Source organism: Schistocerca americana, chromosome 1, assembly GCF_021461395.2.
Source record: "Schistocerca americana isolate TAMUIC-IGC-003095 chromosome 1, iqSchAmer2.1, whole genome shotgun sequence".
Classification (NCBI taxonomy): Eukaryota; Metazoa; Arthropoda; class Insecta; order Orthoptera; family Acrididae; genus Schistocerca; species Schistocerca americana.
In genome coordinates, this window is record NC_060119.1 from 641816935 (window position 1) to 641889023 (window position 72089).

The window sequence follows — 72089 nt, forward strand, 5'->3', positions numbered from 1 at the left end:
CGCGGTGTTAAATGAAACTCCCGCACGTACCATAAGCGGTAACTGCTACGCGGCGGCTCTAAGTGTGACGGATGCTCGCCCTACCACGCAATAACTCGCGCATAAAAGGCAATGAGCACAGCTGGGCGCTGGTGCCGTAGTGGGAAGGGCGGAGGGGAGAAGAGGGTGGAGGACTCGCCTAGGGCGTTACAGGTAAATCACACACGAGGCTGGGCCTTCAATGGTTTAGCGGAGCGGGCTCATTGTCGTTCTCTACTGGACCTCAGTGCGTGTTTACTGGCCTGTGCCAGCCTCCATCTGTGTCCCTATGTTCGCGTGAGGGTAAACATGGATAAATAAAATGCTTAGCCAACTGTACTTCTTGAATTTTTATTTCTTCCACTTACTTACGACTAGTATGGCCTGCTACCGTTTCCTTACTTTTATTGCTTCATTTCTGTTCCCTCTATACATCCAGTTATGTTTCATAACCATAAAGTGACAAACTGTGCACGTCGCTGCTGTGTTTTGCTTCATGCAAAATAAATTACTTGCAAAACTCTCTCTGTGGGCTGTGTTTCTACTACCCCTAGTGACATGTTTTGAAGTTATTTGCACATCTACATTTACATCCACAATTCGGAAGCCACCCTACGGTCTGCGGCGGAGGATACTTCCTGGAAAGATTATCTTTTTTCTCTCGTTCCGTGTTCCATTCAGGATGGTAAATGGGGGAAAAATATTGTCAGTGAACCTTTCTACGAACTCTGATCTGATTTGCTCAAAAATGTTCAAATGTATGTGAATTTCTACGGGACCAAACTGCTGAGGTCATCGGTCCCTAGACTTACACACTACTTAAACTAACTGATGCTAAGAACAACACACATACTCATGCCCGAGGGAGGACTTTAACGTCCTGCGGGAGTGGCCGCGCTATCCATGACATGGCACCTCAAATATGTTGACCGACTCTTCTTTGGAACGTTCGCTCTCGGAATGTCAACAGTAAACCTCTCTGTAAGGCACTGGATTTTGCTGACATCTCTGTAACGATATTGCACTTACTAAACGATACCGTGACGAAAAACGTCTCTCTGCGTAGGACGTCCGCTTCTATTCTATTACTCCAGCTTTGTAGGTAACGAGAATTACAGGTTGTCTATAAATGAATATCGGGGTTTTAACGCTTTATAATATTTATTGTATTAAACTTACAGTTATAAATGACATGTCAAATGAAAGAGCAACTCAAAACGTTTCACCAAGAACCTTATAAATGTTTAATGTGAGTACCATTTGTCACACAGCACACATCAAGTCTACAGCTGAGTTCTTCACAGACGTTGATAAGTGTGTCTTCAGTGATTGTAGCAATTCGGTTTCTTAATTCAGGGAGGTCTGCTGGTAGCAGAGGCACGTACACACGGTCCTTGATGAAGGCCCAAAGGAAAAAAAACAGTTGTCTATACCATAATAACTGATCATCAGTCATGTGATTCAACACACAGTACTGCAACTATTTTAACCCAATGGAAAATTTTCTAAATCGTCGGTAAATTCTTGTTTTCATGGTAACCCCGAATTTTTTCAGTTAATGCAAGTGATAATTATATTGCAGAGGACATAATTGTATATTCATTACTCATAAAAATTCAATTTGTATGTCATTGGTGTTGGAGCATATACAGTACTCCCTTTATTTCATCACCTTTCATATCCTGGTGCAGTATTTGACATCATAATTCAAGGCAGCCCATCCAGAATACTAATGCAGTCTACCTACCCTGCTTCTACAAGTGAGAAATTAAAAAATAATAATTCAAATTTTTCATCTGTTAATCATGGGAGTTGGAGAGGGGTAGCTGCCATTCATTGAGCTCTAGTGAGTAAGCTCTAGCCAGCCTCATCAATGACTGCTGGATACAGGGAGGATATTTTCGCTACTAGCCTAGCACTAGAGAGTTGCTCCAGCCATCTAGCCAATAGCCCTATCTGGGAATGATGGGTAATGATAATTACGGAACAGCAAACTATCACTCAAGTGCATGATAGTTGCCTCCTGTCAAATTACAAGAGAACAGCTGCTGGAAGGAACATAAGGGCAGATAAAAATATTATAAAAGCTACCCACTTTCACAGTGCTCTAAAAATCCCTGCCCCTTGTAGCAACAGCACTGAGTAATGAAGCACACTCATACCTATTTACGAGTTCCAAGACGTATCCTAGCCACAGAAACGTGGGAAATACATTGTAAGCAATTTGGTGAGTGTAATGCTCATTATCTTACTGGAACTTGGCATCTCAAGGCAAAAAAATTGGCCTATAATCTCCAGTCCAATTCAGCACCATTTAACAAGTGAATTGCGTACTGAAAGAGCCGACCAGCCAGAATCTTTCGTTGTAGCTTCTGGTCGTGACAGGCTAGGCTGTGGCTTGGGGCCAGCTGACTGCGCCTGCCACTGGCTATGGACTGCTGTCGCTAACTTCTGCACACTGCATGACAAGCAGATGCAACTTGGATGTAGAGTTCGAACTGCAATTACATCCTTGAAGTACACTCCCTCACTTTAAAGTATCCACTTCACCCAAAATTGGACAAGGGTAGTGTTGTCCACACAATTCGAATTTCTCATGCGAAATTTTATCCTCACTATTTTCGAAGTCAGTCAAAATACATGCATATTCAAGTCACTAAAATATCGTTACTTACTGATTCTTAGTGTGGAAACCCTGTGCAACAGTATGGCACAGGCTGTATTTCCTCTAAGTGTTCTCTCATCTAGTATTAACTATCTGTTCATGTAAGACTAATGTCTGTTATGTCCTACATCAGTGGAACAGAACATTAAACTCGTTTTTGGCTCATGAAGGATTGCTAAGGGTATGCTCTACCTCTGTCATAGGATGCCTCCTCACTTGTAAATATCAGGTTAACTCTACATATCGCTTTATAAATTCGGTAATAAAACTGATTTTATTACGACAGCCATCTCTCTGCGAAGGTGGGAGATCAAAAGATCTTGTTGCAATAAAAAATGCCTGATTACTGCTCCAACTCGGGAAACATATCTGTGATATTGTTGCCCTCACTGCCACCGACTCGGCAGTGCATCGCTGAAATCAAAATGATTGACTAATCAATTGAATTGATGAGTGTCCCCTTCCATGGTAAGTGATTTTTTTCCTGGAGTCGGATTACACTCACCAGGTAACACAAATGGGAAACACTGGACGGAACGCCTTGTTCCTTTCAAGGAACACTAGTGAGAAAATGTAGAGAGTCGATATTTGAAGCTGACTGTAGGATTCTACAAATGCCAACATACATTTCGCATAAGAACCATGAAGATAACTTACAAGAAATTAACGCTCCTACAGAGGCCATAGGCTCTTTTCCCCCACTCTATTTGAGCTAGGAATATGAAAGGAAATGACTAGTAGTGGGACAGGGTACTCTTCATCACGCCACATACGATAGCCTGTGAAGTGAGCATACACATGTAGATGTGAACTTAGTCTACTTATTAAGATATCACTCCACCTATTTATATGTACACAGAACTCACGGAAGAATGTTGTCTCTTATTTTTCAAGAAAACAAAAGATGGAGCTTCTGCAGCTGATTGTCTCTCAGTAAAAACCTTTGTAACTAATGTTCTCACCGCAGCCATATCGCGAGACGTATGTGAGGGGCTTTTATATGTTTGCACACAGCACTTAGAAGAAGCGGTATAGAGCTCATCTCTCAACTCCCCTTTTGTCAAGGTATCAACTGTGCCCTAAATTCTAACGAATCATCCAATCTTTGATATAAAGCGCTTGAATCCGTCTGATTTATAGGAGTGAGAGATGTCCCCTGCCAAGTCACAGACCTCTGTTAATTTTCTCGAAATCCCGTCACGTCCTGACAACACTGATTCACTAGTCAGAAGGCTGTCTACTCCCCTACGTATCACTGACTAGGTAGAAAGCTATCACAAAGAGAAAAATAGCACGTCATATTGTTTTTCATTCACCCATATCGCCGTTGCTGCCCTGAACTTCATACACACATCGAAAAAAGTTTTCCATCACCCCAGTCCCCAGAACTTCTGAAGACAGACCTTTACTGAGGATATTTTTCACAGACACAGACCTTTGACTGTTGATAGATGTCACTAAACCTACCTAAATATGTACAAAACTTTGCATGAGCAGCGCCATGACATGCAGTGGATACAACAGCCTTTCAGTGTCAGTCATTCCACCAGGTTCCACCAGGAAGTACGTATACGGCTCGTGTTGTCTGTAGTTCATCCATACCTAATCGGTAAATACGTCCGTATTGTTACTTTGTACCAGGAAGAGCTTTCAACAAGGGAAGTGTCCAGGCGTCTCGGAGTGAACCAAAGCGATGTTGTTCGGACATAGAGGAGATACAGAGAGACAGGAACTGTCGATAGATGCCTCGCCCAGGCCACCCAAGGGCTACTACTGCTGTGAATGACCGCTATCTACGGATTATGGCTCGGAGGAAGCGTGATAACATCGCAGCCGTGTTGAATGATGCTTTTCGTGCAGCCACAGGACGTCGTGTTACGACTCAAACTGTGGGCAATAGGCTGCATCAAGCGCAAATTCACTCCAGACGTCCATAGCGAGGTCCATTTTGCAACCACGACACCATGGCGCGCGGTACAGATGGGCCCAACAACATGCCGAATGGATCGCTCAGGATTGGCATCACATTCTCTTCACAAACGAGCGCCGCATATGCCTTCAACCAGACAATTGGCGGAGGCGTGTTGGGAGGCGTCCAGCTCAGGCTGAACGTCTTAGACACACTGTTCAGCGAGAGCAGCAAGCTGGAGGTTCCCTTATATATTGGTGTGGCATTATGTGGGGCTGACGTACGCCGCTGGTGGTCATGGTAGCGCCGTAACGGCTGTACGATATGTGAATGCCATTTTCCGAGCGATAGTGCAACCATATTGGGAGCATTAAGGTGAGGCATTCGTTTTCACGGACGACAATTCGCGCCCTCATTGTGCACATCTTGTGAATGACTTCCTTCAGGATAACCACATCGTTCGAGTAGAGAGGCCAGAATATTCTCCAGACCCAAACCTTTCGAACATGCCTTGGATAGATTGAAAAGGGCTGTTTATGGACGACGTAACACACCAATCACTCTAAGGCATCTAGGCCGAATCTCCGTTAAGGAATGCGACAATGTGGACCAACAGGGCTTCGAATAACTTGTGGATAGTATGCCATGACGAATGTAGGCATGCGTCAGTGCAAGAAGTCGTGCTACTGGGTATTACAGGTACCGGTGGGTACAAAAATCTGGACCACCACCTCTGAAGGTCTCGCTGTATGGTGGTATAACATGCAATCTGTGGTTTTCGTGAGCAATAAAAATGGCGGAAATAATTTTTATGTTGATCTCTATTCCAATTTTCTGTACAGGTTCCGGACCTCTCGGAACCGAGGTGATGCAAAACTTATTTTGATCCGTGTATTTATCTCGTTTCGAAGGTATTTATATAGCCATGTTACCGTCTTTCCGAGAACATTTTTATACTTTCTCGATCAGTTCGTCGATCAACCGAGGTGTAGATGTATGTCGCATGGAGTGGTCTGGTTGCTCAAATCGATTAGACTAAGCTGTAAAGAGTTCACCTCTCAGCCTCCCTTTTTCAGAGTATCGCTTACCCCCATATTCGAATGGTTTTCCAGTCTTCGACATATAGCAATAATATAGCAATATACACTAAAGAGCCAAAGAAACTGGTACACCTGCCTAACATGGTGTGGGGCCCCCGCGAGCACGCAGAAGTGCCGCAACTCGACGCGGCATGGTCTCGAATAATGTCTAAAGTAGTGCTGGAGGGAACTGATGCCATGAATTCTGCAGGGCTATCCATAAATCCGTAAGAGTACGAGGTGGTGGAAATCTCTTCTGAACAGCAAGTTGTAGTGCATACCAGATGTGCTCGATAATGTTTATGTCTGGGGAGTTTGGTGGTAAGCGGAAGTGTTTAAAAACACAGAAGAGTGTTCCTGGAGCCACTCAGTTGCAATTCTGGACGTTTGGGGTTTCGCATTATCCTGCTGGAATTGACCAAGTGCGTCGGAATGCACAATGAACATGAATGGCTGCAGGTAATCAGACAGAATGCTTGCGTACGTATCACCTGTCAGAGTCATATCTAGCCGCATCAGGGGTTCCATATCGCGCCTGCTGCACACGCTTCACACCATTACAGAACCTTCGCCAAAGTCCCTTGCTGATATGCACGGTCCATAGATTTATTAGGTTTTGTCAATACCCGTACACGTCCAACCTCCAATACAATTTGAATCGAGACTCGTCCAACCAGACAATATGTTTCCAGTCAGCAACAGTCCAACGTCGGTGTTGACAGGCCCAAGTGAGGCGTAAAGTTTTGTGTCGTGCAGTCATCAAGGCTACACGAGCGGGCCTTCGGGTTTCAGAGGTATTTATATCAATAAGGTAATTCCAGGAAATGATACATGATAGTTCATAGGCCCTAGGCTTTCGTCTTAGGTCCTTTTAACCATAATTGCAGGTTTTTTTCGTTGCACTGAGATCTATTAACGAAATTTCAATCTCGCATTTACACAGGGAGTGATAGCCATCGTAATAAACTCAGCTATATTATAAAATTTATAAAGTGATGCAAAGAATTGATCCGTTATTTGCAACTCTTCTGTGCTGCTATTTGGTTACCTTGAGAGATGGCCTTCGTGGGTCATGAGAGTGTTCGAAAGTGAGGAGGCATCCTGTGACAGAGATAGAGCATGCTTTTAGCACTCTGTCATGAGGCAAAACTGAGTTTAATATTCTAGTCCTGTGATTCCTGACTTAACAGATACTAAATCAATATGAACAGATTTCTTTAGCAGATAAAAAAATACTTAGAGGAAATGTAGCCTATACCATCCGATTGTAGAGGGTTTTCACACTAAGAATCTGCGGGTAACGATAGTTTAGAGATGTGAGTATGCGTGTATGGTCATTATTCTTCTACCTTTGAACTTAATCCTCAATGAAGAGAGAAGTCTACATTTTGCATCAGAAATTCGAGGCGTGTGGACAACAAAATCCCTGTCTGTTTGGGTAAGGTGGATGGTTGAAACTGGGTGAATTTATGTCTAGGTTAGTTAGAACAACACATCTAAGCTGCTATTGCTTGTCACACAGTGTACCGAAGTTAGCGACGGCAGTCCATGGCCAGCAGCAGGCTTGGTCACGAGGGGTCTGATCGGAAGCCACGGCTTAGCCCGTCACGACTGGGAGGTACAAAGAAAGATTCTGGGTGGTCGACTCTTCAGGTGCACAATTCTCGTTAGACAACCCAGGGCTGGACTGGTGGTGACTGGCCATTTTTTCCGCCTTGAGATGCTAAGTTAGGTAAGATAATCAGCATAAAAAGATCTTACAATACACTTCCCACTTTTCTGTTGACTAGGATCCGACTTGCAATTCCTAAATAGATATAATTGAGTTTTATTCCCCAATTCTGTTGCTGCGTGGGCAGGGGTCTATAGCAGCACTGGGAAAGTGGGTCGCCGTCCTAACATTATTACCCATCTTTATGTCCCTTCCAGAAACTTGTCACTTGCAGATCGACAGGAGGCAACTTCCCTGAACTTCATTGAAAGCTTGCTGTCCTATTGTTATTATTCGTCCTTCCCACAGAGTTCTATTGGATAGACTTGATGCAGCAACTGTCTTGTGCTAAACTAATACCAAAAATACCCTCCTTATGTAAAGATTATGAAATTAACAAAGTATCCTACATCCTTCTACACCAGTTATACGCAGATTGAATTTTTAAAAATAATGAATATATTATTATTTTTATTATTATTATTGTTATTGTTTTATGTCCTCTGCAATGAAATATAATTAGCATATGAGTTTACTTTGAAAATTCTAATTTACCACGAAAATTCGAATTTACCACTAATTTTGAAACATTTTCTGTCAGGTAACACCATTCGTGGTACAGTGTACTGAATCAAATCACTGATGATCTGTAATTAGGGTACAGACGAGTGTTTCCTGCCAAAAGTTGAATTTTGAGCAGTATTGCGAACTATGCGACACACCTAGGTAGTAGGGTAATTGCCACTTCTGTTTCGATCCAAAATTTTGAATTTCCACCAATTTTAACTCCAAAAATGATGAAATAAAGATTTTTTTAACATGATAACACACAAAATAAAGAAAATAAACTACCGTATGTCCTTCTACACCAACAGCTCAGGACAGAGTGAGCGACTTTCCCTTCAATTGCCACGTGGTGAGGCGTCGGAATTTGGGGGATGGAAGGGCAAGTGGGGGAGGGGAGATGGGCTGGGAATTTCGCAGAGGGTCAGGTGGCAGGATCCTCAGTCTTGAATAAATTAACATCGGCTTTACCATTTGTATGGTTTGTGCCATTAATTATCGTACAGCCTGTATGTACGTAACTAGCTTAACGCCCACTGCTTCGCACTTGTGGATGTATTTTTGCTCTGATTTTTTAATTACATTTTTATGTTATTCACAAATTGATACACCTTCCACACTTTTCACGATAATTAATGCCACAGAAACATGGTCCTCTGACCAGAAAGACTTCTGGTAACGGGAGTCAAAGGTTGTTGTCAAACATACCTTTTGCGTTGTTGTGGTGATATTCCACAGAAACTTTCATCTTCTAAAACAAATTTCTTTGTATCTAACCGAGAAGTGAAATACTAGTTTCCACAGATATTGCTTTAAAATTTTTACTATAGCGAATACATCTTCTTAAAAATAAGGGTTGTATTTCCAAAACACTGAAACACGTGTTTCAATTTCTAGTCGAGAAATCAAATATCAAATTTCATAGATATAGGAATTGCTTTAGTAGTTCCTTAATAATGATTGTTTTTAAAGGAAACGCTCGCCTATTTCACCTCGAAAGGGGTTAAATTCCCGAAAATGCTGAAACACCGACTTCTTTAATTTTGCCCGAGGAACCAAATACCAATTTGCGTAGGTCTATCTTCAAAAGTGTCTCAACAGCTACATACTTTCAAAAAACCTATCATCCCTTATTTTACCCCGTCATGAGTGGCATGCCTTAAGCGACGTCTGCAGTATAATATCGACCACTCGGCAAGTTTCCCGTCTCTATCCTTTTTGATCTGCGTTGTGCTATGATGAGTTAGTGAGTCAGTCAGTAGGGACATTGCCTTTTACGAGGATTGGAACTTAAATAGTGGCAACTATTTATTCACGACCGATACAAGAGAGTTACATGTTTGCACCTGTTATTGTCCTTCATAGTAGTCACCAGCGTTGTGTGATTCTCGTGTGCGACTGTGATGGTGTTATCCTAAAGCATTACTTTCCTCCACGGCAGACCGTGAATGCACAGTATTACTGTTCGTTTTTAGAGCATCACCTGCGACCAGCTTCCGAAAGAAGCGGCGACACTTTCTGCGCAACACACACATCATTTTGCACGACAATGCACGGGCGCGTACAGCGCAAACTGTGGCTGCTCTGTTCGGTCGATAGGACTGGGAAGTGCTGTGCCATCCACCATACTCCCCGGACTTAAGTCCTTGTGACTTTGATTTGATTCCGAAGGTGAAGGAACCACTTCGTGGCATTCGCTTAAGAACTGTTCTAGAGATTCGACAGGCAGTAGACCGCTCCATTGGGACCATCAACAGAACAGGCTTTGCTAACGGTATAGTACGCCTTCCACATTTCTGGCAACGGGTTCTACACCACGCCGGTGACTACTTTGAAGGACAGTAACAGGGGCAAACATTTAACTCTTTTGGATCGTTTGTGAATAAATAGTTATAGTTGCCAGTATTTAAGTTCCAAACCTCGTATATAGAGAGATGAAGAGCACTGTAAAAACAAGTTTTTCGTTTCACAATTAATATCATTTATCGTGCTTTGAAAAGTATTACATGTAAATTCAAAATTATTTGGAGGTCCCCATCGGGCCTTGTCACAATCCCCTAACTTCGTCTTGCATAAACCGAATCAATTTCCTAAACTTTCCCTTGGAAAATTCATTCCACAACCTGCGGACTGCCAAACTCATATCGGTCAAATACTTGAATTTGTATTTTGCAAAACAGTAGCCCATGGTGTTCCATAAGTTTCACATTGAATCGAGGCCAGAGGTCCTTGGCGGCCACGATAGCAGCTCTATGTCACAGCAGAGCTGTGGCTTGGTGCTTTATCTTGCCCAGAAATGAGGCTTTCATCTAGCAAACGTATCAGAACGTTCAAAAAATCTGAGTCTCTATTGCCAAACTACAGTCAAGGTGGGATATTCAACAAAAGTTACAAAACGGTAAAAAAATCGAGAAACATTTGGGCGGCTTAAGAACTGCAACATCGAAAACAATGTGTTAAAAGAAATTTTATAATTTTTTTGTAATGCACTACAGTAAACACATTATCATATTCTATATTTATATCAATACGCACAGTCTTATGGTAAGGAGTTTTTGAGGTAGAACATAATTCTGCTTAAGAATTAAGTGACTGATCGTCATTTTTGAAAGCGTAAAAATATTAATAACTTCTGAGCCATTTGTGTAAGAGAATAGTTTCTTTCCTATAAAATGTTTTGCTATCAAAGCAGAGTAAAACATGTATGATAAGGAAGTAAATCAGAAGTACGTTTAAGGACAGCATTGCGGTAAGTGATATTATCTGGTGGTCATAAACTATTTCCAGCACTGTGTATGTATCTCATACAAAAATCATACTGTAACTTCAAGGCCATAACTGCTGTATTCCAAAACTACGATTTTGAAAGAAGAAAGTGACACAGAATAGTTAAATACATAAGTTTCTGCCAAAATCAGGAGTGTCGTATTACAAACCGAAATTGCTAATAGCTCAATAAACACAGAAGTTAAAAATGTGGAAGGAAGCGAGCATCGATACTTAATAAGGTTACAAGGAACCATTGCCTGTTAATGGCCTAGTAGCCATTACAATTATACTGAAAAGTGGTCAGTAATTATGGTTACAAGTTTTCACCGAAAATGTCGTAACTACCGTACTTCAGGTTGCTGGAATAGAATCTAGGAATACAGCGCATATGAGAATGTTTAATGTACAAATTTCAAACAATTCATTAAAAAAATTGAATGCGACTTCGGTTAAAATTTCAACCATATGCTCGCTTCACCGAGGATGTTTACTTCTGGGTCACTCGCATTTGTGCCTGTTCTTGGTTCAGTACCTAGAATGTTTGCTTCCTTTTCTTCAGTGAAGAAATTTCGAAGAATGGTGTTTGGAGGCTCTGCTATAGTGCCATTGATAACATTCTTTCCACTAAATTTCAGTCATTAAAATCTTCCTCCTCCGAAAGCGAAAATATTTTGTCGGCGTTCACCTTCATATGGAGAAATGATCATCGCATATCATAAAAGAAATAAATATTTCTGTGTTCGTTTGACTTATGCACTGTCCCGTAGTGAAACGGTAGAGAAGTACCCTGAAGGTGGTTCGATGAATGCTTTGCAAGGAATTTAAGTGTGAATTGCAGAGTAATCGTATAGATGAAGATGTAAATGAAGAAAAACAATAGCAAATGACAGTCAGAATACTAAAATAACGAAAGTAAAACTGTGATAGAAGGGACAAGGGACGTTAAATAAGATTAAAAATCAGCCACTAATATTTATGGCTCAGTAGAAAGTTACACTTGTAGTATCAATCATTGCATTATTTTTCAAAACATCAGTCAATCACTGCAGTTTCGACAGCAGTGGGATGCCATATCAAAGTAGAGCTACATTTCTGACACCACAACAACTGCAGATCGCAGCGAACAGCATCGAAGAATAAATGAAACATATAAATATGTAACCAGTTTCTCAAGAAATTACAAATATTTTTACAGTCTGGAATGAGACAGGTACGGTAAGGCCTATAAAATGCTCTGAATCTATAACATGAAATGAAAAGTTTAAAGTACAGGTGTTGATTATAACTGTAAAGAGATTTACAAACGTGCATATGAATGATATTCACATTTTATGTCATAGCAGTTAATTTTTGTTTCATACCTTCATTATACAGGGTCTTTGCGATGTAAGTACAGATATTGGGACCAATGGTACCTTGATATGTACCACTTCACTGCGTTAATTGCTTTTGCTCTGCGTCCAACAGCGTTCCCGCGAACATGTCACATAATATAGTACCTGATGTGTTCTGCACAGGCGTAAGTTGACTATGACTGTAAGTATAGACTAAGTGTTTTCTGTCCATGTGTTCACACTTTAAGACCTGACCTACTGACCAGCGGAAATAAGCATTAATGACTTACTCTTAGCACACGTACTTGGCGGTACTAATCACCCTGAAGACATACGTAGCTATAATTATTCATCTGCAAATGAAATAAATACTGATGTGACATTGTTTAGTACACCGTTCTCAGTCGTTAATAAAAATACCTGCGCTTATACCCCTGCCACCCTGTATAACACGATCATCGGACAAAGTAATAGTCACCCCCAATAAGAGCAGATTGGTCGCTTTGGAGCGCTGCAGATGGCGTACAACTGGTACCAAGTGGTCACGTGACAACACCACTGACGTAAGTCACGGTAGTGAAGTGGTGTGTATGTGGCAGCAGTACAATGGATCGACGTGGATACGTAAGGGAATAGGGAAAAGGAGCTACAGTATCTGGACGTGCCCATGGTCACACTGTGGATAAAGTTGCCCAATTTATTAGAGTACGAAAACGGACTGTCGAAAAACCGACAGGGATCCGAGACGAGTATCACGCCTTGTCGATGACAATCGGTTCCAGACCCGACAGTAAGTGCTAGTGTCATCGAATGCAGATCCACCTCCACCAGTTTGCAAGTAAACATTGCAAAGAACATTCGGAGTCGGGTGTGTCACAACAAGCTGTTGCTCGCAGCGGCACGTACAATGATAATCCAAAACATTATGACCACCTGCTTAATAGCTTGTTTGTCCGTCTTTGGAACGGAATACGTCACTGAGTCTGCATGTCAGGGTTCCCATAGTATTTTGGTAGGTTTTTTGAGGTATGTGACAATAAATGTCTACGCATAGGTCGTGTAATTCATGTAAATAACGGGCCGCTGATTGGCGTAAGCAGTGCTGACGCCAGATAGCGACCCAGATGGGTTCCATAGCGTTTCTATCAGGCGAATCTGGTCACCGAGACATCAACGTGCGTTAACGACAATGCTCCTCAAACCACAGTAACACGGTTCTGGCTCAGTTACACGGACAACTGTACTGCTCAAAGATGACATCGCCGTCGGGGAAGACATCAAGCATGAAGGGGTGTGGGTAGTTCGCAGCTGTCAGCATGTCCTCGATTACGACCTCAGGTCACAGGGAAGAGGAGGAGAATGTCTCCCATAACATAACACTGCTCCCACCAGCCCTCTCTGTGGTGCACTGTACGTTTCGAGCCGCCGTTCGCTTCCATGACGGCTGTTGTGGAGACGAAAATGTGATTCACCCGAAGAGCCAACACGTGTCCATAAATCAACGGTCGAATCCCGATGGTCTCGTGCCCACTATAATCATAACTGACGGTGTCGGTAGGTCAATGTGTGAACACGTAGTGGTCGTCTGCTGCGGAACTCCATGTTCAGTAACGTACGGTGAACAATGTGCTCCGAAACACTTGTGCTTGCACCAGCATTGTGCTCTTTCAGCAGAAATGCTACAGATCACCACCTGTCCAACTATACAGAGCAGACAAGCCTCCGAATCCCACTTTCTGTGAAGAGTCATGAATGTCCAATCATTTACCTTCTACCTATTTCCGTAGATGCTCACGACAGTAGCACGCGAACACTCGACCAGCTTCGCGGTTTTCGAGGTACTCGTTCAAAGGTTCTGCGTAATAATAACCTGCTCGTTGCCAGAGTTGCTTTTCTCAATGGATTTCCCGTATCGCTGCTAGGGTGATCCCCCGTCTGCTCCGCTTACATACTTTTGTTACCGCGTCAGGTGCCCGCAACGCCACCAAGCGGCATCCAACGTCACAGTGGGCAATGGTCATAAAGGTTTGGCTTATCAACGTAAAACTACGCTTCTTCAAAGAATCACGCGCCATAGACACTGTGCAGCTGGCCCTAGAGGCCTTTAGTCTGGTCTGAACACTCAGGATATTGGCTCTTTTGAAATGATGCAAGACATGAAATGTACCTACGACACTTGCTTGTGCCATGCAACAGTCGTAGTTGCTGTGTGGACACAATAAGACGTTCATCGTGCAGTCTCAGCAACGGATAGCTCAGGCTGGAGTATGTTCTGATATGTTTTGAGTGTGTTCCCGTGTCATAATTCTGATTCACTCTTTCAGCTTACCGTGATTATGAAGAAGTACGTTAATTTCATCATAGCCGATGACAGGATACTTAGATGTATCATGTAGTGTAGTGTAGTGATAAAGCCACATTTACCAATCATGGTCAGGTAAACCGTAGAAAGACGCACTGTTGATCTGTTGACAATCCCCGTTGGCTTCGTCAGGTGAAACTTCAGGGAGCATGCAGTATAAACTTGTGCTGTGGGATAGTGACCATCAGCTCATACGCCCACTTTTCTTAGATGGAGCACTGAACGCGAACAAGTATCGCAATCATCTTCCACGGATGCTAGAAGACGTTCCTCTGCAGATTAACAGGAACCTTTGGTAGGAACATGATGGTTAACCAGTCCATAGTGCACGAAGTATTATGGCACGTCTTCACGAATGTTTCCAAATCGTTTGATTAGACACAGAGGAGCTGTGCCCTGGCTGGCGGTTCGCTTTATGCAGCCTCGGTGAGCCTACAGATCTGAGGTTTTCGATGTGACTGCCTAACCCTTCTATCTGAGACAGAAAATTTGCATGATCTTTTACCTATACAACCAACGTTTAGAAATTCTCATGTGCAAAATTCTTGCATAATGAGTGAACTAATCATTGAATGTGAAGCTTACCAGTCCACTACTATGAGCATAGAAAAGCACACATAGTACTCTAAATAAGATAGTACGTTTGACTTAGCAGCTACAATTGACAGACATGTAAGATGAAGATTTATTGTAACTGAAGGTATTGTGAATCTGTGCAAAGTTAATGAACAAATTCCCAAATCGGACTAAACAATGCCGAAACTTAGAAATTTGGAAATTTGTGGTAAGATCTTATGGGACCAAACTGCTGAGGTCATCGGTTCCTAAACTTGTACACTACTTAATCTAACTTAAACTAACTTACGCTAAGGGCAAGACACACACACACACACACACACACACACACACACACACACACACACACACACACACATGCCCGAGGGAGGACTCGGACCTCCGACGGAAAGAGCCGCGCGAACCGTCGAACCGTGCAGGACGCCCCGGACCGCGCGGCTACCCCGCGCGGCCCGGAATTTGTCTCTAAGATTGATATGGCTTACCTACGCAACAACGAAGAAGTTGCTCTATTCTGCAGTCCACGCCTAGTTTGATTACAATCATCCGCATCAGTACGAGCCGGAAGAAATCACGCCGCTTTTGGTATTATATAAACAGATCTCGCAAGGTGCAATGCGATTAAGGCAAGCGCCATTAAATAATTCAATAATAACCACATAAAGCGAGTTGCAGTGTGTGTCTAGATGATCTTACTTAGAATATTTTTGAATAGGCAAGTGGGATGTGAAAATTCAACCAGGAATACTTTGAAAACTATTGTGACTTAGTTGTGTATTAAGCAAGAACGACGAACACCAACAGAATCAGAAAATATCAACGTGTCTACAGTGATAGTTGTTGTTAACAGTTACTGTAATTTGGATATAAAACAGGAAAAAAATGGCTCTGAGCACTATGGGACTCAACTGCTGAGGTCATAAGTCCCCTATAACTTAGAACTACTTAAACCTAACTAACCTAAGGACAACACACACATCCATGCCCGAGGCAGGATTCGAACCTGCGACCGTAGCTGTCGCGCGGTTCCAGACTGTAGCGCCAGAACCGCTCGGCCACCAACGGCCGGCTATAAAACAGGAAGCTCACAAGATTAGCACCTTTGACAACACTTCCCCTTACATTAAGTACTTTAAAAAGAAAATGGTAAACAGTGATTAAAGAGTGTTGTTAAAGTTTCCTGAGTACAGGCATATTGTGAAGTGCTTAAACCGATAATGTTGTAATAGTCGAAAGACAAGCTACAATATTGAGAAAGGTTAAACTGAAAACGCTCCCTAAACGTGACATTCCATTTCCTGCAATTATCAGCGGAAGTGAATGCATAATCAGATATTACCTCATTTGATATGTTTCAAGCTGCAGCAACTGTACTCCGAAATGAAGCCTCCACACCATCCAGCACAGTCAAGACAAGACACTCGACAAAGAAATGCTGGTCAACACGGACTGACTACGCGACAACAATAGAAGCTTTGGTATCTGAAGATTCTCCTCTGTACACGTATTCAGAAAATACGCTTTCTGACAAATACTACAAACAAGACTGGCATCTCTCATACTATAAAAACCTAACAACAGGGCTACACATACGTGTTTCTTGCTTGACGAACATTCAAGCGCACTGTAGCACCTCCATTGACCTGCTAAAGGATCCTATACAAAGTATGTTGAAACACTGGGCGCAACTTAGCAATTAACATCCACAAAACGTTGTAACTAGACGGGGTCTAATCAATAATGACTGGATTCGGCCGGATACAGCATTCCTCAAGAAAATTGAGGATTCGCTTATTCCCCGAATTCAGGCCACAGTCAAGGATTTCGTTCTTTCTTTTTTTTTGAGTCATCAGTCTTTTGACTGATCTCATGCGACCCTCCACGAATACCTCTCCTCTGCCAAACCTGAGAGTAAAAAGGGCAACTTGCGTCCTCAGTTATTTACTGGTTGTTCTCTCCCTCTACAGTGAAAAAATGAAATGATCGTGTGGCATTGGTCTGGACCAAGTTGCAAGTCTTTTCAGCTGTGGCCACAATAGGCGACTTGGGTGTCGATGACAGTGAAAATTATGAGGAGGGCATAACGACAATCAGTCCCCGAGCGAAGAAAGTCTGTGACTTGGCTGGTAATCGAACCCAGGCCGGCTGCATGGCACTCAGACGCGCTAACCACTCCTCTACTGCTTTTACTCTCTGCAGCTCCATCTAGTGCCGTGGAAGTTATTCCCTGGTGTCTTAACAAATGTCCTGTCATCCTGTCCCCTCTTTTTGACAGTGTTGTCCATATATATTCCTTTCTTCAGGATTCTGCGGAGAATCTCCTCATTTCTTATCTTATTAGTCCTCCTAATTTGCAACATTCTTCTGTAGCACTACATCTCAAATGCTTCGGTTCTCTTTTGTTCGAAGTTCCCAACAGTCCATGTTTCACTACTACACAATGCTGGGCCCGAAGCGTTCTTGCCAGTGCTAGATAGATTTTATGCTCTCCTTGTTCCGTCAGTCATGGGTTATTTTACATGAAATGAATTCGCAGTTGCGAATATGGACAGCCATCAGGTGTATAATGGATGACGACAACCAAAATTTATAGAAGACCGGGACTCGAACCCGGATTTCCCGCTTATCTCGAGCGGTCACAATTACCATTAGGCTATCCGAGCAGCCTTCAAGGCCAGATCCATACTTCAACATGTCTCTAAAGTCTGCAGTCGTACATCCATTATGTATATTTCCGTACAGGGGAAACATTTTAGTTGAAAGTTGCTTACCTTGTGTCTTAGGGAAAATACGATACAGCAGAGTCGTTTTTGTTCACAAGTACGATGCAATGTTTGTTCGGACATGCGTGATGTCCGAAGGAACGGTGCATCGTACTTCCAAACAACAGATGCCGTCTAATATCGTATGGGTTACTGTCCTCCCTAGATGACAAATGCTGATGTTAAGTTTCTCGTTGTTCCCATTTCTGCTACTTTCGTCTTTCTTCGATTCTCTCTCTGTCCCTATTCTGTACACATTAGACTATTTATTCTGTTCAGTAGGTCCTATACCTCTTCTCTACTTTTGCTGAGGATAACAATGACAGCGAATCTTATCAATGGTATCATTGCAGTCTTGAAACTTTGTTTTATTTCCATCATTGCTTCTTCGATATAGGGGAGAAAGACTACATTCCTGTCTCACCCACCCTTCTTTCATCCGAGCACTTCATTCATGGAGTTCCTGTTTTATTGTTCCCTCTTGGTTTTTGTATATATTGTATGTTACCCATCCTTTCCTATAGCTTTTTTCAGAAAGTCGGACATCTTTCGCCATTTTATATCCTCGAACGCTGTTTCAGTTCGGCAGATTCAATGAATGTGTCTTGATTTTTCTTCAGTCTTTCTTCCATCGTCAGTCGCACCGTCAGAACTGCCTCACTGGTGCTTTTACCTTTCCTTAAGCCAAACTGCCCATCATGCAACAGATAATTTCTTCCATTCCTATACATATTATTCTTGTCTGTAGCTTGGACGCATGAACTGTTATGCTGATTGTGCGATAATTCTCGCACTTGTCAGCTCTTGCTATTTTCGGAATAGTGTGGATGATATTTTTCCGAAAATCTGATAGTATATAGCCAGTCTTATAAATTTTAAACACCAAAATGAACATTCGTTTTCTTGCCACTTTCCCCAATGACTTTAGAAATTCTGATGGAATGTTGTATATTCCTTCTGCCTTATTTGATTTTAAGACGTGGAAATTTCTTTTAAATCCTGATTCTAATTCTAGATATTTTCATCCTGCCCTATCTTTCCTGCACTTCCTTTTTATTTCATTTCTAAATGACTTGTATTTCTGAATTCCTGAATTTCCCTGAACGTTTTTGTGTTTCCTTCTTTCATTGGTCAACCGAAAAACTTGTTTTGTTATCTATGGTTTGTTCGCAGTTACCTTCTCTGTACCTATGTTTTTGTTTCCAACGTCTGTGATTGTCCTTTCTACAGACGTTCATTCCCCCATTAAACTGTGATCTGAGTCTATATCTCCTCCTGCGTACGCCTCACAATCGAATATATGATTTCTGAATCTCTGTCCCCCACGATGTAATCAAACTGAAATCTTCCCGTATCTCCCGTCCTTTTCCAAATATGTCTCCTCCTCTTGTGATTCTTGAACAGAGTGTTCGCTGTAATTCGCTGAAATATATTTCAGAATTCAATTAGTCTTTCTCCTCTCTCATTCTTAGTGCCAAGTCCATATTTTCGCGTAACACTTTCTTCTAGCCCTTCGCTACAACCGTATTCCAATCCCTCATGACAAATGGATTTTCATTTCCCTACACGTACTGAATTACCTGTTCAGTATCTTCACATACTTCTCTTAACTCTTCATCTTCTGCTTGCGAGGTCGGCTTGTATACCTGGACTTTTTTTCGGTCTTTTTTCTGTTGATTCTGATAAGTATAACCCTATCACTGAACTATTCACAGTAACCCTCTCTCTGTCCTACCATCCTATTCATAACTAATCCTACTTACGTTATACCATTTCCTGCTGCTGTTGATATTAACCCATACTCATCTAACCAGAAATCCTTGTTTTGTTTCCATTTCATTTCACTGAATTACAGTACATGTAGACTGAACCTTAGCATTTCTCTATTTAGATTGTCAAGCTTCCCTACCACGTTCATTTTCTTCCAACTTTCCACAGCCTCCCTGTTACGGTGGGAACTGAACGTTCCGCCGCATAAAGGACTCCGGTTTTATGACTGTCTTGTAGTGCTGAAGATTTGTTTTTATCATATTAAACCGAAACGTCATTATTCTATAACATTAACCTAATTTCTCTTTATGCTCTGTGCGCTTCGCGAGCATCGGAATGAAACATGTAAATGAGGCGAGGCCTTCCTGCAGTAAGTGCAAAACTTCTACCACAGAGAAATATATTGGCTATTCTTCTGCAGACCTGATTACGTTATTGAAAATTCGATTTTCAGTTATCATCTTTGACGGAAATGATGCAAACAGTAGGAAGTCGTTAAAGGTTAATGTTGTTGGTGTGGTCTACAGTCCACAGATTGGTTTATGCAGCTCTTCATGCTCCTCTATGCTGTGCAAGTGTGTTTATCTCCGAACAGCTACTGCAACTTACACCCTTCTGAATTTATACCAGTACTCACCTGTTGGTCTCCCTCTACAATTTGTACCCCTCAATACTTAATATGGATGAGTAACTGTCGAATCCGCAGACAGTTTCTGATTGAACCTGTCGCATCATCCAATTCACGCACTGAAAACCCATTCATCGGGTTTCGTGAAATTTTGAACACGGAAGATAAAAACTTAAGCAAGAGAAAAAAATGCTAAATTCGAGAAATGGGCTTTAAACAGTTCCCAAAAATCAAGTATGGATCCTCAACCACCCTTTCACTGAGTTGGCTTGCCAAGTTTCGGTAGTGACAACCATATCAATTGTCCATTTCCTTTCAATGAAAGTTCATGCGGATTTTCCTTTTTGTACGTGATCCACAATTACCGACTTCCTTTCTAAGCGAAGGGAAAGAGCCATGTTGCACCACGAATAAGTGGAATTGGGGAATTTTTGTAAATTTCACACAGCTAGGGCCGGAAGACAGTAGACAAGGAACCGATTGGCACTTCAGATGGGAGGCGCTAGCGACGTTGATATTTTGCAAACGATTTTGCGGAGCAGGTTTACGACACCGCTCGCAGGTTAGAAGGCACGACCCGGTGGGCACTGTATACAAATGTGAGGCAATCAGGGCAGTGCAGGACACCGACGTGCTGTGAAGAACCCATACATTACAGTTACAACAGCACCTAGTGGCCTGTGTGTAGGGGCCGAAGCGGGTTGAGGAAAATTGACGTTGTGATTATTAAAGGACACTCCACTTGTCCCCTCTAGAGGAACTACTTGAGAGGCGTAGGGAAAAGACGTATAAATGAGCGAGCCCGGAAGCTCAAACCAGGCAGCTGTGCCGCCATTCTGCCTGCGGCTAGAATCAGAAAGAATGACGATTGTTTAATTTTAAGACCAACCACGACGACTTTTCGTGATGGTTATCGGCGGCCAACCGGCCCAGTGAAGCTACGTCCAACCTCCGCTGCACGGACGCGTCATTGCTGTGGCGGGGTGCGTCCTACCTTGGAGCTACGCCGCGGGGAGCGAGAGGGCTACTACCTGCGTGGCATCGTCCGGCGACTGCAAGCTGCCGTCCGCAAGGGCGATGCGGGGACGCGAACTCATGGCCTCCCGGATGCAGCGCTGTCTGCGGTCACTGAACGACGGACGGAAGGCCGGAGCTGCTAAGGCTCATTATAACGACGACGGTCGGCTGCTTCCTTTAGGCGCTGTACATGGGGTCCGCGAGTCGCGCTTGAGGTAGCAGTCCGCCGTGTTCTGGGCCACGGTCACAGTTCATGCACGCAGCGGCCACTCGGCCGTGGCGCGAGTAGGATCGCTACGTCCACGAGGCTGGGCGTCGGACGCCGACGCTGCGGATTCCGGCATTCGCGTTCGCTGACCCACGCCCACGCTCGCTACGCAGCGCCATCTCTGAGTTCAGCGCAAGGCCGGGTGTGTACCTTCGATGTAATGAAGTCAACGACGCACTTGCCTGTTTTTCTCTGCACGCCTTGGCGTGAGTCATCACTCTCGCCCAAACCATACCTCTCGGTCGTTCTGACACATTGCAATCCCTGCGCTCGGGGTTGATAGATAGGTAGATCGCGAGCGAGAGAGATACATATAGGTAGAGGGCTTGGGTAGGGAACGTGGATGTGAGCTGGTGGCGAGGAAATATGAAGAAGGAAATAAGGGTGCGTGCTGCTTCATGAGTGTATGCGACCACAGAATCCTGAATGAGCGACGAGCAGTTGTCGTAACACACGGAAAAAGGGTCGAAAGAGGGCGACAGTCGGGGTGGTGGTGGCTGGGAGCCGAATGTTATGCGAAAGCGGAAGGTAGGAAGGGCGAATTAAATCAAAAATAAATATATCCATCTGGCATAACTCTCTAAGAACATGCCTGCTGATGTTACTCACGAACCGGCAGCTGTGGCCGAGCGGTTCTAGGCGCTTCAGTCCGGAGCCGCGCAGCTGCTGCGGTCGCAGGTTCGAATCCTGCCTCGGGCATGGATGTGTGTATGTTCTTAGGTTAGTTAGGTTTAACTAGTTCCAAGTCTAGGGGACTGATGACCTCAGCTGTTAAGTCCCATAGTGCTTAGAGCCATTTGAACCATTTTGTTACTCGCGCTGTCGTTACAACATCAAAATTTGTTATTACCAGCTTTGCTTGCAGTGCTGTGCGAATAATGATGGTATCAATCATAAAAGTAATGAGTTTTACGACGGATACAAGTGTCGTCGAAAATAATTACTTCTGCATCGCTCTGTGGCTAAGTGCAAGTGCTAGAAACGAATTGTTTCCTGTAATGCGTGTTTGTACCTTGAACATTATTTTTCTTTCTTCTCCCTTAACCTTTAGACCTATTGGTTCGTTGCAACTTCTTGATCCATCCATTTTCTCCTGGGTCTACTAATGTTCTTCCCTGCCTTAAGGATCTGCTGTAGCAGTTGTCTAGGAATACGCCTATTGCCTATTCTGTCCACTTTTTTCCCTACTCCTTAATCTTCTCATTTAAGTTGTAAATTGCTACACCGCTTTGGGTGGTCTCAGTTTTTAATCTCTCTTGTTCCTCATTTCTGGACTGTCCTCTAAAATGTCATCTTGGCTGCTTCGAGTTTACTTCCTATTATAGAGTTCATAGCATAGTTCTCACATCCTTATAGTCCACAGGGAAATGTACTTTTCACGTCAGCACTCTTCATATTGAATCTCCCAATCTCTTTTTCAATATCCACTTCCCCGAGATACGATATCGTCAATGGCCAAGTATATGAAGGTGTTAACTTACTGTTTTTATTTTTTTATTTTTATAATATGAATTTCTCTCAAAGGTTGTGACCTTTGAATTGCATGGACTTGGTTTGATTTGTCGATATGTTTAAATTACGTTAGTTTGCTATTTTATATTGTTCATATGGCGCGCTCTCTAAGTTATCTTCGTCTTCAGCAACTACAATTTGGTCATCAGCAAACATTAGAGTTTTCATAAAATTTTTCCTTTGAAGTTGTCTTCCTTATTAAATTCCATAATCTGTTGTTTCCATACCTTCACAACGTCGTCTGAATGTAAATTAAAAAGTACCGGCGAAACACAACAACTTTGTGTAACCCCTCCATTAATAATTCCTTGGGAAATATTTCTTGATTCTAGCTTTACGTTTGTCTGCGTTGCTGTATATACAAGGTGTTACAAAAAGGTACGGCCAAACTTTCAGGAAACATTCCTCACACACAAAGAAAGAAAATATGTTATGTGGACATGTGTCCGGAAACGCTTACTTTCCATGTTAGAGCTCATTTTATTACTTCTCTTCAAATCACATTACTCATGGAATGGAAACACACAGCAACAGAGCGTACCAGCATGACTTCAAACACTTTGTTACAGGAAATGTTCAAAATGTCCTCCGTTAGCGAGGATACATGCATTCACCCTCCGTCGCATGGAATCCCTGACGCGCTGATGCAGCCCTGGAGAATGGAGTATTGTATCACAGCCATCCACAATACGAGCACGAAGAGTCTCTACATTTGGTACCGGGGTTGCGTAGACAAGAGCTTTCAAATGCCCACATAAATGAAAGTCAAGAGGGTTGAGGTCAGGAGAGCGTGGAGGCCATGGAATTGGTCCGCCTCTACCAATCCATCGGTCACCGAATCTGTTGTTGAGAAGCGTACGAACACTTCGACTGAAATGTGCAGGAGCTCCATCGTGCATGCACCACATGTTGTGTCGTACTTGTAAAGGCACATGTTCCAGCAGCACAGGTAGAGTATCCCGTATGAAATCATGATAACGTGCTCCATTGAGCGTAGGTGGATGAAACTAAAATGAGCTCTAACATGGAAATTAAGCGTTTCCGGACACATGTCCACATAACATCTTTTCTTTCCAGAATGAGATTTTCACTCTGCAGCGGAGTATGCGCTGATATGAAACTTCCTGGCAGATTAAAACTGTGTGCCCGACCGAGACTCGAACTCGGGACCTTTGCCTTTCGCGGGCAAGTGCTCTACCAACTGAGCTACCGAAGCACGACTCACGACCGGTCCTCACAGCTTTACTTCAGCCAGTATCTCGTCTCCTACCTTCCAAACTTTACAGAAGCTCTCCTGCGAACCATGCAGAACTAGCACTCCTGAAAGAAAGGATACTGCGGAGACATGGCTTAGCCACAGCCTGGGGGATGTTTCCAGAATGAGATTTTCACTCTGCAGCGGAGTGTGCGCTGATATGAAACTTCCTGGCAGATTAAAACTGTGTGCCCGACCGAGACTCGAACTCGGGACCTTTGCCTTTCGCGGGCAAGTGCTCTACCATCGCACTTGCCCGCGAAAGGCAAAGGTCCCGAGTTCGAGTCTCGGTCGGGCACACAGTTTTAATCTGCCAGGAAGTTTCGTCTTTTCTTTATTTGTGTGTGAGGAATGTTTCCTGAAAGTTTGGCCGTACCTTTTTGTAACACCCTGTATACTTCGGATAACTTCAATCAGATGTAGTGGTATTCCTCTTTTTTCCATAACGTTCCTCATGGGGCCGGCCGCGATGGCCATGCGGATCTAGGCGCTTCAGTGCGGAACCGCGCTGCTGCTACTGTCGCAGGTTTGAATCCTGCCTCTGGCATGGATGTGTGTGAGGTTAGTTAGGTTTAAGTAGTTCTAAGTTCTAGGGGACTGATGACCTCAGATGTTTAGTCCCATAGTGCTCAGAGCCCTCTGAGGAATATACTGTTCATTCTATTTACTATGAACTTCGCATGCCCACTGTTCAGCCACAATAATGTTGGCACCGGTGATAAGCCCGAATAATCACATTTTGCAGAGCGGACCATTGCGAAGCATGCAGGAAGAGAGTCAGTGAGGTTCTGGAGGTACTGAAGGGGTGTGGAGCCATTCCGACGCCAGGTTTCTCGTTTCAGGATCCATCGGCGCGATCAGCTCGATAGAGGTGGTCCCACAGATTCTCGATTTGGTTGAAATTCGAGGAGTTTGTTGGCCAGTGACTACAGTAAACTCATCCTGGTGCTCTCTGAAACGCGAATGTTCACTGGGAGCAGTGTGACACGCTGCATTGTCCTGCTGGTAGATACAATGTACCGAGGAAAAATAATGTGTATGTAGGGGCGGACACGGTCCCCAAGGACAAATGCTGACTTGAGTTCATCTACTGTGCATTCCAGAATGACGAGTTCAACCAGAGAATGCCACGAAAACATTTCCCTGAGTGTAACGCTCCCTCTGCCTGTCTGGTATTTTTCTTTCAGACGTTTCACGCCGTACACGCCAACGTCGATCGGTCCGATGGAGAATGAAACGTGATTCACCTGAAAAGGCCACCTGTCACCACTCGCTGCGGATGCCCCTACGCAGGAATGTTCGGCGAACGATCGATAAGTAGACACTATTGGTAGTCACCTGGATAAACGGTTAGTAGTTCAACTGTTGCACGTCTCCGCAGGCGTCATCCACCCCTGTCATCTATTGCCAGTAATGCACCGCAGCCGACTTGGCACCCGTTTTGTGTGGCTTCATTTTTCCACGCACGATATACACTCCTGGCCATTAAAATTGCTACATCAAGAAGAAATGCAGATGATAAACGGGTATTCATTGGACAAAAATATTATACTAGAACTGACATGTGATTACATTTTCACGCAATTTGGGTGCATAGATCCTGAGAAATTAGTACCCAGAACAACCAACTTTGGCCGTAATAACGGCCTTGATAAGCCTGGGCATTGAGTCAAACAGTGCTTGGATAGCGTGTACAGTTACAGCTGCCCATGCTGCTTCAACACGATACCACAGTTCATCAAGAGTAGTGACTGGCGTATTGTGACCAGCCAGTTGCTCGGCCACCATTGACCAGACGTTTTCAATTCGTCAGGGATCTGCAGAATGTGCTGGCCAGGGCAGCAGTCGGACATTTTCTGTATCCAGAAAGGCCCGTACAGGACCTGCAACATGTGGTCGTGCATTATCCTGCTGAAATGTAGGGTTTCGGAGGGATCGAATAAAGGGTAGAGCCACGGTTCGTAACACATCTGAAATATAACGTCCCCTATTCAAAGTGCCGTCAATGCGAACAAGCGGTGACCGAGACGTGTAACCAATGGCACCCCAAACCATCACGCAGAGTGATATGCCAGTATGGCGATGACGAATACACGCTTCCAATGTGCGTTCACGGCGATGTCACCAAACACGGATGCGACCATCATGATGCTGTAAACCTGAACCTGGGTTCATCCGAAAAAAGACGTTTTGCCGTTCGTGCACTCAGGTTCGTCGTTGAGTACACCATCGTATGGGCTCCTGTCTGTGATGCAGCATCAAGCGTAACCGCAGCCATGGTCTCCGAGCTGATAGTCCATGCTGCTGTAAACGTCGTCGAACTGTTCGTGCAGATGGTTGTTGTCTTGCAAACGTCCCCATCTCTTGACTCAGAGATCGAGACGTGGCTGCACGATGCGTTACAGCCATGCAGATAAGATCCCTGTTATCTCAACTGCTAGTGATATGAGGCCGTTGGGATCCAGCACGGCATTCCGTATTACCCTCCTGAACCCACCGATTCCATATTTAGCTAACAGTCATTGGATCTCGACCACCGCGAGCAGCAATGTCGCAATACGATAAATCGTAATCGTGATAGGTTACAATCCGACATTTACCGAAGTCGGAAACGTGATGGTACTCATTTATCCTCCTTACACGAGGCATCACAACAACGTTTCTCCAGGCAACGCCGGTCAACTGCTGTTTGTGTATGAGAAATCGGTTGGAAACTTGGAAACTGTCAGCACGTTGTTGGTGTCGCCACCGGCGCCAACCTTGTGTGAATGCTCTGAAAAGCTAATCATTTGCATATCACAGCATCTTCTTCCTGACGGTTAAATTTCGCGTCTGTAGCACGTCATCTTCGTGGTGTAGCAATTTTAATGGCCAGTAATGTACTTTAACCACGGCGGGACGCAAACAGTTTACAAACTTACCCGTTTCGGAAAAGCTTGCACCCTTGGTCCAAAATCCCACGATGATGCCCTCTTGGACGTCAGATAATTCGCTCAGTTTCCGCATTACGAGAACGACTGTACTACTATTCACGTCCCTCCGACACGTGTTCTATACCCTCCATTGCTGGTGCTTCCACCTCTGTGGATGGTTATTGCACACTGACGCGGAACACTGCCGATGGTCACATTAATGTCACTGAACTGTGCATTTATTTTGTGTGTCTTGTTTAAGAGGCTTTTAGCCGTGCGATTTTCACTGTCCGTTCTTGATCATCTGATGAAAACAGGTATTACTATCATTCTCTTCGACTGGTATTTTCCTTTGCCACCACCATTCACTTAAAAATCTAATAGGTTAAATTAGCTTCCTCTGTTAGATATTTAAAAAGCACTGACGGTGCTTTCGATAAGGCCAGGTGCCATGGGACGTAGCGTCAAAATTAAGAGCAAGAAAACGGAACGGCAGACCCAATCACAGGCAGCCGCCAGGCAGTAGTATCGAGGAAGGTGACAAATGCGTCATCTCGAAGCTGCGATGTGCTTGCGCCCGTCGCATTCCAAGTGGACCACTGCTCGTACATCAGCCGCGAAGCACCGGATTCTCCTCTGACTGGAAGGCAGGCACAGGGGAGCCTGAAGTGGATGGCAGGAAACCGGGATATGGGATATAGGATACCCACGGGCCGATAGATCGGCCGCCGAATCGCGCCGTTCCGAGGCCACATGCGTTTTATCTCCCTTTGCCGCTCGCTGCGAAATTATAGCCAGCCGTGGCGCGTTTCTCGAATGCGCGAGACTCCTTTGAAATCCACCTCTCAGCCGTTACGGATCTCTCACCGTTCAACAGGCCTCCCGCAGCGCCGGCTCAGTCCGTCGTTGCGGCAGAATTTTCTTTCCCTAATCCCGCTTTATGCGTTCTTTGGTCCCGCCTACTACCCGTATGTACGATTTTCTTCGCCTGTGTTTGATTGATTACCGTAAAGTAAGTAGAAATACATCCCCCATAAAAATACAGCATACTAAGTAATCATACAGTATTTCCATTATAAATCTCTAGTAAAGCGAGTCGATTATGCGGAAAATAGGACCGGTTTCGGCTCTAATGAGGCATCATCAGAACCAGTACCTCATTACGGAAGTAACGCGGCATGTCTTTTCCAAGCGCCCGTAGTGGTCACTTGAAATCTAACAATCCATCAACTGTCGTAAATCCACCAAATGCAGTCGAGATCTTTCTGTGTAAAAGCGTATTTTTCAAATACGTCGTGGTCTCCAGTTTGCCAGTATCATATTTTCATTATTTGATTAAATCAGATGCCAGAATAGTTACTTCAAAAAGACCGGCCTATTTACTTTTCCGTCATGAAGGAGTATTATTGTCGACAGTAGTATGACGTAGTCACTAGTAACTCTTACGCACTGCTGATTCTCTGGAGCATTCGAAAGTGATTGCGCCTTATCTGGCGAGAGATATTGCCTTAGCCGCGCGGAGTGACCGCTCGGTTTTGGGCGCCGTGTCATGGATTGTGCGGCCCCTCCCGCCGGAGGTTCGAGTCCTCCCTCGGGCATGGGTGTGTGTGTTGTCCTTAGCATAAGTTAGTTTAAGTAGTGTGTAAGTCTAAGGACCGATGACCTCAGCAGTTTGGTCCCTTAGGAATTCACACATATTTGAACATTTTAGCCGGCCGGTGTGGCCGAGCGGTTCTAGGCGCTGCAGTCTGGAACCGGGCGACCGCTACGGTCGCAGGTTCGAATCCTCTCTCGGGCATGGATGTGTGTGATGTCCTTAGGTTAGTTCGGTTTAAGTAGTTCTACGTTCTAGGGGACTTATGACCTCAGATGTTGAGCCCCACAGCGCTCAGAGCCATTTGAACCATTTTTGAACATTTTAGATATTGCCCTGTTATTTCGTTCAGTAATGTTCAACCACTAGCTTCCACTCACCTTTGAGGCCCCTGGTAACGATACTGTCAACGATCAAACTTGTTTTTCAAATTCACCCTTCTCTATCCAAGGATTTGTTAAACAAGTGCACATGCGTACCAACCAAGTTTGTCAAATTTAACCTCAGTTTTGACACTACTGCCACGCTGTGCATTCATGTCGCGATGTATTTTGACACTAGTCGGCATCTCTTGTGCTGACGATAAACTGTGGGTAAAGAAGAAAAAGAAGACAAGAAGTTGAAACTGAGAGATAAATATCTCCATGAAAGTCAGCTAAAGGAACTGTTAGATTCAGAACCTCATGATACATGTTCTGTTAACAAACAGTCAAACTTTTAATAACTTGTTACAATTACTTCGCATTGGAAAAGAAGATACAGTAATACGAAAACCTGTTTTTTCTTCTTGGGCGTCTAATGCGAGTTCTAAAATAACTTAACGTGGGAACATAATACACATCGTACGTGGAAGAACTACAGAACTGCCATTTTCTTATTATGTGGCGCTCCTGCTTGTGTGTTGCATTATTGATTATCTTCGATGTCTTCTTACGTATTAAATGACTGGGAGAGACGAAAGATCACTACCGTTTTAGTAACTGCCAGTGCTCTTATGTTTTTATCCTTGATTGTAGTTTCCATGATTGTCGATGGTCTCGATACAGTGGGATTGTAATAAAAACTCTTTTCCTACGAAACATGCGCAGTGCAACGTCACCAACAGAAACAACGTTTGCAAGCTTGTCTAATCTACTACCAGTCAAAATTTCTCTCAGATGCGCCAGTCACGGTCTATATTAGATAAGCATGTAAAAAGAAAAAAACCGCAGACTGACAAAATAATTTGAAAAACTAGTAAAGTTGGACATATTGCTGGATCGTACATTGGGCCTTTAATTCGAGGGAAGGGCAGTCATTGTTCAGGTTTTGCTCGGAACGGGTGTATGCAGTCGATTCGTAACAAAATTATGTACGAAGTCTTCAGATGTTGATACAATATGGATATGAGAATATTCCGTGGAATAGTATAACAAGAAAAATGATTAATTGGTTAATTCACGGAGGATACGCGTAATTACACATGATGATGATGACGATGATGATGCTTATGGGTTTAAAGAGACTAAATTAGTTGGTTATGTGACTCTGTTCTCCAGAAACTGACGGAAAACGACATGAAACGAGAAACGGACAAATTTTATCTCCAGGGTCTGTGATCATGACATCTCGTTGTAAATATACGAGATCGTAGCTTCAGCCAGCTGGTTAAAAGTGACATGAAGCCCAGGCAGCTACAAACTGCATCTGATCACTGTATAATACACCAACAAATGTCATCACACTTAGCTAAAATCAGGCAAGAAATTAAACGGCTTGGGAAAATGTAGACTGTACTGACGGAGGAGCTAATTATCTTACATAAATAAAATATGCACATAAAAGTTTAAAAATGTACGAGAGTGCGAAGGGAGAAAATAGTCTAAAGTCACTCATGCTGAAAAAAAAAATGGTTCAAATGGCTCTGAGCACTATGGGACTTAACATCTGGGGTCATCAGTCCCCTAAAACTTAGAACCACTTAAACCTAACTAACCTAAGGACATCACACACATCCATTCCCGAGGCAGGATTCGAACCTGCGACCGTAGCTGTCACCAAGCTCCGGACTGAGCGCCTAGAACCGCACGGCCACCGCGGTCGGCACACTCACGCTGACGCGAGAGGTACTCCAGTCTGGCACAACCACCCCTGACACTGAACACGGCGGTGAATTAAATTTTGCTATAAAATCTGTTTTCTCTCAGGAAACATATGGTGTTGGTAGCTGCTAGCTGATCGTCCGCGAAATATCTTAAATAGTGAGGTAGCCATGTTGATGCCTCGCCTCGCTCGCTTCAGATCAGCTGGCAAGGCACACACTTCGAGAATATGGGCTATCGTGAGAGGACCCGTTTTTTTCTTCTGACGCCACGAATTCCTCTTCTGTGCCAATCTCTCCTTCTCAGAATAGCACCTGAAGCCTACGTCCTCGTTTATTTCCTGGCTGTATTCCAATATCTCTATCTTTCTTTACAGTATTACCCTTTACAACGGCCAATTTTAGAAATTTCTCCATCAAATTAAGGCCTATGTTTGATAGTAGCAGACTTCTCGAGGGCAGGAATGCCCATTATGCCAGTGCTAATATGTTTTTATGTTCTCCTTGCTCCGTGCGTCACAGTTATTTTGCTGCCTATGTAGCAGAATTCTGTAACTTCATCTACTTCGTTATCACCAATCCTGATGTTGCTTTCTCGCTATTCTCATTTATGCTACTTCTCATTACTTTTCTCTTTCTCCGATTTACTCTCAGTCCATATTCAGTACTAATTAGACTGTTCATTCCATTCAGCAGATCCTGTAATTCTTCTTCTGAGGATAGCAATGTCATCAGCGAATCGTATCACTGATATCCTTTCACTTTTACTCTTGAATCTTTATTTTATTTCCGTCATTGCTTCGATGTTTAGATTGAACACTATGGGCGGAAGACTACATCCCTGTCTTAACCCTTTCTAATCCAAAAACTTCGTTACTGTTCTTCCACTTCTATTGTTCCCTCTTGACTCTTATACATACTATGTGTTACCTGTCTTTCTCTATCGCTTACCCCTACTTTTCTCAGAAATTTGAACATCTTGCTGCATTTTACATTGAGAATTCTTCCTTCAGGTCGATATATCCTATGAACTTCTCTTTATTTTTCTTCAGTCTTGCTTCCATTATCAACCGCAACCTCAAAACTGGCTCTCTGATGCCTTTACTTTTCCTAAGGACAAACTGACCGTCATCTAATACATCCTCAGTTTTCTTTTCCATTTTTCTGTATATTATTCTTGTCAGCAACTTGGATGCATGAACTTTTAAGCTGATTGTGGTAATTCTTGTACTTGTCGGCTCTTACAGTCTTCTGAACTGTGTGTTTTTTTTTTCTGCAAGTCAGAACGTATATCGCCAGAATCGTACATTCTACACACCGACGTAAATAGTCGTTTTTTACCACTTGTCACAATAATTTTAGAAATTCTTGTGGAATGTTGTCTATCCCTTCTGTCTTATTCTGTCTCAAGTCTTCCAAAGCTCTTTTAAATTCTGATTCTAATAGTGGATTTCTTATCTCCTCTGTATCGACTCCAGTTTCTTCCTCTATCACGTCAGACAAGTCTTTCCCTTCTAGAGACGTTAAATGTAGTCTTTACAACAACCTGCTGTCTCTCTTCCGCATTTAACAGTAGAAATCCCATTTCATTCTTAATATTATCACCCTTACTTTTAATTACACCGAAGGTTGTTTTGATTTTTGTCTATTCTGCTCCAGTCCTCTCAACAATCATTTTCTTTTCGATTTCCTCACATTTTTCTTGCAGTCATTTCGCTTAGCTTCCATGCACTTCCTATTTACTTCATTCATAAGTGACTTGTACTTCTGATTCCTGAGTTCCTCTAACCGTTTTTGTACTTCCTTCTACTATCGATAAACTGAAGTATTTCTTGTGTTACCCATGGTTTCTTGGTAGTTATTTTCTTTTTACCTAAGTTTTTCTTTCTATCTTCTGTGGTTACCCTTTATAGAGATGTCCATTCCTCTTCAAGTGAACTGGCTATTGAGCTATTACTTAGAGCAGTATCTGTAGCCTCAAAGAACTTCAAGCACATCTCTTCATTCGTTACTACTTCCGTATCCCATTTCTTTGTATACTGTTTCTTCCCCACTGGTCTCTAAAAATTCAGCTTACTCTTCACCATTACTAAATTATGATCTGAGTCTGTATCTGCTTCTGGGTACACCTTAAACCCAGTATGATTTCTGAACCTCTGCCTGAGCATGATGCGGTCTTACTGAAATCTTCCCGTATCTCCCGGCCTTTTCCAAGTATACCGCCTCCTTTCGTAGTTCTTGAACAGAGTATTCGCTATTACTAGCTGATATTTGTTACAGAACTCAGTTACTCTTTCTCCTCTCTCATTCCTAGAACCGAGCCCCTATTCTCCGTTAACTCTTTGTTCCACTCTTTTTCCGACAACTGCATTCCAATCCCCGACGACTATTAGATTTTAATCTCTCTTTACGTACTGAATTACACGTTCAGTATCCTCATATGCTTTCTGTCTCTTCATCTTCGGCTTGCGACGTTTGCACGTATACTTTAACTATCGTTGTTGGTGCTTCTTTGCTGTCGATTCCGATGAGGACAACCTTACGACTACCACGACTAAATTGAGGGGAGTCCTCCTGACGCAAAAGGAGCTCTTGGTTGAGCTTGGTTTGTCCGACACACATGGCATCCTTCAGAGACGCCTGGAAAAAAATATTACAAGCCTTGGTGATCCTGTTGATTGCTATCAGCTTGTTGGATCGCGGTAGCCTACCAGTCCATATCCCACGTTTTTAAATTTCAATGTCGCAATTGCAACTGTAAGTTCAAATGGTTCAAATGGCTCTGAGCACTATGCGACTTAACGTCTGAGGTCATCAGTCGCCTAGAACTTAGAACTAATTTAACCTAACTAACCTAAGGACATCACACACATCCATGCCCGAGGCAGGATTCGAACCTGCGACCGTAGCGGTCACGCGGTTCCAGACTGAAGCGCCTTTAACCGCACGGCCACACCGGCCGGCTGCAACTGTAAGTCTATGCGCGATACTCAGAGCTTAAAATCTGTCCCCTGTGGTTGCTTCTTTATCTAATTTGTCAGCGAGTTCATTTTCTGGAACACTCACTCTGCCCCGGTGTCCAGATGTATGTGACTGTCGTTCTGCAGCTGTGGAAAGTCCCTCGTGGCGTAATAGTATGTAACACATTCTTAAAGCCAGTTTTAGGCCTCTGCAGATAGTATAGGCAGAGTGGGCCATGGCGGCTTGTGCTCTGCGTCATCTGGCATACTGCAGCGTTAGCCAGCTCATAGCGGGAGGCTACACCATGTGCGAGACTCTGATTCCATTTTCATCCGTTTCCATCAAGGGTCGTGGAACTTCGTACTATGCAATAACATGTAAGAATGAATTTGCCATACACTTTTGGAGCCAATAGCTTTCATAGTTTTGAAGATCCAAAATTTCCTTAAAACATAAAATTTTAGCCTTTAAAACAAATAACGGTTGGCATGTAATTAGAATATGTTTACCTGCATGTCTGAAACTAGACACTTTTGAACCACAGCTGCACGAAATATTTCGAAATCAATTCGCTGACAGCGAATTCCTTGACGTCAGCTACTATAGTAGATACAGATCTACTACCCGGTAGTGACATCTGAAAATTTGTGCGAACGATCGCCTTAACCACTCTGGCTATCCGTGGGTCGGTCCGTGGTGTGTGCACGGATAGCCGCATTGGTTAAGGCGACCGCTCGCGACAAGTGGGATATCCGGGTTGGACTCCCGGTCGGTACAACTTCTCATATTGGTTAGTAAATCTATATCTAATACAGATGATGTCAAGGAAGGCGCGTCAGTGAATGAATTTCGACATTAGAATACATGGAGAGAATGGGCAGTGTACGCAAAGAACGAATGTTGAATATGTGAACATTTAAGGAAGTGTGAGCGTGATGAAGAATGTTATACAAAAGTGAAATTAGTTACGTGCACAGACGACTAATTGAAAGCAAAAATGTGAAAACATTTACAGTGATATAGGAGATGCAATATTCTTATTTCAGTTCGAAACACGGATAAAGACACGAGTCTCCAAAGTTCATTCGGAATTTTGAAATTCATATTTTGGCAATCAACAGTAATTCCATTTAAGAATTACGATTAGTCAGTCATGTAATTTTGTTAGGTTTTTGGAACAGGGGCAATTCTTATTGGCCATCACAAGAATCAGCCATTCCGACCAGGAGATATACTGAGGATATAAGATGATTTAGAGGTTGTTCTGTTACGGTATTTATTTTGACTAAGCGAAACTCGCTTTTCTTACCACATACTGCCACTCAGCGTGAAGTATTAAGCAGAAGTCGCTTAGAAACTTAAAAACAGAATGTATCATAATTTAGGTGATTATAACACTATTTAGAATACAGAGTGGAATGTAAATTCTTTGAAATCTGACTGTCCGGGATACTGTAAAGAAATATCGAAAGTTCGACGTAACTATTGACCGTTAGTGTAAATGTCGTATGTTGAACTTAAAATAGAAATTCCTGAACAGGGCATTAGAGGCTTTTGCTTTTGTGATTTGTGTAATCTGAAAACATATATAATTTATGATTTAAAGTACTTGTTTTAAGTATTCGAGAACCTAACTCCAAAAATTATAGTGAACTTTCAGGTATTTTAAACAAAATTTGCCGCAGTCTAGGAACACATGCAATGCAGTCATAGTTTTTCATACTTTTCCTTAACTATGTAATTTTGTCCGTCTCCGTAGATCTGGCAGCAGAATTTGTGGAACTTGTTGGGGCGAGTGAGACCATCTCTTGGTACATTACAGCTACAACACACTTTAAACACCCGCGCCGCCGTACGGGTTCACTCGTTCGTAAAAGACACGGTTGGTTTCCTCCCAGGCCGAGATAGTGCTCCGTCTTCGCCAACAAAATGAGGGTGTCTAACATTCCTCCTATATTTTAAAGCTCCTGCCCTCCATCAAGAGCTCTTACATAAAACTGTCACATATCTGTATCCGCAACTGGGACAATAAATGGCGACCATGTGTAAGATTGCCAATCGGCTGCGGTTGTCAGTCATACGACTGAGTTTGCAAGCCCTTGACTCTACATGCATCGCTCTAAGCCTCTTTGACACGTCTACGCAACTAAGTAATGTTATTGTGAACGAGGGTTTCTCGTAATTCTGCTTAAATGTAGATTACAGTGGTTTATCTAGAGAAATATTCTGAATTTTTGGTTTCTACGGAAGGAGGAGCTTACCTCAATCTTGTTTAGCCTATTATTAAATGTTATTGTTACTGAATTGGGAAAGTTCAAGATTTTGGAAAGGTTCATGGAAAGTTAAGCTGCTTCCGTTAGCAAATGTAGCCGCAGCTAGGTTGATGAGAGAAGAAGTCAATCTGGGGTGTGACTCCGAAATGACGCTAAAACCACGTGCGAATATTCTGTCCCCAGAAATAAACAGTGACCAATATTTGTACTGCAGGAGATACCAGCATTGGTCAGTTGAATGCACTCATATTTGCCGAATTCTCTCTCTTCTCGTATCTACCTTTTACAAAGTCGGCGCAGGCCTAATTGCCCATTCGCACGTTCCTTAAAACGCGCAGCAAAGCCTGCACGTAAGCGAATGGGAAAAGTCGTGTGTGGTTCGACGCGCCAAAAAGTACACGTCAGTGTTTTACCCACATGGAACCAAGTGCTAACAGGATATTTGCAAAATATTCGTAATTCCTCGGCGGCAGTTACATTATACGTCGTGGCGGTGAACTACAAGAAGAGATGAAAATAGTCACTGTGAGTGAAAAATGTCCGAGCAGACGGGAAGAGTGATTATTGGCAGCTAGTTAATTTTGTTCACTTGCTCAGAGCTGTGAGGTGACAACCGCAAATTACTGGGTCATACACTAACGTATCAACTGATTAAACTGTTTAGTTTTTATAGAAAATCTCTGTTAACATTGCACCATTTTGAAATCATTGATCACTTTGTTAAACATAGCATTGTTCAGACCAGTGTTATGTGTGGAGATTAAGTTTTCAGTCTGTCTTTTTGAATACATATTTCAGTCTAAATTCCTTCTCTTCGAATATCATTCCATAGGAATAGTTACTCTCAGCATACCTCTATTTAAAGAAGGTTTATCTATACGTATTACTACATTGCAACATGTGGTATGCAATACTTTGAATATTGTTTGGAAATTTTATTTAAAATTAGAAATGTAGCTTAGTCTCTGCCCACTTGCTTTTTGCTTTTGTGCTTTCGAGAAATCTGCGACAATACTGTGAAGATGAGAGGTATGTGGAAATTTTGATTAGAGCCAGATAATTATTTTATTTCAATTGCACATTTCCTATAAAGACAAGTTGTATTCAGACCTGTTGTACACTCCTGGTAATTGAAATAAGATCACCGTGAATTCATTGTCCCAGGAAGGGGAAACTTTATTGAGACATTCCTGGGATCAGATACATCACATGATCACACTGACAGAACCACAGGCACATAGACACAGGCAACAGAGCATGCACAATGTCGGCACTAGTACAGTGTATATCCACCTTTCGCAGCAATGCAGGCTGCTATTCTCCCATGGAGACGATCGTAGTAATGCTGGATGTAGTCCTGTGGAACGGCTTGCCATGCCATTTCCACCTGGCGCCTCAGTTGGACCAGCGTTCGTGCTGGACGTGCAGACCGCGTGAGACGACGTTTCATCCAGTCCCAAACATGCTCAATGGGGGACAGATCCGGAGATTTTGCTGGCCAGGGTAGTTGACTTACACCTTCTAGAGCACGTTGGGTGGCACGGGATACATGCGGACGTGCATTGTCCTGTTGGAACAGCAAGTTCCCTTGCCGGTCTCGGAATGGTAGAACGATCGGTTCGATGACGGTTTGGATGTACCGTGCACTATTCACTGTCCCCTCGACGATCACCAGTGGTGTACGGCCAGTGTAGGAGATCGCTCCCCACACCATGATGCCGGGTGTTGGCCCTGTGTGCCTCGGTCGTATGCAGTCCTGATTGTGGCGCTCACCTGCACGGCGCCAAACACGCATACGACCATCATTGGCACCAAGGCAGAAGCGACTCTCATCGCTGAAGACGACAGGTCTCCATTCGTCCCTCCATTCACGCCTGTCGCGACACCACTGGAGGCGGGCTGCACGATGTTGGGGCGTGAGCAGAAGACGGCCTAACGGTGTGCGGGACCGTAGCCCAGCTTCATGGAGACGGTTGCGAATGGTCCTCGCCGATACCCCAGGAGCAACAGTGTCCCTAATTTGCTGGGAAGTGGCGGTGCGGTCCCCTACGGCACTGCGTAGGATCCTACGGTCTTGGCGTGCATCCGTGCGTCGCTGCGATCCGGTCCCAGGTCGACGGGCACGTACACCTTCCGCCGACCACTGGCGACAACATCGATGTACTGTGGAGACCTCACGCCCCACGTGTTGAGCACTTCGGCGGTACGTCCACCCGGCCTCCCGCATGCCTACTATACGCCCTCGCTCAAAGTCCGTCAACTGCACATACGGTTCACGTCAACGCTGTCGCGGCATGCTACCAGTGTTAAAGACTGCGATGGAGCTCCGTATGCCACGGCAAACTGGCTGACACTGACGGCGGCGGTGCACAAATGCTGCGCAGCTAGCGCCATTCGACGGCCAACACCGCGGTTCCTGGTGTGTCCGCTGTGCCGTGCGTGTGATCATTGCTTGTACAGCCCTCTCGCAGTGTCCGGAGCAAGTATGGTGGGTCTGACACACCGGTGTCAATGTGTTCTTTTTTCCATTTCCAGGAGTGTAGTTTAATTCAGATTAGGTTCTCTTTAGTCAAAGGTTAGCATACGAGTTTCAGTTGGATAACATAGCTTTGTTAATACGTAGACCTTTTATAGAGTGGCAAATAAATTAAGGCTAAATTTCGTACAGAAATACATAGTGGGGAACTTACAGATTCCATGCTACTGGTGAATCGAAGTGTGTCGAAAAACGATACTTTTTGTATGTCGATATCCTCACTGCTAGCACCACTTTCCATCGAGGGCTAAATTACACGTCTTTCTCGGTAGTATTGTGAAGGCAGAGGTTTCATTTCATTTTTAATTTCTCCCAATATTATCTGCCGCTTGCACTTTTAACATACAACATATTTAATTCAATGCTGTGTCATGGTTTTTTTTCTGTTTTGTGAATGAGTGCCGTTGCAAACGTCTGCACCACTTGAAAGCGCTTGTGTGAGTGAACGGTTTGGCTCCGGTCTCCATCATGCGTGTGATATCGTACCCGCATTGCATTCACGCACTGACGCAGATTTGCCTTGGATTCTGTGCAACATTTGGTAGCAATGTGGGGGCAGCGAGTTAAGACAATCTGCGCATGTCCTCAGACTTTGTTGTGCGCTGAGAGGGACGTGTGAAAGGACACTGGGACCTGCCTCACCTGGCAGGTTCGTGAAGAAGTTGTCGAAGAGCAGTCGAGCTCAGATCGAAACCAAAAGAAATATACGGGCGACCAGGAGTTTGTCCTAAGCAATTCGCCTGTAAAATCTAAAACAAGTGCACCGTTCTGTGATAAACCAATATAGAAGATGCAGCCGTGTCAAAACTATCTGAAATATCACTTCGTCCAAGCTGTTTTTAACGAAACTTAACGTTTGAGTTTACATAGCCTAAATCTGTGGATGTCCCAGTTTAATGCATTCTGCCGCCTCGGTTATTAGCTATTGCTGAAGAGTTTTTAATTTCGAATTTCTTTAATGGTTTTTACGATTTCAGACAACTGTAGATTTCTTTAATGCCATTACCTAGATACATTTGTCACTGCTACACATTGTAAGTTTCCAGAATCTTTTAGTACGCGCATATAAACTAACGTTCGATGCAAGAATATTGATGTTATTTCTGGAATAATAACCAGCAATACTTTCAGGGTTTGAGGCCGTGTGTGACATGTAGACAATGAATAAAATAATAACTGCACATCTTTCCCGTGTTCATTGAAGCAGATGCGTTAAGAGTGCAGGAACAGCAGTGAGCAATGAACAAAGCGTTTTCTCTTTCAAAATGTCCACACTTTTAAGATATGCACGTCTTTGACGGAGTTTTAAACAGCAGTCAGGACTAATGGCGGAAATAAAAATGAAATCCCATAACAAATACAAATAAAACTACTGACCGAGCGCGTAATTTTTGCTTTATCGGTGTAGTTGGTCTCCCAGTCGATTTGAAAACCGCTCAGTTAAATGGTTTAATTAAACCGCAATTTTACTGCTGAGTAATTTCTTTTACGTCATTAGTTCAACAGAATGTGGAATGTATTCTCTACCGAAGTAACATAAATGTAATTGTTTCTGTGTTGTGAGCTTCACTGTATTTCTAATAGCACTATACGTTTGATCGCTTCACATTTGGGGAGTGGCATGTTCATTCTGTAATTAAATAACAGTCATGCTGCCATGCCTGCGCATTTAATACTCCGTTCACATCCGGTCACGGTCACTTGAAAAGGTTGCTGCTGTGTCCCTCAGTCTGCGATGAGCATGGGGGAGGGGCGTTTAAAACACAGAATTAGACGTATATTAAACGGATTAGTTTGTTAATTCTCCCAGAATTTTCCTCGTTCTTCGTCTTCTCCGAAGGTGTTACATTAGCTTTTGCGGTTTTGCAAAATGTTTCTGTGGCTGAATGATCTTTGTATTACCTTTAACGCAAGACTTTCATCCCATCTGTCTGAAAATATTCAAAAGAATGTTCTGTTTAAGTGTCGTGTTAATGGGGTCGAGATACGTCCCCAGGTCCTCATTTGGCTAAAATAATTTTGAAACTCACCAAAAAAAGAAATTCTCGTCAAGATCTCAGAACAAAATATCTTAATCCAAGAGATGGATTGTCAAGTATTATACCTAGTACAGGCACAGCGGAAATTACGAGTGTAGTATATCATGAATTTGATAGCCTAGGAGTTAGAATGAAGTCGTAGATCATAGATGACAAAGAAACTCGTCTCATTATGCATATGTGATATGCAAACATGGTAAAACGTGAACACTGTTCTTTTAAAAGGAATCATTATGCACTTCACAAGGAGATGTCACTTGGAAATTGCACAATAGCCAAAAATGCGACCACGAGTAAATACATTTGACAGTAACATTGTGAGAAAATGTGATCCTTTCCAAACTATTGCAGGACTGCGGACGCAAGCAGAGAAACAAATAATAGATTGGATCCTTTTGTGTCCTATCTACTAGTTACTCAAGAAAGCAAAAACATTATAAGATTTCACCTAGGTTCCTCATGGCAAACTTCTGTTCCAAGGCCTGCTAGATTCTGTTACTGTTTCGCGTCCTATTCGTAAATCAAATTTTAGTACTAAGTAAAGCCACATCCAGTAGTTAGTTTTCTTATTGAACAGTATAGCCATTTGGTACCACTTTACCTAATTAGGCTGGCGATTATTTTCATTTTATTTAATTACAGTTTACTTTACAATGGCTTTGGTTCGATTCCCGCTAGTTCAGCTACTGCTCCTTATCAAGAAACCGTCTTTTCGTGAAATAAACATAGTTCGATACTTTTTCCATTACATACGATCGCGGCCATATTAAATTTCTTCTATAGAAGTAACTTTATCGGTGAACTGCTATAGTAATAGTAATCGGTAATATCATAACAATTTTGTAATCTTAAATAATTCAGTCACAGATATACCACTTGGTTATGCCATTTTCGCAAACCTTACTGTCTCAACTAAAGATGACTATATGTATTGCATAAAATAGAATCTATCCTTATTTGGGGTGTTTATGTAGCGTATCTGTTCAAGTCATAATGGAATTGGGCACTGTAACACATTTATTTTAACATAAAAATGCAATTTATAGTGATTTTTCTGTGTTTGAGACAAATCTACTAGGTGTGTTTTTTTCGTAAAAAAAACAAAAGAAATTAGCGTATGGTATCGTTGGCCGGGAGGCCCGATTCGGGGATGTTCGGCCGCCACGTGCAAGTCTTATTTCATTTGACGCAACAATGGGCGACTTGGGCGCCGGTGATGAGGATGAAATGATGATGAGGACAACCCAACACCCAGTCCACGAGCGGAGAAAATCTCCAACCCGGTCAGGAATCTAACCCGGGGCGCTTGCATCGGAGGCAAGCACGGTACCACCCAGTTAAGCATGCACAAGTTTCAGTCGTAAGTCGGCAGTTTCTGAGCGTTGCGACTCACTTCCGTTCTACTTCGTTACTTCCATTTATTTAGGCAGATATTACTCATCTAGCTCCAACATTATAATAAATCTAAGTTTCACTTTGAATATAATAATAATAGTTCTACATACAATACTTTATTATTAATCTGAGCAAAATCGATGTAAAACTACCTTCATGTTAAAATTGTCTGGACGTGAATACGTAAAGATGGTATTATAAACAATACTATGAAAAATATTTATTGCCGTACAGCATTTATATGTAGAATCAAACAATTGTAAGAAAATTAGTAGTTGGATTGACGCCATGTTAACATGAGATGAGTTAGTTGGTTATTGAGCTTAACGTGACTGGTATTCCATGTATTTCTAATTTTGTCAGTTTGTCGAGGTTGCCAGTCTGTTTCTGTGTCAATACATCGAAAGATTCAATAGGATATAAAATATTATGTGAAGCAACAGCAATTGTAGCAGCAGTTTATTTGCAAATAGTGTTCCGAATAAAATACGATCCAAGTATAAAATAATCGTATCGCTGAATAACAGCAGAAGATAATACCAAGCTGGAGGTAAGTACAATGACTTTTATTTTGCTTTATTCTACTCGTTCACTCCTCAGGCTTCTTACAATGGACAATATCCAACACACAGTAGTATTCTGTGAAAAGGCATTAAAAACTGCCGATAAGTAAAATTATAATCAATGATTTTTATTTTGTTTTATTCTACACGTTCAATATATTCTTCAGGCTTCTTACAATGGCCAATATCCAACACACAGTGGTATTCTGTGAAAAGGTATTAAAAGCTGTCGATAACTAAAATTATAATACCACTTTTATATTTTATTTTGGGTCTAAGGTGATATTCTATGAAGAGAGAAGTAAGAATTCTCTTGGAAGGTTTATTAATATCACGTTAAAATTAAGTTGTAGATTCTGGCAGATTGGCTGCCACTGAACGGGCATTTTCCTTTCGCTACTGGCCAGTTTCAGGTGTCCATCCATTTTCAAATTATTTTCTGGTAAGAAGCTTCAAAGCGGACATACCTGGGTTAGAGCCCAAACACTCACAAAATAACGCAATGATAAAAATAGTTGACAGCCGGCTGGACTTCATAGTTAAAGACGTTATACTGTCATTTTAAAAGTAGTGATGCACTATAGCAGTCAGTACTGTAAGATCATACTGAAATATAAGAACGTACAGCGCGTTAGACACGCCTTACACACGAAAGTACTTCTCTGGGTCGCAGCTGTTCAACATACATTTAGCATCAAGTCTATTACTGTAAAATCCAGCTATCCCTCTTAGTTTTTTACCATTCTACGATTTTGTACGTTTAGGTTATAATCCAAATTCGTCTATTTCGACTGTACAAATATTTGGTAACGCTACTCAGCGCCATCTAAATAAATGTTCATCTGTCATTTCCTCCAGTCAGGCCATATAAGTTCCGAATAAGGCTACGCAAACCACATCCAGTAGGATCACTGAAACGTGTCATTGAAACGGTGGACCAACACCTCTCAAATATCATTGTTTTTGATTGATTTTATGGAAATCCGTATCATGTTTCTACCGGTTGATGAATATCTTGTGCAGATAATATCGGTGATATCGGTGATATCGGTAACCGCAAAGATTAAGCCGCTAGCACATATCTTGATATCCCTCTATCTCTGTAGCTATTTGCATGTGCTGTATTTATTGTATTGTATTAATGTGGGCCATGGGAAAACCAGAACAGAAGAGGACAGTAGCATTTGAGACGTGGTGCTACAGAGGAATGTTGAAAATTAGGTGACCTGATGCGGTAAGGAAAGAAGAGGTTCTGTGTAGAATCGGAGAGGAAAGGAATACATGGAAAATACTGTAAACAGGAAAGGTCAGGATGATAGGACATCTGTTAAGACATCAGAGAGTAATGTTTATGGTACAGAGGGAGCTGCAGAAGGTAAAAACTGCAAAGGAAGACAGGGATTGAAATACATCAAGCAAATAATTAGTGCTACTCCGAAATGAAGAGGATGACACAGGAGACGAAAGAAGACTGAAAAAAAATTAATCTGACGAAGTCTTGGATGAGCCATGGCGACCAACCATGGAGCACCCTAGGAAGAATAGGCAGCTCTGCATTCTTTTGGGAAGCTCGGCGGCTGTTTATTGTCAGAGGTTTCTCTAGTTCCTGGCGGGGGAGGAAGTGCAACAGCCAGACGCCACTCCACGTAGTGTGAAAATTTCCGTTTGTCGCAAGATTGGAAAGCAAAAAATATATCAGAAAAATAAGAGTTCAAGCTCGGCTTTTTTCCAAAACTGTATACGCCAGAAGGCGACCCGTTGGACAACTTACGAAACATTAGCTACGTTAGGCGATGCATCATTATTTAAAAAAAAATATCTCATTGGCCAGTGTTTAGCAGAGGCTTCTCATTGGTGGGGTATTCTTGCGTGTGAGTTTCGTGCAGAGAAGAGATTAAACAGAAGTTTTTGGACACTCTGGATGGAGACTCGAAAGAAGACGTTCGGACCTGGAGACGTGTAGAATCTGATATTCTCACTTTGGAGGTGCGGCGAAGGCCGGGCTTAAATTCTGAGTGTCAGCCGATCACACGACGGCTCCTGACTATCTCCTGGTAGGAGACTGCGCTGTATAGAGGTCTCAAAGCATCCAGACATGACGAGATTATGTTTTATGGCAGGCTAACAAGGATGGAAAGTGTTACGCATTTTTCGATTCGTTTCTTCTAAACTTAATTCCGTTCCATGGTTTAACACCTGGTCAGGAGATAGACGGCTCATCCACGACCAACCATACTTCGTTTTCAAGCGGATTTCATACGCTTTTTTGCACGTTCTGATCAATCACTGAACACCTATCCACGGTTATCATTTTCTAGAATGACTTATTGAGGTGGTAGTCATTCCCGTCCGACTTGTTTCTTGCGGACTTTACCAAAGCATCTTACTTCTGATTTAAGTGTGTTTTAATGCTCGTAATTGGTAGTCCACTTTGTAACTTATTGTTCGCATTAATGCATAATTATTCCTTTCTTGATTACGTATGTGCTTGCAAGGAATAACTTTAATCAGTTTGGGTTATACTGGGCCAAGTCTTTCAGTTCCGTAGTAAGCTAGCCCCCTCCTAATTAATTAAACCCTTCCCGTATTTTGGTCTGCTCATACAATACAGATCATCGTAGCATTCAAAAGGCTTGCCAGCTCGGTTGGCATCTTACGCAATAGCCAGGAGGCGATGAGAAATTTCCTCTTTGCCCCGGTGTTGAAGTGACTGAGCACAGATCTTTCTTGGATGTCACTCTGATCTTTATAATGGTGCTATATTGAAATGTTAACATCTACCACAGTCCTTTTTATTATTATTGTAATTATTATTCCATGAAACCTGTCCTTTTATTGGTAAACTTACACCTGTGTAGTAAAGCCAAGAGTGGCGAAAGACGTACTGACGCTAGTGAGCCCCTTCGTACAAGTATCTTTTTTTTCTTTTTTTTTTACATACGGTCACAAATGAAACCGAAGAAGCGAGGTAATATTATTAGATACGTCCGTAAGCATTCGTGGGCGCTGTAAACGAAGGTAATATCTACTTCGCTATTAGGACGCTTTACGTTCCTCTTCCATCTCTTCATATACGATCAATGTTTGTACTTCTTAGCTGGTATGTTCTTCAGGATCCTATGTTGTTACTGTTTATCTGAAAACCAGTGTCGCTTTTAAGGAAGTGGGACTACCATGAGAAATTCAGGAGAACTTCAGGTAAGACATGTACTGCAAGAAAAAAGTGTACCCTGCTCCATGACGAACGAATTATACGATTATTGGAACGGAACGGATATCAGTGGACGTGATGTGCATCTATAGACAAACAAATGATTACAATTCGAGACAAATTTATTTAAGAGAAAGAGCTTCACAAAAAGCAAGTCGAAAACGCTCTGGTCCACCTCTGGCCCTTATGCAAGCAGTTATTCAACATGGCATTGATCGATATAGTTGTGTATGTCCTGCTGAGGGATATCATACCAAACCCTGTACAACTGATGCGTTATATGGTCGAAATCCCGAGATGGTTGGAGGGCTCTGCCCATAATACTGCAAACGTTCTCAATTGGGGAGATATCTTGTTATCTTGCTGGCCAAGGTAGGGTTTGGCGAGTAGTAGAAACTCTTCCCGTGTGCAATCGGACTTTATTTACTGAAATGTAAGCTGAGAATGGCTTGGCGAGATGGGCAAGGAAAGGGGCGTAGAATACTGTTGACGTACCCGTGTGCTGTAGGGGTGCAACGGATGACTACCAAAGGGGTCTTCGCTGGTCATTGTGCCCAATTCGAAGCAGGACTCATCACTGAAAGCAGTTCTACTCCGGTCAACGAGATTCGAGGCCCAAGACGAGTCTGGAGGCGCCCCGGACAGCAGTGCGATAACATTTTGACTGTCACCCGTCATACGGCCCGAGAACCGGAAGTGATGTTCTGGGGTGCCATTTTTCTTCATTCGCGACACCCTTGCAGCAGAGCTAGATGTCGATAACACTCTTTGCCTCGTTTTGTTGCCCTTGATGGACAGCCATCCTGGGGTCACATTCCAGCGAGATAATGCCCGCCCGACCGCGTACAGCGAGAATTTTTGCAGCTTGGCTTTGTGCTTTCCAAAGCCAGCAAGGTTCCAGATCTCTCTCCAGTTGAGAACGTTTGGAACATTATGGGCGAAATCCTCCAACCAGCTCGGGACTTTGACTATCCAACGTGCCGGCTGGACATAACTTGCACAGTATTCCTCAGGAGAACATCCAACAGTTATATCAAGCAATGCCAAGATGAAAGACCTACACTTTGCGAAGCTCTTTTTCTTCGGTAAATCGTACAGCTTGTTGAAATTGTAATCATTTAGTTTGCCTATACATATACATCACGTCTACCGATTTTCGCCGCATGCGGCAATCGGATAACTCCTTTATGGCGTGGCTTTTCTTTTTTTGTCATGGAGTGTAGGCTTAAATAACATACTAGTGTTACCAAGCATATGCAACAACTATAGCAGGGATGTCCGAGAAGCAGTTGAGACTACTAAGAACGAATGTAACTTCAATAGTGACGAAGGCTGTACGCTTCCGGCTTCGTGGCATAGCTTCATCAAGGAAATAAATACGCAGCCACTGTGTGTGAGGTATACAAATAACAAACAGAAAGCTCCTCCGCAGCACTAGTATAATACTTTTTTAAGTTGCTTATATCCTCGTATTTTATAATTAAAGAGAGGCGTCTCTGAAGATGACAAATGCTTAGATCCTAAATACGATTATATATTAGGAACACTCCTTTGGATAATTTAAAAAATATATATTTGTTGTTGGACACGTCATATGTGCTTCGCAGCTTTTCAGTGTTTACGCTAATTATCGTTCACGTCCTGACGATACTTCGTATGAAAATGTAACTCTACAGCTGTAAAGGGAAAAATAATTAGGTCTTCTGTTACCGACAACCCGTACGGTATACGCCCGTTGTGGACCACCGAAAGAGAGCAAAATTAATTTTTGTCATTTCAGCAAGTTTCAAATGCTGCTGACAGTGATTTTAATTACTACATAACGAATTTCGTTTAGCGTGAGTTTTCGTTATTTTATTCTGCCTAGCTATTTCAATTAATAATGAAATGTATTGTGACTGTTAATTGCCTCGCAGGCGGTATTTAGAGATAACTCTTTTCTTCATTATTCATATTGCATCCGTTTATACTTAAGTGAGTTATTAATTTTTTCGCACTCTTTATTTAAATGCTTGTGCTAATTAGCGTTTTGTTTATGTTTCAGTTAAAAGGACCTAAGTGACTCGGTTGAAACATGTTGGAATTTTTTGGGTTTCTGAAAAATAGAGTTTACAGTGGACAAGCAAGATAGAAAATTGGTCTCAGTAACAACAGGAAAATTTTTATAATGCAACAGGCAAATGAAAGATAAACAGAAACTCTAAAGACACTCCACGAAAAACCTACTCGAAGATAGGTACATCCCTTTGCAGAATTATTTGTGGTATTTCCTCCTGCCTGTATAACACTTTCATTGCTGTATACCCTAGGAAATTCTTGGCCAGAGGAGACCGAAATTCCGTACATTTGATTTATTGTTCAAACTTATTTCTAGGCTTCTGTCTCTTCCGTTTGGACTTCAAAATAGAGAGAAGATACAAAAACATACAATACGAATTGGCAGATGGTGGCAAAAATACGTGTTTAAAGCAGGCTGTAAGCATAAAACATCGTCCAAAGCTGTACCGAAAGCTTTCTCAGAAAAGTATTTTGAACAATTAGTTGAGGAGCCCACTTTAAGTGTAAACAGTTGTGAAAACAAACTTGGCCTCTTAGCTACAAATAATCCTGAGCAAATGGGGAGCATCATGACGGATACAGGGATTAGTGAGTACAAGGAAGTTGTAGCGAGACTGAATACCGTAACATCCAAATCCACCAGTAATAAACACGAAAACATATTTTTGAAAAAAAAAGTTAAATATTCGCTTCACGCTTTTCTAAGATCCAGTTTTAACTCAGAATTCGAAACAAGAACAACTGCCAAATTCAGTAATCTGGAAGTAGATACCCTCTGTGTAGCGACGCAGCTTAAATCTCTTCATACAGGCAAGGCCTCTCGTCCAGACTGTATATCAATCTGGATCCCTTCAGAGTATGCTGATACAATAGCTCCTATTCAGCAATCATCTACAACCATTGGCTTTTCGAAAGATCCGTACCTAAAGACTGGGAAGTTGCACAAGTCGCACCTATACCCAAGAAAGGGAATAGCAGTAATCCGCTGAAGTGAAGACGAATATCACTGACGTCATTTTGCTGTAGGATTTTGGGGCGCAATTCATATCCGAGTGCATCGCTATCCCAGAAAAATCGGACACACCCAATGACACAACAGTAATTTCAGCAGCTATAAAACAGCGGAGTTAATATTTCACAGTGAATAAATCATTTTCGCAATGAACCTATGATGTAACGACTTTCAATCACTTCATGCGATTTCAACAGACGATACCTCAGATGACAACATTGCAGTATGGCTATCATCCCTGAAAGCTACATATCCGTACCTGTTTTATTTATTGATGAATAATGTCTTTTATATCTATTCCATTATGGACATGCTTGTCAGGATATCGTATCCGCCACAACTACACAGTAAACGAACACACCATCAATACCTCTGTGCAATGTTATAGGTGGTCAATCATATGTGTTATCGGACACCACCACTGAAAAGAGAAACGAAAGGCGCTTCTGTCAAGAAGGCATAAATAACTGTTAAGACAATACTTAAGAACAACCGGTTGTCATTTGTCGCGAAAATTGTAAGTGATCTGAGTGTAACCGAATGTTTATGACATTTTATTATTTAAATATTAATGTAATATATTAGTTTAGTTTGGGAAGAGGTCAAACCAAATCAGATGTCACGCCTGTAGTGCGTAAGGAAGGTGTATTTTTGGTGGCGTGGCCTTCAGCCAATGAGAAAGCATAGTAGGGGAACACAATGGGAGAGAAGTGGAGACTGGGACTTCCCGAGCGAAGATCTGAAGGGGGCGATTCTGTACACTTTCAAGCGAGTTCTGGAACGAGGTAGACCTGCCCGTGGTAACGAGAGGTGTTCGGTTGTGGAGGCCATTGATTCTGGACGGCGAACAGCTGCTACCATACTTTAACTCCTGAAGGGAGAAGTTTGAATGTTCTCCAGAGTAGGACTCTAACTTTTGTGTCTTGATTTACGGAACTGAGAATAGAGTACGAGTTATTTTTCTTTGCATCACGTGGGTTAATTCGTGAATCACCATGCTGAAATGTTTTGAGCTGGTGAGTATTTCGTATATTGTGATTACGAAATTGACTTAGTTATTGCGTATCTTTGATGACTATTTATTTTGGGGTTTTGCTATCATTTTCGTAACACTCTCAACGTAACTGTACTGTATTTCAAAGGGTATTATAACTGAATATCGAAGGAGTATTTTCAGCTTACCTGAGATCTGTTTTTTTTTTTGAATAAACAGTTTCCAACATAATTCACTGTCACCTACGTCAATTACAAACGATAGAACAGACCCCTTTTCATTAAATTGTTGATCTATGTTTTATTTTATATTTCTGGATATTTTATTAACTCGCAGTTCCAGACAATGCTGCAGGGTCACAGCAACAGGCTATTATTTGCAGTTAATTAGCTGCAGGACATGAAAGCAGACGTGCGCGATCGACCCTATGAGTACAGTGAGCTATTCTTTTTAAACAGAGCCGTGAATAACCCAAGTACTAAGTTACGAGTGACCTTAGTTAAAGACGCAACTGGTTTGCTCGTATGGGATGCTGTTCAGAAGAGCAACTACATTTAGCAGGAACCGTTAGGTAGCGTCGAAAACTGCAGTGTAATCACGTAGATGTGGTGTCGGAATATCAAACACTGAAAAAAGGATACGATAGTTTGGAAATAAAATGTATTTCCAATAAATCAAAATGGCGAGTGCTACTGAAGTATATATTTTCATGGCCTTGCGCTTACGGCGCACAACTTCCATTGAACATTGTATGTTTTGTGCTGTAGGTGTAACGATCGACAGTTGTATAGTATATTTTGTGAGGCTTGAATAAATAAATTACCTTGAATATAATTTATTTTCGAGATGTTTTGCTCTTTGGAGATAGAAGGTGCGAGCTAGAAAAGTTTCTAAGGAGCAAACAGGCCTCTGATCACTTTTCACTTTGAGGTAACGTACATTAAAAAAATGCTATTATTTCTATTTCAGAGACATAATTAAAATACTGACACTAATTGTAACATTTCTTTCTGTTTTCAATATTTGGTTTCGCTTACCTAATAGGTCCGTCTGTTTATCTGCTAAAAATTCAACGCGTTATTTTTGACTGCACAAAGGCAGTGAATGTTAAACACTTGTAAAGAAAATACAGGTAGTATTGATGATGGCTTTACATATCAATAAGATTTTTATTGACGCAATAACGTGATATATTTTTAAAATGATGAGAAAATTAATTAAGACGTCTTGTGGGATTGAGAAATGAAGACTATTGTTCAGTGTTATGGAGATACCCAAAAATTAAGGAGAGGTAGGAAAATTCACTCGTTTGACCAGAGGATAGGCAGCAATCATAACTACAAGGCTACGTTAGTCTACAAGGAAGTGCACAAAAAAAAAAAAAAAAAAAAAAAAAAAAAAAAAAAAAGACCGTTTTTGAACATTGGCGTCTGGAAGAGACGGGCGTGGGGGATGTGGGAGCCAACAGGGGGTACTTGTCCCTCCTGCAATCTGAGGTAGAGATTCCAAGCATTTTTACAAAGGGTTATTTCTGAGTGTACCACACCATGTATGTAACACTGCCGAATGTGACAGAATGAGTTGGATGTAATTTGAAGGTAGAGAGGGGAATAAAGGAAAGGAGAGGGAGGTGATCACTGCAGTCAGCTGCGTCGGGACATTACGCAGAATCAGCGGCGACGAATGAAAATAGGTCGGACGAATTTGTGCATCTGCACTGAAGTAGATGGATCCGTCACTCACCTAGGCGAATAAATTATATGAATTCGTGGAGTTTCTTCTTTCGAACATGCCCGAAGAAGGTGGTGGACATGTCCGAAAGAACGGACAATATGCATTCATATAAAGGGAGTATTCCGGCACTAGCAATGACTGTGTAGCGGGGATTTATTTGCTTGGTAGACAGGTCAAGGGAATTTTCCTTTTCCTTTGCGCAGTGATGATTCTTGGTAGTTCTTCAGTCATGACGAATGTGAAGATACGCAGAAAACTGCCAACACAATCACCCCTTCGCGTGCAGACTTTAACCACCCCAGCATGCTGCTTCACCGATCATGGCGCCTATATCAAGAACAAAATAAACATAACTCAGTAAATGAATTAACATGATATGATTCGAAGTTTTGTAACCAAATGAATTTTTGCAGGGTATATCAAAGTTGTATAACTGCTCCTAAAGTTTGTATCCTGTTTTTCTACTATGAGTAGTATTAATTAGCCTCATTTCTGCTGGTTGTTCCTGTTAATAAACAACAGGATTTTCTCTAAATTTTTAGGCTTCTTTTGTATCTCAGACCTTCAGTCTTCGGGATAAAACATTACTGGTATATGAAAAAATATGTCTTTTGTGAATATATCTAGTATTACTTTCTACATCTGCATGACTAATCTGCAGTTTACACTTACTTACCTGGTATAAGGTTCTTCGAAACACCTTTACACTATTTCGCTACCATTCCACTCCCTAATAGTGCTTATGAGAAATGAACACTTAAATATTTCGCACGAGCTCTGATTTCTCTTATTTTATTATGATGATCGTTTCTCCCTATGTAGTTGGTGGACAGTAAAATATTTTCATATTTAGAGGAGGAAGATGTTGATTGAAATTTCGTGGAAAGATCTCACCGCAACAAACAACGCCTTTGTTTTAATGAATTCCAACCCAACTTCCTTATCATATCCGTGACACTCTCTCTCTTATATCGTGATAATACAAAACGATCTGCCCTTCTTTGAACTTTTTCGATGTCCTCCGTCAATCCTATCTGGTAAGGATCCCATACAGCGCAGTAATATTATAGCAGAGGACGGACGATCATAGTGTAGGCAGTCTATTTAGCCGACCTGTTGCATTTCTCAGTGTTCTGCCAATATAACGTAGTCTTTGGTTTACCTTTTCGCACTCCTTTGGATGACCTCACACTTTTCATTATTGAGAGAGAATTGCCACTTTTTGCCATAATTCAGATATTGTGTTCTAGTCATTTTGAAATTGGTTTTGATTGTCTGTTAGACCTTACTAGGGGGAAATGACAGTATCATCTGTAAACAATGTAACAGGGCTGCAAAGATTATCTCCTAAATCGTTTATGTAGTCAGAAACAGCAGGGGACCAATGACACTTCCTTAGGGAGAAGCTTGTTGGATGCGTTTGCTTTAATCACATGGGAGATAGAATTTCCTATTGTTAGGTCAAAATTGTGGAATCCATGTTCATATAGATGAATCAAAACGATGCATTCATTAATGAAGTATGTTAAGCTTTTAGCAATCAAAGAATGCCGTCAAAAATATTAAGCTGAAACTGTCAATCGTTTGACATACAGTTTTTAGTATACATATTGACAAATTTAGTTGTTGGGGCACCAAACGATTTCAACCTCACCGAATCAGTCATATACAAACTGACGACTTTTGAATCTTGTCCCTCTCGGAAAAATTCCTACCGGCGAACGTGTTCTTGAGTGAAATACAGTGCAATCGGTAGGTGTTCATATATCACGATGATTAACTGTGATCGACTATGTTTCTAGAGATGGATACGTGTCCGTCCTACTGCATTCTGCCCCCAAAGAACGGTGATGGGAATGAATTTATAACTGAATGTAGGTCGCGCTTGCAACTGCCAGCGACCATGTTCCTGAATGACATACGTGGAACAGATACACGTTCTTAAATCACGATGACCAACGCTGATTTGTCTGTCTTCCTAGGGAGGCAGATGTGTCCCTCCTACGGTATTCAGCACCCACAGAATGGAGATAGGAATGAATTTCTGACTGAATGTAGGTAGTGAGTGCACCCCATCTAAGGGCTCCGTTACATTGGTCTCTCCCGCAGCTATTTGTGAGCTGAAGCGAGGGAGACTGGTGGTCGTTGCGGAGCACGGAGCGCCACGGCATCGCAGGGTACTTAGAGAGGAGCGTCTGCAGATGTCGTTAGCCGTGCCGTTGAGGTTAAGCGACTCGACATTTGTGGCTAATAGGACAAATAATTTAGCTTCCCTTTGTTGCCTGCACCACTGCCTTCGGATGAGGTTTTCACGCAAAATTCAATTGGTTGGGCATACTACGTTGTTTAAACGCGATTCAATTTGTACAAATCAGGTGGATGACCTCAGAGATGCTTCCGTGTGATGAGAAAGGACGAAGATGTGTAAGACGCGCACTTAAACTCCGTATTCTCTCCAATTAGGTTTCGTGACGTGCTACGTAATTGCGTCCTGTTTAATCTCGGACAAGAATAAGGTTAGTGGCGGACACGTGGTAACTAGGGCAGAAATTGCTAGAAGGAGTTACGGTAATGTTAAAGACAGTGCTGGGGCGCTGGAATATCCTCCGAGACACGACATAGGGTACGTGCCGCTAGCCCAGGAGCATTTCAGTGCCCCTTATAGCATAGTGATTAGATAGTTACACAACAGTCAAATCAGGACATCATGATAACAGTTTTTTAAACTTAATACAAATATCTTACTTGCGGACTGTTTGTCAACGTATGTGAATTGCTCTGAATATTTTATGATAGTAATTGCTACTGATTTAGAATCGTGAGTAAACAGTACTGAGAAAGTTGTAGATTCGTAGATAGGTTCATGCAACGAACAGTTATACGCAAACTAATCACCAATGTACGAAAATGAATAAAATTTAACTCTGCCATGGCGTTATCAACTACAAATGAGGATGTAAGCAGCAAGACAACGGATGTCAGAACATACTCCTAAGTTGAAGACCAAGCCACTAACAGATATTAATATATAAATGATCTTTCGCAGAAGGTAACCTCTTCCTGAATTTAATGAATATCTGCCCTACGAAAAATAATACTTCATAGAAAACGAAAGGAGATTATACTATTTGTATTCCTTCTAAAAATTGAAACCACGCGGAAATAATGCCTGGGAGAGTAAGCTTCCGTTCATCGGACGCGTGTTCGATACCTGACTGTCCAAAAAATAACCCTGTAAACAGTAGATATACTAAAAATGTTGGTACGATATTTAAGCTCAGAAAAATTTTCAACTAAAGTGGCACTGACACAACATTGTCTGGCCAAAATCATTATCTACATCTACATACATACTGCGCAAGCCACCTGACGGTGTGTGGCGGAGGGTACCTTGAGTACCTCTATCTGTTCTCCCTTCTATTCCAGTCTCCTATTGTTCGTGGAAAGAAAGATTGTCGGTATGACTCTGTGTGGGCTCTAATGTCTCTGATTTTATCCTCATGGTCTCTTCGCGAGATACACGTAGGAGGGAGCAATATACTGCTTGACTCCTCGGTGAAGGTATGTTCTCGAAACTTCAAGAAAAGCCCGTACCGAGCTACTGAGAGTCTCTCCTGCAGAGTCTTCCACTGGAGTTTATCATCTCCGTAACGCTTTCGCGATTACTAAGTGATCCTGCAACGAAGCACGCTGCTCTCCGTTGGATCTTCTCTATCTCTTCTATCAACCCTATCTGGTACGGATCCCACACCGGTGAGCAGTATTCAAGCAGTGGGCCAAGTGTACTGTAACCTACTTCCTTTGTTTTCGGATTGCATTTTCTTAGGATTCTTCCATTTGCTTTACCAACGATTAATTTTATATGGTCATTACATTTTAAATCACTCCTAATGCCTACTCCCAGATAATTTATGGAATTAACTGCTTCACCGGCCCCTGGTGGCCGAACGGTTCTAGGCGCTTCAGTATGGAACCGCGCGACCGCTACGGTCGCAGGTTCGAATCCTGCCTCGGGCATGGATGTGTGTGATGTCCTTAGGTTAGTTAGGTTTAAGTAGTTCTAAGTTCTAGGGAACTGATGACCTGAGATGTTAAGTCCCATAGTGCTCAGAGCCATTTGAACCATTTTTGAATTAACTGCTTCCAGTTGCTGACCTGTTGTAGTGTAGCTAAATCATAAAGGATCTTTCTTTCCATGTATTCGCAGCACATTATGCTAAAATGGAGTAGTTTTGTGGAATAACTCGTCAATAAACAGACATTTTAAGAGAACCGAGTAATTTGTCTTATCCGACTGAAGGCTACATATACATTTGTAAACAGCTGGCCACCGTACAGTGTATGGCCGCAAGAGTTTGTAATAGCGTACTGGTTTACCTTAACCCATCTTCACCCATTCTATTCCTTCATGGATGGTACGTGGAAGGAACACTGGCGGTACCATTACACATGCGGTACCATTACTTGCGGACCCGAATTTCTCTCTTTAAATGAATGCAATATTTTACCAATTTCTCTGCTACTTAATCTAACTTTTTCCATGTTTCACAACTTATTTCCACTTTCTAAGCAATTATTGAGTCTAGCTGAAACAACTCTACATTAGCGCCACAAAATGAGAAAAAATTCACTACATTAACGCTACGAAACGGGAATACATTAATGGAAAGATAGTTACCTAGAAAGAGATGCTACACGTATAAGAATGGCACATTACGTTCTTCCGTTCCTATCAAAAATGGTTCAAATGGCTCTGAGCACTATGGGACTCAACTTCTGAGGTCATTAGTTCCCTAGAACTTAGAACTACTTAAACCTAACTAACCTAAAGACAACACACACATCCATGCCCGAGGCAGGATTCGAACCTGCGACCGTAGCGGTCTCGCGGTTCCAGACTGCAGCGCCTAGAACCGCACGCCCACTTCGGCCGGCCCGTTCCTATCGGTTATAAATTTAACTACTGTTGATGTTTTGACAGTTGCTGGTGCAAATAAGGCGGGAAATCAGCAACGATAAAACATTGACCAAAGAATAAAAGTGAGGAGCCTGCAACAGTATCTGATACATATACAAGGTGTGTATAAAATGTTTCACATACTACTACTACTGGACAAAACTAAGTGAAGATGATCCCTGATGATACGTTCGGAAAACAATACCTGTTGAGATATGGACCAGTCTGTCCTTTCATTCCCACCAGTTTGTTACGTTGACGTAGACGCTACAGGCAGTGCCGCATGAGGTTACCACGCATCCTTCACACTCTTCGTTTCCCTTCGCAGTGAATCACATATCTAGCTGCATTCAGATTGCATCACACGCATTGGTCACAACCTCCAGTAACGTCTGCCTGCTGTGGACGAGTTGGGATTACACCAGTCCCTTTATACCTCATTTTAGCCAGAAATCCAACGGATACAGGTCCGGTGAACTGTGAGGCCATGCTACTGGACCTCCTTGACCAGTCCATCGTCCACGAAACGTTACGGAGAGGCACTGTAGCAACGTCCGCAGAAAATGTGGAGGTGCCTCGCCCTGCATAGCACACACTCATTGTCTTTCTGCAAGGTTAACGTTCTCCAACAGCATTGATTATTCATCGATGAAAACTGATACTACACAGCACTTGTTGGTCTGTTTGGTAAAGGGTACGGCCCTGTCAGTCTGTCACCGAGTACTCCCGACCACACACTGATGCTGAACCTTCGTGAATTTTGCAGGTTGCCTGTCTCTCTACATGTGCATATTGTGGTAATTTACTACGCAGCGCTGTAAGAAAGTCTACACCACCGAATACTACGCATTACAACGACTATTGTCAACAGGTATTGATTTTCCAGACGTAAAATTGCGGTAAATTTTCTTCTAGTTCTGAACAGGTAAAGACTGGCCCAGTCGCCTCCTTCACGTTCATCGAGTTGTGCTGCTATGTGTATTAACTGCCTGGACTCCAACCAGACTGTGTATTACTGTTGCTGTCGCGCAGCTATTTGTAGGCGATTGTGGCTCCGATTCCCGACGCCGCTACTCCCTTTGACATTCTTGTTGTACGTAGCCATACTGATATTTGTAAAAGGCACATTCTCTCTGCGTTCCCCAGATCTGGTAGATGTGATGGCTGGCGAGATCTTAAGAAGTTGAATGCCATGCACCAAACCTTGTTTAAATTGAAACCTCAATCCCTGTTTATTACGTTTTCCAACGTTTTTATTTCGATATAATCGTTAATGACGCTGTCTCAGAAACTTGGCGTTTCCACTAGAATACAGGTATCGTCACATTTCGTGTCATGATTATATTGGAGGCAGTGCTCGCTAACAGCTACTAATTTGCTTGGTTAAATTAGTTGCATGCCTCGCTGATGTTTAATGGTTCTAATAGACTTCCCCACGTAAGACACGCTACGTTCGCAAAGAATGCTGTACACACTCGGCTTTCAGTCACCTAGATCATCTTCAACAATGCAGAGAAGAATTTTTATGATTCTTGAGGGAGACAAATAAACTGGATGCCATATTTCTGTAAGAATCTACTGATCTTTCCTGATTCATACACTCCTGGAAATTGAAATAAGAACACCGTGAATTCATTGTCCCAGGAAGGGGAAACTTTATTGACACATTCCTGGGGTCAGATACATCACATGATCACACTGACAGAACCACAGGCACATAGACACAGGCAACAGAGCATGCACAATGTCGGCACTAGTACAGTGTATATCCACCTTTCGCAGCAATGCAGGCTGCTATTCTCCCATGGAGACGATCGTAGACATGCTGGATGTAGTCCTGTGGAACGGCTTGCCATGCCATTTCCACCTGGCGCCTCAGTTGGACCAGCGTTCGTGCTGGACGTGCAGACCGCGTGAGACGACGCTTCATCCAGTCCCAAACATGCTCAATGGGGGACAGATCCGGAGATCTTGCTGGCCAGGGTAGTTGACTTACACCTTCTAGAGCACGTTGGGTGGCACGGGATCCATGCGGACGTGCATTGTCCTGTTAGAACAGCAAGTTCCCTTGCCGGTCTAGGAATGGTAGAACGATGGGTTCGATGACGGTTTGGATGTACCGTGCACTATTCAGTGTCCCCTCGACGATCACCAGTGGTGTACGGCCAGTGTAGGAGATCGCTCCCCACACCATGATGCCGGGTGTTGGCCCTGTGTGCCTCGGTCGTATGCAGTCCTGATTGTGGCGCTCACCTGCACGGCGCCAAACACGCATACGACCATCATTGGCACCAAGGCAGAAGCGACTCTCATCGCTGAAGACGACACGTCTCCATTCGTCCCTCCATTCACGCCTGTCGCGACACCACTGGAGGCGGGCTGCACGATGTTGGGGCGTGAGCGGAAGACGGCCTAACGGTGTGCGGGACCGTAGCCCAGCTTCATGGAGACGGTTGCGAATGGTCCTCGCCGATACCCCAGGAGCAACAGTGTCCCTAATTTGATGGGAAGTGGCGGTGCGGTCCCCTACGGCACTGCGTAAGATCCTACGGTCTTGGCGTGCATCCGTGCATCGCTGCGGTCCGGTCCCAGGTCGACGGGCACGTGCACCTTCCGCCGACCACTGGCGACAACATCGATGTACTGTGGAGACCTCACGCCCCACGTGTTGAGCAATTCGGCGGTACGTCCACCCGGCCTCCCGCATGCACACTTTACGCCCTCGCTCAAAGTCCGTCAGCTGCACATACGGTTCACGTCTACGCTGTCGCGGCATGCTACCAGTGTTAAAGACTGCGATGGAGCTCCGTATGCGACGGCAAACTGGCTGACACTGACGGCGGCGGTGCACAAATGCTGCGCAGCTAGCGCCATTCGACGGCCAACACCGCGGTTCCTGGTGTGTCCGCTGTGCCGTGCGTGTGATCATTGCTTGTACAGCCCTCTCGCAGTGTCCGGAGCAAGTATGGTGGGTCTGACACACCGGTGTCAATGTGTTCTTTTTTCCATTTCCAGGAGTGTATATATGTATAATCAAAGTGTACAGAATTTCAGAATGGTTAGAGGAGCAAAAAGGAATACCTTTTCTGTGTGACAAAAATGTCTCAGTTGTAACGTTTCTCCGCTAGGGGTCAATTAAAGTTTTTACGCTAGTGATGTTCAGAGACAGTAGTCACGCCACCTTGTAATGAGTATTGTTTTAGCGATGTTGAAAATACCGTCGGTTTACATTCATGCACAAGTGGTATCTGCTTATGATTTTCTTACATACTCCAGGCAATGAGGTGTTTCACGAATAATGACTGGACCTTCAACCAAACGGGCAACCAGCTCTCCTGCAGTGCCTGTCAGTGTCTCGTACATTAAACGCTTCATCTCCTCCCACAGAGTGGAATTCTTCGGAGTGAGGCCGGGAGAACGTGGTGGTCACGGTATTGGTCCACTTCCCCAATCCAACAATTGGAGAAAACATTGTCTATATGTTCTCTGAGGCCAAGAGCAAAGTGTGGTGGGACCCTCCTTGTCTGCCTGCTAGAGACACATTCTCCAACATTTCTGGTAGTTCTTCACGGAGAAAGATACAATAACTTCCTCCAATGGGCGCTTTGTGCGGAGGATACGGCGCAATCAGATGGGCGTGAAAAATATCAGCCAATACATTTATCGTAAATACCTCTTGATGGTGAAACAAAAGAGTTGACTTAGGATTTTCTAGCTTCCAGACACGTCTACTGCGGCACCAGAATATTTCTTCCATTTTGAAGACCGCCTCCTCAGTAAACAAAACAAACGTTTGGAAGTCTGGGGTGTTTAGAACTTAGTGTAGACACCACTCGCAAAATTTCATCCACTGGAGAAGGTCATCAGCTGATGGGTATTGTACCTGGATGGTAGCATGCCCGTCTCGTGTAGGACGTTCCACACGTTGACGCTGGAGATATTTAGTTCCTTGGCTGTGGATCGTGTGCTGGTGCTGCCGTTGTACTCAGTTCGCCGTAACACAGCTTCCTCATACGGAACTGCTTGCACACTGCGAGGCTATCCGTTTCCTGTCGGTCTGGTGTATGGAATCCTGTTTCACGAACACGGCCACCAAGTCTTTGAAATGTGATCTGATTTGCTAACCACCTCCCTGGCAATCGTTCTACATGCAGACACCTTGCTGCTCGAGTGTTGCCACGTGCTTCCCAGTAAATGACGTGCATAGCAGCCAACTCGGTTGGAATGTAAGTAGCCATCAAGAACATGAAGACATCATCAGAATCTTTCATGTAAGTCCGCAGCTCGTGGTCGTGCGGTAGCGTTCTCGCTTCCCACGCCCGGGTTCCCGGGTTCGATTCCCAGCGGGGTCAGGGATTTTCTCTGCCTCGTGATGACTGGGTGTTGTGTACTGTCCTTCGGTTAGTTAGGTTTAAGTAGTTCTAAGTTCTAGGGGACTGATGACCATAGATGTTAAGTCCCATAGTGCTCAGAGCCATTTTTTCTTTCATGTAAACAGAACATAACATAAACGATAATAATGTAGTTGCTGATACAGTGGTATGGATACGGCTAGCAGTAATGAAAACTTACCCTTCCTAGCACTAAGATGGGAATGTGTTACAAATCAGATTCTAACTTCCACGTTTTGAATACGAGGCGAAACAACTGCAAACGTTGGCCTAATGGAAGCTCAGCGTTAAAACGTTCAGGGAACCTTACTGGGGAAATGGAGTACTTGTAACAGTTGTGTTACACAGCAAATTGTTTCTTGTTACCTCATATAATATCTATGCAAACCTGTATGCCCAAGAGAAGAGCTAAATAATACTTAAAAGATGTAGAGTAGCAAAAAGGGAAGTTAGAAGATTTAAAAATAGCATTTGGTGTATACCGAACGTATAGTTGCAAACAGTAAAATTATCAAGATATCTTCTGTTTTATAGTTTACTTTGATCGTTAAAATCTGTAAGGCGTTGATTTTTAAAATTATTAAAAATTTATATTTCTTCTACAGTATTCATGTTCTTCCCTTCTTTATTGTGATGATTTGGATTTAACCACAAATGTTTTGCGTTCGCACCCTAGAGGTCCATGTTTCCACAACTCAACACGGCTGGGCGGGATTGCCGCTCGGTAAGTTGGTGCCACAGTATTTTTATGTGCCGCATTGTTCTGAACTTGGATTTGGCGCTATAACAGAAAGTTACATAAGGTTGAGTTGTTCAAGGAATTTCTGGAAGACCGAGAATACGATAGCAACCATAACAAATGGTTCAAATGGCTCTGAGCGCTATGGGACTTAACTTCTGAGGTCATCCGTCCCCTAGAACTTAGAACTACTTAAAGCTAACTAAGGACATCACACACATCCATGCCCGATGCAGGATTCTAACCAGCGACCGTAGCGGTCGCGCGGTTCCAGACTGTAGCGCCATAACAGACAGTAGCCCTAGGCAAGTGAAGAATGTTATCTCCATGTTTCTATTTAAACAAAGCGATCGATTTCCGCTGTCGAACGGAACGGTAAACGTCTAATCTTCCTTCTTCCTTTCGACCTGAATCCGGCTTACATGCCCGTCTCGCATCGTAGCACGCTGTATGGAAAGCAGTGCGAGCAGGTCAGGTAACAGAACTGACTTTTCAACGGGTGCCTTCGTGTAACTGATGTAACGGTTAAGTTTTACGAGGTTACTCCTGATGCAATTTTCTATTCTTTTTCGTATCTCTTGCCGGCAGGTGTGGCCGAGCGGTTCTAGGCGCTTCAGTCTGGAACTGTGCGACCGCTACGGTCGCAGGTTCGAATCCTACCTCGGGCATGGATGTGTATGATGTCCTTAGGTTAGTTAGCTTTAAGTAGTTCTAAGTTCTAGGGGACCGATGACCTCAGTGTTAAGTCCCATGGTGCTCAGAGCCATTTGAACCATTTTTTTCGTATCTCTTGCATTCGTCTCATTACGGAATGTTAGAAGTAAAAGCCCGCCGACATCGAAGTGATTAGTGGCAGTTCACTAACTAACAGAATTGCGTCATGTCTTTTTTGATGGGACCATTCGCTGAAATAATTTTAAGATACTATAGAAATCAGGATGGCTGCACCGACATTTGAACCCACTCCTCCAGTCTAAAGTATGGTGTCAATACAGAATACACCACATCAGTGCTCGTACGATACAGGTTGCTTACAAGTACTAAAGGTATGCAGATGCCTTGAATTCGTACTCCATGAGTGAATTGCTCAAACGGGTTTGTACAGCCTGACGACGCTAGGTATGTTGTTGCGAACACCTTTCCTACTTAAACCTTCAACAAGTTATCGACAGCCCAGATTCTACGAACACTATTTGTGGTTTTGACAGCGCAGTTGTGTGGATTGCCCGGGGTTTCAAAACTCCCTAACTAAATTAACAGATCAGCGCTGGTCACCTGTGCCACCGTTTCAGTTTCTGATACAACCTTAATGTGCCAGTCTTATCCGATAGTCATCTGACACTTTTGTCCGAAGCATATAGTTTGTTAACAATGTTGAGCACCAGAAAGGTAATAAGCTGCGAACTAATGTTAGCCTTTCCTTCCTTTTGTGAACTGTTTGACCTTCTGATCCTACTGCAAAATTCACTTCTGCTCTGATGCGATCTCAGATTCCCGCGAGACACTCTTCACAAATTATTAGTTTCCCCACGTTCGGAGAGCGATGCTGCTCCGCACCTGCGTACTGAATTAATGAGTAGCCGCTCCAGTTACTAATATGTTATTTATGTCGGTCCACGACCAGTTTCTGCTTTTGTATTTAAGCTATTTTCTGATGGATCTGAAAACTGTTCTAAAAGGTCGTGGACTAAAATGAAGCCCTTATTAGCTACCGATTTGGCTACTGATTAATTTTTATCCTGTGTTGCAATTATTGCTATTACTTCTATGCATTTAAAAAACACAATTTCGTTTATATCTATGTGTAGCCCCCATTTGGTGTCTTTGGCATGTGCACTGTTATGCCGGAGCCAAGGTAGCACCAGAGGACGGCAACCCATATTTCACCACAGAGGACGTCGTTGCGTATGTCCAAGGCGTACCAAAAACACCGAGGTAAACACCGGCTACTTACATACAAGATAATGGAAACAGACGTTCCGAGCACTACTTCTTGCAGGGGGAGCTCGAGACACGGCCTGCAGGAAGTATCACTACGCCAAAACCTTATTGGCTGGAGACAGCTATTTAGGGGCTAGAATCAGCCCCAAAGTTCAGTTCACTCCAGTTGCCGACCTCGCGTACTTCGATCGCTGAAGATTACGTCTTCGTCTCTGAATTGGACTCTTACTAGTGTGTGTGTTACCACGAACGTTTGTGGAAAATTAGAAGTGACCTTTTGTTTGCCTCAGTTAGGAGACTTTTACTGGATCGTTATTGTTACTTTTTCATTTGTTGTTCAGTCATCAACCTTGTGAACTTGCCAGAATAAAAGTTGTGTTTGTGAAAAATTGCGAATTGACATTCACAACATGCACCTACTATTTCCATGCCTTAGATTCTTTATTAGGCTCTTATAAGAACTTTTATAAGTAAAGCAAAGAAAACTGCTATGCAGAAGTTGCAACGGATGTAACTGCAGTTACGTCTATTGTTGACTGAGGATGGTACGGCGTACTGGACAACATTTCATCAGTATTTACTTCATTTGCAGAATAATTATAACTATTAAAAGTAGTGTGCTATTAGGTTGGTTAGTTCCTAGAAGTGTGGCAAGAGCGAGCCATTAATGTTTATTTTCCCCTGTGCAGCAGGTGTTGAAGTGTGGACAAGTGGATGCCAAATGGTTAGTCTATACTGACAGTGCAGTACACTTAGGGCTGCAGTTATGGCCAAGCAGAAACCAACAGGTTTTGTTTGACATTAAGAAATAACGATACTTTTTTGGGTCATCGCAATAGTTGTTCATATCGATTTATCATTTCCTCGAATTTTCACCACCGGTGCGCTGTTGTGCCTTGTGCTACAGGGCAGTTATGTTACCACACGCGTGGTGGACCTACGGTCGGTGTATAAAGGAGCCGCTGCGGCGTGCTTGATTTCAGTTCCGGCGAGTTAGTGCGACGGCTTAATCACCTGAAGATGGCGGCCAGGTGGACCGCCGGAATATTGTGTCCAGATGACGATATGTTCCGGCTGGAGACCCGACATGAATATCAAGAATTACTACGCCGGGGAAGTTTACGGAGCCACATCAGGTTGTAGGCTTTGAGACGTGTTTGTGGGAAGACTGTGCGACACGGAGAAGAAACAGCCAACTCACTGATGTGAGTATATATTAAGGTACCACGTATAAAAATATCTTCATTTATACGTTTTACATCCTGTATACTGCCTGGCAAAAAGGAAGTGTAACTCCCAGAAGGAGTAAAGCAAACAAAATGAAACTTCACACGTTGAGAAGGTGTGAGATGTTAATTTGGTGATTAAAAGATCTAGTCAGAATTGCAACTTGGCAGTATGAGTCAAGTTATCAGTATGACTTTGCACCCCATCTGACCTGGGTGCATGCATTTACTCGGTTGGTACGTTTCTCGTAAGGTCTTTGTACCCTCTTTGTTATAGCCAGGATATTGGCACTGGGACAGAGTTGACACTGTAGCACGCAGGATGTCCATGATCTACTTGCATGCCGTCAGAGTTCCCTCATTCACTACTATCCGTGACCTGAAGCCACATCAGACTGCGGTTCGCACTATGACGACAGAAGCAACACCGCTGAGCTCTCCTAAACACGGCAAGAATGAGACCTCAGACCAGGTCACCGATATTCTCACCGGCGATGGTCATCCTGCGGAATCGAAATCCATTGCTGAACGCAGTGCGACGCTGTTCATCAGCAGTCGATGCTTTCTGTTCGTGGAACCACTCCAAATGACGCCGCTTGTATAATCGTGTTACTGCAGTTTACGTATGAGACGGTAATTAGCGAGTTCGAGTGCTGCTGATCTCTGATCAATGGTGGAGAATGGCACAGAATATTTTATGGGGTCCATTTTATGTTCTCAAGATGCAAGTGAATATGTGAAGGTGCTACGATCTGCTTGGAATACAATGCGGTGATCCTCCACTGCGGTGTTTGGACTTTGTCGACCAGAATCTTGGCGCCGAATCTGTGTGCCCTCACGTTCCTACGCACCTGAATATCGCGTCACTGTCGCGCCCGAATGCCACACAAATCTGGGTCAAACTTTAGAATATGGCCCGCCACAGCTGAAGGTACGCACTCTTCAAAAATAAACCGCAAACAGCTGTTGCATGATGATGCACTATCATACTATTGAAAGAATCATACAACAGGTGTTTGCGATTTATTTTTCAAGTACAAATCTATATACTGCGCGATTCGACAGGAAAGCTATTCAAATAATGAAATTCAAGATGTAGATATCATTCTACTTCTGTGACAAGTAACAAATATTCACATGAAATCCACAATCCACTGCAGTTCAGCTACATTTACACTGCATATGATTGCAGCAGAAGGATATATATATATATATATGAATTTCATTATTTGAATAGCATTCCTGTCGAATCGCGCAGTATACAGATTTGTACTTGAAAAATAAATCGCAAACACCTGTTGTATGATATATATATATATGGCCTATAAAAACGGAAAAATGTCATTACAGTATTCTGCACGTTACAATCCATCAATTAGATACGCAATAATCCTTTGAGGAAATTCGACTGTCATATATATATTTGGAATGTAGAAGAACTATTACTTAGTGCTATGTATCCTGCTGGTACATCGGCAAAAATCTTGCCACGTTGACAAATGCTACAAAATACACAAGACTGTTGTTATCAATATTTTCTTTTTCTCGGGAAGTGTAAGGGAATATCGTTACAATACTAGGATAAATACAAACTCAGTAGAGTTGTTGACGGATGATATTACTACAGGTACCTAAACTTCTAACAACCTATTATGCTTTGAGCAACAAATTAAAGTTTGTGAGTGAGTTTCTTGTTAGCAAGTTTCTCCTATTCCACTGAAGCGTATCAGCAAAGATATATTAAAACTTACAATTTCGATCGTAAATCATGTTAGCGCTTCAGTATTGTTTTGTTTCAAAACATACAACTTAAGTAAAAGGTATGTGTTTGAGATGTAGAGAAAAGCCAGCCATACATTGAAGAGCCAAAGAAACTGGTACACCTGTCCAATATCGTGTAGCGCCTCTGCGAGTACGCAGAAGTGCCGCAACACGACGTGGCATGGACTCGACCAAAGTCTGAAGTAGTGCTGAAAGGAACTGACACCATGAATCCTGCAGCGCTGTCCGTTAAGTCCTTAACGGTACGAGAGGGTGGAAATCTCTTCTGAACAACACATTTCAACGCATCCCAGATATGCTCAGCAATGTTGATGTCTGGGGAACTTGGTGGCCAGCGAAAGTGTTCCTGGAGCCACTCTGTAGCAATTCTGGAAGTTGGGGGTATCGCATTGTCCTGCTGGAATTTCCCAAGTCCTTCAGAATGCACAATGGACATGAAAGGATGCAGGTGATATGACAGGATGCCTACGTACGTGTCACCTGTCAGAGTCGTATGTAGATGTATCAGGGGTCCTATATCACTCCAACTGCACACACCCCACACCATTACAGAGTCTGCACCACCTTGAACAGTCCCCTGCTGACATGCTGAGTCCGTGGACTCATGAGGTTCTCTCCATACCCGTACACGTCCATCCGCTCGATATAATTTGAAACCACACTCGTCCGACCAGGCTACATGTTTCCAGTCATCAACACTCCAATGTCGGTGTAAAGGCGAGGCGTAAAACTTTGAGTTGTGGAGTCACCAAGGGTACACGAGTGATCTTCGGCTCCGAAAGACCATATCGATGATAATTCGTTGAATGGTTCGCCCGCTGACACTTGTTGATGGCCCAGCATTGAAATGTGCAGCGATTTGCGGAATAGTTGCACCTCTGTCACGTTGAACGATTCTCTTCAGTCGTCGTTGGTCCCGTCCGTTCGTGCAGGATCTTTTTCTGTTGCAGCGAAATCGGTGATTTGATGTTTTATCGGATTCCTGATATTCACGGTACACTCGTGAAATAGTCGTACGGGAAAATCCCCACTTGATCGCTACCTCGCAGTAGTTGTGTTCCATCGCCTGCGCGCCGACTGTAACACCACATTCAAACTCACTTACGTCTTGATAACCTGCCATTGTAGCAGCAGTAACCGATCTAACAACTGCGTCAGACACTTATTGTCTGCCGACCGCAGCGCCGTATTCTGCCTGTTTACATATCTTTGTATTTGAATATGCAAGCCTATACCAGTTTCTTTGGCTCTTCAGTGTATATCTCCTTCGTGAGATACATCGATAAAATCGTATTAGGTAGCAGCCGAATGGAATTTACGTTTCACAACTGTGAATTGTGAAACGTACACAGATACACAAATCAGTCAGCTTTCAGTACAATAACTATTCAGCAGATCACAAGTCCTGGACACTATGAGAGCCTGTAAATCATATTCAACTGCCAAACACAGAAAATGAGCTCAACGCGTGTGTTAGAACGTAAGTACACCGTAAGTACACCCGCCGCTGGAGCTCCGGAAAGGGGATGCTTGCGTCTCGTTGGCAACGGCGTAATCGTTCGTGGCAGCGCCCTCATGCCGCAGTGGGGGGTGTAGGAAACGCTGCACCGTAACTAGCGGCGTGCATATTTGAAAGTGCGGCTAACACCGAATTTCAATCCCAGTGAAAACTTCAGGCATAATACTGTAAACACCTACATCTACATCTACATTTATACTTCGCAAGCCACCCAACGGTGTGTGGCGGAGGGCACTTTACGTGCCACTGTCATTACCTCCCTTTCCTGTTCCAGTCGCGTATGGTTCGCGGGAAGAACGACTGTCTGAAAGCCTCCGTGTGCGCTCTAATCTCTCTAATTTTACATTCGTGATCTCCTCGGGAGGTATAAGTAGGGGGAAGCAATATATTCGATACCTCATCCAGAAACGCACCCTCTCGAAACCTGGCGAGCAATCTACACCGCGATGCAGAGCGCCTCTCTTGCAGAGTCTGCCACTTGAGTTTATTAAACATCTCCGTAACGCTATCACGGTTACCAAATAACCCTGTGACGAAACGCGCCGCTCTTCTTTGGATCTTCTCTATCTCCTCCGTCAAACCGATCTGGTACGGATCCCACACTGATGAGCAATACTCAAGTATAGGTCGAACGAGTGTTTTGTAAGCCACATCCTTTGTTGATGGACTACATTTTCTAAGCACTCTCCCAATGAATCTCAACCTGGTACCCGCCTTACCAACAATTAATTTTATATGATCATTCCACTTCAAATCGTTCCGCACGCATACTCCCAGATATTTTACAGAAGTAACTGCTACCAGTGTTTGTTCCGCTATCATATAATCATAAAATAAAGGATCCTTCTTTCTATGTATTCGCTATACATTACATTTCACGAGTGGTTGCAACACGAGTGGTTGCATCCGAGCACTCTGGTAGTAATGACTCTGAAAATGTTTTGGCTGGAAATAGTGTCTCCCACATCCAGTGCAGTGCATGCCACAACACATTAAGCCTGCTTTGTACGTTGTTAGCGCAAAATATTTCGTTGTTTTGTGTGGTGATAATAGCTGCATCATGTCATGATTTTATTTACAGGTACCAACGAGTGTCATATTCCACGTGTCGACACTGACGAAAGACTTGACGGTGGATGTTGGGGCTTTGTGAGTCTGCTGGAATACGAGTATGGTAGACAAAGCAGCCGCCATTTTTGTGTATCGTCTAAGACCTCTCTCTCCCCCCCCCCTCTCTCTCTCTCTCTCTCTCTCTCTTTCTCTCTCTCTCTCACACACACACACAAGGACACACACACACACACACACAAGGACACACGTTCACAGGTACACACGCCGTCACAGCATGGTGGTAATGTCTGCGGACATTGGGGACTCCTCGGTGGCGCATTCTTCTAAAAATATTCGACGCCGCCCGCCGGCCGGCAGATATCGGATTCCGATTTTCATCAAAAGTAAGAGCAGCGCCCTTCGTTTCATTACCGTCTCTTCCTGCAACCCCTCCTCTCTCCCCCCACCACCATTCTCCCTGCTCCCACCCCACTTTTGCAACTTCCCATTTCTGTGACGGAACGAGTCTCATATAAAATACCTGCCGAACTTCGGACACGACAAAAGAATTCTGCGTATTTCGACAGTTCCGCTCTAATATCCGTTTTATGATTCAGAAAATGTAATTTCTCGGTAATCATTTCGCTGCGCCGCGACGATTTTTATGTTTATTTCCGGTCGATTACGTTCTGTGATACGGCGCTACGATCGATCACCGTTCGATTACCAGACACTCGTCAAGCTTCAGTGACTCTAGACCGATACGGCACTGGTGTTTTTGCGGCCCTGCAGTCGCATCTTGCTCACATATTTCATTCCGTAGCAGCGGGCGGCCGCTGTATAATTGCTGTACGGATCTCATGATAATCTTTCATTTAAAGCTTCCCAATTTCCGGTGAGAAAACGGTGACGTCACTAACGGTATGGATATAAGTGATGAAATATTAATGCTTCAAAGACATGATATCGCCAACTGCACTAAAAAAATGTGGCATAAAATTAAAAAATGTGTTGCATCGATTTATGGGGAAGGCCTGTAGGCTCATGAAGTCTCCTATAGGAATCACTAAAATCTGCAACATGCCATGAAATACACATTCTAGCCCACTTCTAGAACAGTCTATGACTGACCGCCGAATAACAACGCAGGAATTTACTTCATGAGTTACTTTTATTTTATTTATTCAATTTTTTTATCACACCCGTTTCACACGTTACACTACATCAGCAGAGCGCATGTGGTCATTCTCTCAGTATTTTCAAGCTCTAATAGAAGAGATAGGCGCGCAGATTATAATAAACTGAGTGGCTGAACCGAAACCTTGCTTAAACCGGAACTCCCGTTCCGGTTTATTAGGCTTTCAGACATTCTACTTCGACAGACCACCTAACTACAATTTTTCAGAAACCTAAAGTTTGTACCACAATACTGGTATCGTCGCATTCAATGACTGCGTATACATAGTTCATACATAAAAGAGTTTATAATAAGGCACGCCATCGACTGGTCCGCCAAGAAATTTTGAATAAATAAATTAATACAGCTAGGTTTCAATGACATGTACGCGTTAAAAATGATTTTCATGACATTAATCAAAGCCTCACAGCACACAAGTTTCAGAGGTTTTCAGATCATTTTTTGTTTTAGTTTTAGGAATCTCTTGACTGGTTTATGACTGTTGTCCATCTCTCCCTATCTCGTGCTAATATTTATCTCATGCTAATATTTATACCTCTACGTACTTATTGTATTTTCGTATTATTTGAATGCAGCTTCTCGTCTCTACTTCAGGGTTAATTATTAACCTATTAACTGCAGTAAATATGCCAATAACATTTTCATTTTCCTACTGAGGTTTTCCATTGACTCCATCCCCCATTGTCTCTTTTAACATGTTTCCCATCTAGTGTGTTACTTGCGCTCTTCATTTTCATCAAGCTTCTAATGCACTTCACTTAAAATGCTTCCAATTTTTTCTCCTCTAGTATTTCCATTAAAAACAATTCACTTTCAGTCAATGTCGAGCTCCAGATTTATACATTCAGTCGTTTCTTCATCATCAATGTACCAGGTTTGGTTCACGCATGCTTGCCTATTTAGATTTCATGTAGAATGCAGCTGTCTTTACATCTCTTCTTAGGACGCCCAATATTCCTTTTCCCTTGAGATGTAATATTACATATTGACCGAGGTATTCGTTCTTCTGACATACTTTGATTATATTCACGCCATTTCTTTATGCACTCTTCTATTTTATGAAATATATTTTTCACTCCCAGTTCATTCCTTATTTTACTAATTTGTATTCGATCTATGAGTTCTGCAACCAGCCAGAGGTCTTAGGAGTCTACTTTCTGCTGCTTCAGTCCTCCTCCTTTGACTGGCGGCTGAAGTCCAGGTTTCTGTGCTATACATTAGAACTGCTACTTCCATGTCATATAAAGTTTTAGAAACTTACAGCATGCTGGAATAATTAGGTCATAACAACGAAAGATCGGCCAAGTTGCAAATTCCACTTGTTTTTATCATTCGATGGCTACTTTTGGGCCGGGACTCATTTTCAAATCATCGCAAAAGATAGAACGGTATTTCCGAAAATGAAACAACCATGTCAAAAATGTACATGTATTATGCGCTGTAACTGTTCGTATACGTGCTACGAACTGTAGCTGTTCGTTTGCACTTCATAGTACGTATATATTTTTGACAAGATTTTTGCATTTTCCGAAATACCGTTTTGCTCTCTGTTAACGATGACCTGAAAATGGGTCCTGACCAAAAACTAGTCATCGTGTGAACAAAGAAACTGAAATATGCAACTTTGGCTGGCTTTTCGTTGCATTGATATAAAAATTTAGTACTCTCTCTTTTCTGACATTTATGAGGGGAGTGCGATTTGTGGTACCCACAGACTGTAGAAAC